This window comes from Lucilia sericata, unplaced genomic scaffold, assembly GCF_015586225.1.
Source record: "Lucilia sericata isolate MDLA Ls3-8-SP2 unplaced genomic scaffold, ASM1558622v1 Contig000941F_arrow, whole genome shotgun sequence".
Taxonomy (NCBI): domain Eukaryota; kingdom Metazoa; phylum Arthropoda; class Insecta; order Diptera; family Calliphoridae; genus Lucilia; species Lucilia sericata.
The window spans coordinates 57,302-129,390 of NW_023994927.1; the positions used below are offsets into that span (position 1 = coordinate 57,302).

General features: G+C 29.9%; 2 protein-coding genes and 2 non-coding genes across 6 annotated transcripts in view; 1 reads left to right on the forward strand and 3 right to left on the reverse strand.

The window, feature by feature from the left end:
- Positions 1 to 4,974: 4,974 nt before the first annotated feature.
- On the reverse strand, positions 4,975 to 16,818 carry LOC119609147 (protein mab-21-like). 3 transcript variants are annotated; one of them, XM_037963863.1, is made up of 4 exons: positions 16,465 to 16,818; positions 15,038 to 16,211; positions 8,053 to 8,606; positions 4,975 to 7,995 (listed from the first exon to the last, which is right to left on the reverse strand). In XM_037963863.1, exons 2-4 carry the CDS (start codon positions 15,238 to 15,240, stop codon positions 7,646 to 7,648), a joined length of 1,107 nt encoding a protein of 368 aa, XP_037819791.1. In that variant the 5' UTR covers positions 15,241 to 16,211; positions 16,465 to 16,818; the 3' UTR covers positions 4,975 to 7,645. The 3 variants fall into 3 exon arrangements, with proteins under 3 accessions (XP_037819791.1, XP_037819790.1, XP_037819789.1); XM_037963862.1 differs by having other exon boundaries at positions 15,038 to 16,240; positions 16,301 to 16,818; XM_037963861.1 differs by having other exon boundaries at positions 15,038 to 16,818.
- Positions 16,819 to 35,892: 19,074 nt separating this feature from the next.
- On the reverse strand, positions 35,893 to 35,964 carry Trnae-uuc. The gene has a single exon. It is a non-coding gene; the product is annotated as a tRNA-Glu (tRNA).
- A 25,596-nt stretch (positions 35,965 to 61,560) lies between these two features.
- Positions 61,561 to 72,089, reverse strand: part of LOC119609148 (protein mab-21) — a 13,779-nt gene continuing 3,250 nt past the window's right edge. The window contains exon 2 of the mRNA XM_037963865.1: positions 61,561 to 64,625. Within this exon, the coding sequence (XP_037819793.1) occupies positions 64,276 to 64,625 (350 nt within the window). The 3' untranslated portion in view covers positions 61,561 to 64,275. The remainder of the gene's footprint in view (positions 64,626 to 72,089) is intronic.
- On the forward strand, positions 64,853 to 64,924 carry Trnaw-cca. The gene has a single exon. It is a non-coding gene; the product is annotated as a tRNA-Trp (tRNA).

Below are 72,089 nucleotides of genomic sequence, written 5' to 3' on the forward strand. Positions count from 1 at the left end.
TTCAATAGTCTAATATTTAGACTACCTTATAGCCTAGCAAATAGACTAGTCAATGGACTACTGCATAGACTAGATTAGTCAATGGATTACTCAACAGACTAGATTAATCAATGGACTACTCCATAGACTAGTCACTAGAATTGCTCAAAGACTAGTCAAGGACTAGTTCATAGACTAGTCCATAGACTAGTCGATAGAAGAGTCAATAGACTAATTCATAGACTAGTCCATAGATTAGTCAAGAGACTAGTCCATAGACTAGTTCAAAGACTACTCAATAGACTAGTTCAAAGACTAGTCAATAGAGTAATACATAAGGAAGTAGATAGACTAGTCAATAGATTAGTCCACAGACTAGTCAATAGGCTTGTAGATAGACTAGTCAATAGACTAGTCCAATGACTAGTCAATAGACTAGTCCCTAGACTATACAATAGACTAGTCAATTAAATTCAATAGACTAGTCAATTGACTATTCAATAGACTAGTCAATAGTCTAATCTTTAGACTACCTTATAGTCTAGCAAATAGACTAGTGAATGGACTACTCCATAGACTAGATTAATCAATACGCTAGTCGATAGGTTAGTCCATAGACTAAACTATAGGCTTGTCCCGGGGGTACTTAATAGACCATTCCATAGACTAGCCAATAGACTATTCCATAGACTAGGCTATAGACTAAACTATAGGTAAAATTGTGTAATTGATATAATTTCCCTTATTACCAACAAGAATAATATGCAAAAAGGTACCTAAAATTGTGTGTAATTATAACCAACACTACAACCAATACCAACAACAATACAAAAAAAGCTATGAATAAATTCTTTTCTGGTACTCGTAGACAAGAAAAATCTTTTTTTTTTCTACCAGCTGATTGTGAAGGCGTATAAAATGATAAAAATAAATGTTGATGATGTTAAGCCTCATCATCATCTTCTTCTGTTAAATGTCCTTTAACAAAAGAACTTCAACTAAAAGAATAAATATTAAGCAAGTGTGGCTTTTCCCAGCCCTCAAAAATGAATAAAAGAAAAAAACCAAAGAGCAACCAGTGTTACAATGAGAAACATCAGGTGAACTAAATGTTTAGATCTTGTGTGTTTCGGTGTTTTTTTTGGGAGGGCATGACTTGTTTGTTACTCCTTCGTATTGTGGCAATATTACAAAAACCTAAAGAAAAAAACAACAGACGTGTGCTGCTAAGATCACATAACATTATTGTTGCACGTGACCACAAGTCGAGCACTACTATTTATAGGCTGGTGGTAGTCTGAGTGACTAACTGAATGAATGACTGGTGTTACTTACAAACTGATATGGCACGTTTTTTCTTATGGCCTTTTTGCTTGTGCTGATGCAGAGTATTTTGTTTGTTTTTTGGAAATTTTATTTAAAGCAATTCAGTTGCTTTAAAACAATTTTATGCTTATTATCCGAATAAGGGCTTAACGATTAACTTGAAAAGCATTTGACAAATTATGTTCCAACCAACAGCAAAAAAAATGTACTTTCTGGCACACAAACACACACACACTCATGTTCACAAAATAATCGATATCGCCTTGCCAGCCATACGATTTCAATTATTCAAAAAAGAAGCCTGAGGTTAAATTAAAAAAAAAGAATAAAGAAATACATGTCACCACATGTTTCGTTATGATTTCTGTTTCTTTAATGGGAGGTATTGTTTTTGAAAATATTTTGTCTTTTATTTTGTTTTATTTAAATTTTTGCTTACGGCTTTGGTAAAAAACTAAATCTAAATGCATATGTTTTGATAACATTTTATTGTTAATGCCTTGAAAGGTTGTGACACTTTATTTTCCGGTTTTAGATTTTGAATTTATTTGTTAAAAATCCTTCTCTTTGTTGTATTTTGAATTTGTTCTTGAACTGTGTGTTAATATTATCCTTTGTTTTCAATTCATTTGTTTTTAATTAGCGCTATATCCTTTCAAATATTTGTCAATGCAAAATTACAAATTCCCTCCCAAAATTATAATTGTGGAACAAGGCAGCTGAGGCATTTTACAAAACTAGCGTCAACCAACAAACAAACAAACAAAGTAACTAACTAACTAACTAACTAACTAACTAACTAACTAACTAACTAACTAACTAACTAACTAACTAACTACTAACTAACTAACTAACTACTAACTAACTAACTAACTAACTAACTAACTAACTAACTACTAACTAACTAACTAACTAACTAACTAACTAACTAACTAACTAACTAACTAACTACTAACTAACTAACTACTAACTAACTAACTAACTAACTAACTAACTAACTAACTAACTACTAACTAACTAACTAACTAACTAACTAACTAACTAACTAACTAACTAACTAACTAACTAACTAACTAACTAACTACTAACTAACTAACTAACTAACTAACTACTAACTAACTAACTAACTAACTAACTAACTAACTAACTAACTAACTAACTAACTAACTAACTAACTAACTAACTAACTAACTAACTAACTAACTAACTAACTAACTAACTAACTAACTAACTAACTAACTAACTAACTAACTAACTAACTAACTAACTAACTAACTAACTAACTAACTAACTAACTAACTAACTAACTAACTAACTAACTAACTAACTAACTAACTAACTAACTAACTAACTAACTAACTAACTAACTAACTAACTAACTAACTAACTACTAACTAACTAACTAACTAACTAACTAACTAACTAACTAACTAACTAACTAACTAACTAACTAACTAACTAACTAACTAACTAACTAACTAACTAACTAACTAACTAACTAACTAACTAACTAACTAACTAACTAACTAACTAACTAACTAACTAACTAACTAACTAACTAACTAACTAACTAACTAACTAACTAACTAACTAACTAACTAACTAACTAACTAACTAACTAACTAACTAACTAACTAACTAACTAACTAACTAACTAACTAACTAACTAACTAACTAACTAACTAACTAACTAACTAACTAACTAACTAACTAACTAACTAACTAACTAACTAACTAACTAACTAACTAACTAACTAACTAACTAACTAACTAACTAACTAACTAACTAACTAACTAACTAACTAACTAACTAACTAACTAACTAACTAACTAACTAACTAACTAACTAACTAACTAACTAACTAACTAACTAACTAACTAACTAACTAACTAACTAACTAACTAACTAACTACTAACTAACTAACTAACTAACTAACTAACTAACTAACTAACTAACTAACTAACTAACTAACTAACTAACTAACTAACTAACTAACTAACTAACTAACTAACTAACTAACTAACTAACTAACTAACTAACTAACTAACTAACTAACTAACTAACTAACTAACTAACTAACTAACTAACTAACTAACTAACTAACTAACTAACTAACTAACTAACTAACTAACTAACTAACTAACTAACTAACTAAATAACTAACTAACTAACTAACTAACTAACTAACTAAATACTAACTAACTAATTAATTAACTAACTAACTAACTAACTAACTAACTAACTAACTAACATAATTTCTCTGGAAGAATTTGATCCATTCAATATATTTCCACTTTATTCTAGGCATAATTTCTTTGGGAAGACTTGATTTGTTCTACTTAGACATATTTTCTCTATAAAAAGTTGATATATTTTAAACATCTTTCCTCTGCAAAAAGCTGATCTGTTCTAGATATCTTTTCTCTGAAAAAACTTGTTCTAATCTAAACATCTTCCCACTGGAATCTATACTCTCTTGATCTATTCTAGACATAATTTTTCTGAGATAACTTGATATGTATTAGGCAACTAAAGAATCTATTCTAATTTTCTCTGTGAACACGTGATCTTTATAGTTTTATAAAATAAAACTTTTTGTCTAATACTACAAATTTCCGCTATGAATGAAATTAAGTTGCCTTTAGCTGCCCTTAATAACATATGTCTGTAAGTTGAAAATTTTACAGAACTCTTAGAAATTCAGAGGTAAAATGTTTGCTTAAAATCTCTAGTGTATATGATTTTAATAATTTTATATTTTCTTAGCGTGGATTCCACAAATCTATGTCTAAATTCATACGAATCCATGATAAACTAAAGAACCCCTTTATAATCAGTATAAACAAACTGAAAATGAGCTTATCTTAAATCTCGTTTAAAATATCTTTTTACATAATTGATATTATTGTGTATAAAGGTTAATTTAGATTTAAGACAAACGAACCAAAAACATTCGTTGAAAAAAACACAACATTTGTTGTACAATGTACTCATCGTATGAGGATTGTCTTGAAGGTCATAAATATACCCGAAAAAGAAAAAAAAACAAATGACTTCAATACCTACAGACACAGATACTGTGGCATACCAAAGAAAAAAATAATTTCTTCAGATTTGGTCATGAGACAGATCATTCTTTCTTTTTTTCTTCTTCTTAGCCATAAAGGTATTCAAAGATATTTATTCCTTGTATTCGAAACTATATTTTATGTTAATTTTGATTTTATTTTTGGGAAAATGAAAAAAAAAATATCAAAATGTCAACAAATATTTAGTTACGTACAATTCATGAATGTATGTATTTCTCTTATTCTTAGAATTGATATGAGGATCATCATGAGATATTGAGAACAGCAAATAACCTAAGAAATCTTTAATTTTGAAGATCTTGTTATATTCCAAACATGTTAACTTGGTCTTTAGCATGTCTTTAAGGTATTCTTAAGTATATGTATGTATGTAGTATGTATGATTGGTAATGTTTGTGTATGTGACAGGATGGTTGACATAATAAATAATGTTTTAAACATGAAAACCAACTCATTAATAATTGTAATGATTTCGAATTGAAATATTTGTCTAGAGATTGACATTTTCGAAAGAATTACAGTGCATGGCAGTTAACAAATTCCTTATTTTTTTTAATAATAACATCAGTTTTTATTTTAATTTAAAATTTTTATTAATATTTTGAGTAGTTTTATATAACATGATTTTTATTTATTTTTTTCACACAATAATTAATGAACTTAATAATAAAAAAATTTAACAAATTTGTTTTTTTTTTTAATTTTTACAAAATTATTTTTTTAAATCTTATTTGTATACTTATGTTGTTTTCAAATTGCACATTTTATGTTAATTTTTTGCTATAAGTTTTATATATTTTTTAGAAAAATATTAAGACTTATTAATTGTTTTAAACAAAATTTATAAATATTATAAATTATTGGGAAAATGTAAAGTGTAACGATTTTAAGTCACATTGACAAAATCAATTTTGCATTCTGGGGTATCATGTTCTTAATACACAGGCCGAAAAGATTTGAAAAAAATTTGAAACTCTTAGACTTTTCTAAAGGATTGAATCGCACTGACCTCAGATTTTCTCCATCACATCTGAGATTTGAGAAATTTAAAAAACACTATTTTTGAATCCATTTTCAATATAAAATATCGCTGATCAACAGATAAGAAAAATTGCATCCTATATATACATATATATAATATTTTAGAAAATTTTCATTCTTCTAGTTCCTTTCCGCTGAACCTTCTTTCTTTATGTAATAATTTAAGAACATTTAATTCTTTAGCATTCTTTTCTCTGGATAATATTTCTACTATTGGAAACAGAAGAATGGAAATATATAGATTGTTCAAGATTCCTTTGAGGACCTAATATATTTTGTCTACTTCCGATACCAAACATTTCTGTCAGTATATAGAGATATCGGAAGAAGATGCTGTATGTGCTATATAGGCCAAAATATACCTAATTTGATAGAGGATTTTTTAAACTACTAGCTTATACTGGATGCCGAAATTCGTGCAATGGGTGGCGGCCATTGACATTATACCTAAAATCAGTTCTCCGGCTGCTTTAGTTTCTTTTTTTACATAACAGATGTTGCGGGGTATCTTTATTGTCGATAACTAGTACCCCCGGGGGCACGTTGCCTTGGTGAAATCTACTTTTTGGTGTTATTGCAATATCCCGGGGAAAAGAGGTGCTACCAATATCACTAGTCTGCCGGAACTATAAAATAGTGATGATCAAATGTATCCTCGGCCTTTCCTTGAAATGATTTGACATGGGGTCGGACAGAGCACCACATAATCTGGCACTACGGTTGGTTGAGGTTCTTTCGGGATCCACGTAGTGGCTGTGGTTTAAAGCCAAATTCGTGGGGAAAGTATTCTGGTTTAAGAACTGATATATCCAAATGCCATATATGTCTGGATTCTCTTTCCGGTGCTGTTGCCATCTCAACAGATGTCACTAGGTGATTCCTGAACCTGTTGAGTATATCTTACTCTTCGCGTAGTAGGGCGCCAGTATAGGTTGGGAAATTTTTTGGTTGACACTTGGTAGTTGCCTGTCATTCCGTCTTTATGGTCTGAGAATGGAACTGATGCAATTTGTGAACGATCGGGAAAGACTCCTCTGCCCGACAGGAGCCTAGTACTGATTTAGTAGACCTTTTACTTCAGGGAAATTCTCGGTGCTGTTGCCATCTCAACAGGATGCATATTGTTTCATGCTACGCGACCTATAGGTGAGGCCTTCTACTCAACTTGTCGGGGCAATTATCGGGTTCGAATTGACTTTCGAAATTCCTACATCTTTTGTCACATTATCTGACATACAGGTGCTGTTGCCAGATCAACAGGGCCATCTCAGTAGTGTGGTTGCGCCGGCTTAAAGAGGTTAACAAATGCACTGGAATTGCATCATTAGTTGCATTTTAAATAATGCAATCTTTAATGACATCGAAAGTGTGGCCACCTTCCGGTTTACCGGAGGATTGATTTCACCCAATGTTGGGGTAGTTCTACATATTAGCTTTAGACCAGTGATTGTTTTTTCCTTGTTGGGGTTTGCATTCAGATTGATCCCATGCTGCCTGTCATTCCGCAACGGGGCTTAAGTCTACCCAGTGGATGGACCGTGAAATAAGGCCGTCCAGGCAGGTGTTCACGTTAAGCACTTAAACATCTTGTCGATAACTAGTATAAATTTCAATGAAAATCGTTACACCAAACATTTTCCTTAATTATACATTACAAATTATCACTTTTGCTTAGTTATGAATTATAAAATCTAATCGTATACAAAGTTATAGTCAAAATAGAAAAACTTTTTTCTCATTGTGAATTATTTGAGACAATGAAATGTTTAAGGGTTAGTAAACCACGATTTACAAAAAAATTAAAAATATCCAAATTTTTAAAACAATAGATAGTAGAGAAAGAGAGGGAGAGTAACAAAAAATATTAAGACGGATTATCCTGTGATAAATACAACATATGAGTGCCGATAAACATCATTCATAAGATCCAAAATAACACACATGCAAAGCATTCATTCCATAATAAATATAAAGATACATATATGAAATATGTTTTTTATCTAAAATCTAAGGATTATAGTGTTGTGAATTTTTTTAGAAAAATTTTGTTAAAAGAGAAATCTTTGATTTTTATCCTTCACATTTTTAATAATTGCTTTTCTAGGGGAATTTGTAATAAAAATTTTTATACACATTTTTATCAAATAATGCTTACAGCAGCAGACTTCCTTTATCTTTTGTTAGTTGGGCCCTTTCTTCTTCTATTTTTTACAATTTTTCAAATGCATTGTTATTTGTTAACATCTCACGTGTTAAACGCCACACCTGTTTGGCTGCCTGTTCTAAGGCGCTGGGAGATTTACCTTTAAATAGATCCAAACTAGGTAGAAAATAATGGGGACAACGTCTGTACTGTAAGCAGGATATTAACTGCAGAAATATGCCATTGATACGATCCGCAATACATGGTTCATCCCATTCAAAATCTCGGGGATGTTTTTCACATTCATACAATAGTAAATTTTTCAAATGATAGGCTGTTATGGGATTACCGGGTAAATCCAAATGACGATCTCTTAAAGTTTTCAAAATGCTAAGCAAACGACGACGGCAGCCACCTAAAAAACAAAACTATTTATAAAATTCTTTATTTCGCATATTTATTTTTAATATACCTTGCAACAATCTATTTTCGGCTTCAAAAAAACTCAACACCCAAGCATCTCCCTCCATGCTGGCGGCATTATTTGTTTTATTCTGAAATATGACACTTTCCTTAGACAACAAATCAAATCCCTCCGTTTTGACTTCAGCCACTATACTCGGATGTGGCCAGGGTATATGAGGCAATGGCCAATGTGCTGCCGATCTCGGCCATATACCCGAACATTTAAATGCCGGTGTTATTTGCACTATATACCGTTCACGTATTCTCAATTTTACCTCCGTAGTATCACCAATCATTTTCACCATATCACGATAAATACTTTTATCACATGCTTGTGCTACTAGAGTCTGAAAACGTGCTCTAATTTTTCTTGACGATAGATAACCGGAGGCTGTTATAAATTCCACCCATAAAGACATGGATCTTTTGCGGCCATCACTTAATTTGAGCACAGCACAACCGGGTAGAGTACCATCATCGACGAAATTGAAAACACCCATTTGATTGAGATATAAAACAATTTCGAATTCTGTGGGGGAGATGACTTCAACGCCTTCATATCTGAAAGGAAAATAAGATTTAAAGAAAAATTGTGATTATTTTCCCATTTTCCTTTTTAGAGAATTTTCGATAAATTTTTTATTAAAACAAATTTTGTTGAATTTTCTATTGAAACAAAACATTTGATAAACTTTCTTTGTATTAAAAGAAAAATTTACAATAAATTTCGTATTTTTGGAAAATTTTTGATAAATTTTCTTTTCTATAGAAAATTTTCTTTAAATTTTGTTTTCTATAGAAAACCTTTTATAAAATTTCTTTTCTATAGAAATTTTTTGATAAATTTTCTTTTCTATAGAAAATTGATAAATTTTCTTTTCTATAGAAATTTTTCGATAACTTTTCTTTTTATAGAAAATTTTCGATAATATTTTTTTATAGAAAATTTTCGATAAATTCTCATTTCTATAGATAAATTTTCATTCTATAGAAAATTTTCGATAAATTTTCATTCTACAGAAAATTTTCGATAAATTTTCATTTCTATACAAAATTTTCGATAAATTTTCTTTTCTATAGAAAATTTTCGATAAATTTTCTTTTCTATAGAAAATTTTCGATAAATTTTCTTTTCCATTGAAAATTTTCGATAAATTTTCTTTTTCATTGAAAATTTTCGATAAATTTTCTTTTCTATAGAAAAAATAATGAAAAATTTCTCTTTTTATAAAAAATTTTCGATAAATTTTATTTTCTATAGAAAATTTTTTTGTAAAAAAATTTCAATAAACTTAATTTTTTGAAAAATTTTCAATAAACTTTCATTTTTATAGAAAATTTTCAATAAATTTCTCTTTTTATAGATAATTTTCGATAAATTTTCATTTCTATAGAAAAAACTATAAAAAATGTTCGATAAATTTTCTTTTCTATAGAAAAAATTATGAAAATTATCGATAAAATACTTTTTTTATAGAAAATGTTCGATAAATTTCTCTTTTTATAGAAAATTTTCGATTAATTTATATTTTTATAAAAAATTTTCGATAAATTTTATTTTCTATAGAAAATTGTTTTGTAGAAAATTTTCAATAAACTTAATTTTTTTTCGTAAATTTTCAATAAGCTTTCATTTTCAATAAATTTTCTTTTTTATAGAAAAATTTCGTTGAATTTTTTTTTTATAATATTAATTAATTTGAAAAGCAAAGTTGTTTTGACCAGTTCTAATATTAAGGATAGTTTTCGATCAGTTTTTAGAAAATTGTCGATTCAAACTTTATTTTTTAAGTATTTGCTTTTTTTACATTTTTGAGGGATTTTGATTAAAAATCCTTTTTAAAAATTTCCGATTAATTTTTGATAAAATCTTTAATTTCAACTTTTTTTTCTGAAATATTGATCAATTCCTAATTAGAGAAATTTCAACAATCTACTCTTTTCCCAACATTACGTTAACTTTCAATCTTCTGTCAACATTCCCACATTAAATGATCTTTTGTCAACCATTTAATCAATATAAGCCCACTTGATTATTGTGGCAGCCATGACGACAATGATCATGATGCCTTTTCAATGAAATGATGGTGATGCAAAGAGAAGACTGAAGAGAGTATTAAAGACCCATTCAACCATAAAACAATTAGCACTTAAATATATACAAACATATTCAGGCGTAAAACAAGTAGTATTTTATGTTTTTTTTCTTTCTCGTTTTACACTTGAAGACAGATTAAAAAGTAATACATACAAAACACAACAAACAAATTGATCTCTTTGGAAAGATGTAACAACAGATTTTGACAGATCTTAAGGCAATTTCAATACATCATCAACAATTTGTATGTGTTTTTATATATATTTTTGTAGCAGATTTACGACACCAACTGTAAAGTACAAACATGTATTCGTAATTATCATGGGTGTTTTTTAAAAGGCTGCCACAAAAGAAAAAAATAATAAAAACCACATCTGAAGTGGTAGCAATTGGTCACCTAGTGGGAACAATTGAGAATATTTAAAATTTAGATTCTAAATAGTAGAATTTGATAATTTGTAATGTAAATACTCTAAAGATCAGAGACATTGCTGTTGAGAAAATCTATTGCTGATTTAAAAATATCAATATTTCAGTAAGAAATTCCTATTGGGTCTTTTAATTGGCAGTAGCTGGGTATGACAGCTCTTAAATTTTACATTTTCTTTTACTAACTAAAAGAATGTTAAAAAAATACAAAGAAATATTTTGTTTTTCTTCTTCAATTTCATTTATTGTTAAGTCATCTTCATCGGCTGTCTCAACGCCATTGTGATCGTGATCTTCATCTTCATCATCATTATCACCATCTTATTGGTAACTAACGTTCATAAAAGATCATTTTGTTTTGGTTTTTCTTTAAATGTGGTTAAATGTGCTATCAACAGCTTTAAAACTAAAGTAAAATTCTTTAACTGGTTTTTATATTTTTCACAATGGTCCTTCTAAACTCTATTGAATGTTTATTTGAAAAAAAAAAATGTTCAATTTTGTTGGTTTTTCTGTTCATTTTGGTATTTTTTCATTTTAGATACATTTTAACCAGATTTCTTTTTGTTGGTGTTGGGATTCCTTTTTTTATTTTTGTCACTTAATTGGTGTTAATTGTTTTTTGACAGTTTTGATTTCATTCTTTGTTTGTATACAGTTTGTGACGTGTGAAAATTTCATATTCACTTCAATTCACTTTTTGGTTTAAATTTTTTTTTTTATATTTATTGCTGGTTTGTTCGGTTTTTAAAAAAAATTTATATAATTTTTAGACATTTTGAAATTTTTATGAGTTTAATTGGTTGTTAATGTCTTTTTATTATTTTCAGACATATTTGTCTTGTTGGAGGTGAAGCAGAGGTAAGTGCACTTTAAACAATGCAACATATTTAATTGTTCAATGAAAATTTTTTAAAAATTTGTTATTAAGGCACGTGCATATTTTATAATTTTTTTTAGAAAACTTTATTTGTTTTATCGGCTAACTAGGAATTTGGAGTTACATATTTATGATGGAAAATATTTTTTCTGTTTTGTTACTACCGTCTGAAAAATATGTTATGTTCGAAATTTCCATGAATTTATATTATTAAGAATATTATTCGGGCTTGAGTTCAACACCCATTAACGAAAAATGTTTAAAAAATATTGTAATGATTCTTAAGCATCAAATTTCTACTTCCAAATTATCGGTAGTAAATAGATAATTAAAATTGTGACTACCAAAGATTTCAGATAGATTATATAAGATTAGATTATATTTGATTAGAGAGACCCTTAAACACTGCGACCCTGTTTTGGATCTTTTGTGCAGGCCATGGGTTCACCATAACAGGTTTAATTCACGTACCAAAGATTTCAGATAGATATTAGATTAGATTTAATTAGAGAGACCCTTAAACACTGCGACCCTGTTTTGGATCTTTTGTGCAGGCCATGGGTTCACCATAACAGGTTTAATTCACGTATTTGATTGGTGAGAGGTTGAATATATTCTTCGGGGCTAGTGTTGCAGCACCTAAGATTCTTTCTCGAAGAGTCTATAGTGTTGGACATTTGCAAAATATGAGTTCTGAGGTTTCCTCTGCATAGCAGGATGAATGGATGACATCTGAGACCACAGTGTCCCGTGAGTAGTCCCGTAATTATTCTGATATCACTTTTGTTAAGCGATAATAACTTTTGGGATTTTCCTCTTGATAGCGTGATTAAGCGCTTTGTCTGTTGAAGCACTGTTGTTGCTTCCCAGTGGCGAGCAAATTCCGATTCGAACCACGATACGCATCTTTGTCTGACGTAACCTTGAGGATTAACAAAGAATGGTTCAGGGCCGATATGTGGGCGACGAGCGCCTCTATTTGCTAAGCAGTCCTCCCGTTCATTGCTAGAATGGCCTTCATGGCCGGATACTTAACATATTGTTAATTTGTTGTGTTTACCCAGTTCGTTCAATAAGGATACACAGTTCATCACAACACCCGACCTAACTTCATACGAAAGTAAGGGTTGACCTTCTCCTCACGCACTTTCTATCACAGATGAAGATGGCGTAGATTTCCGCCTGAAAGATTGAGGGATATTTTCAGGTAACTAGCAGTGCAATTTTGACTTCGCCGACAAGAAATCGAAGTAAAGTTGTACTTTGAAAATATTACTTGAACTTTTTGTGGATCTAATGGAAGTCTAGAAGTTAAACATTAGTGATAAAATCCCATACTGTTTAACATGACTTTCTTTAGAAATAGACGAAATTTTACTATTATATTTATAAATGCATAAGAGAAAAACTGAGTTTTTTTGGTTTTCATTTTTAAACCAGAGACCAATGTATATTTTGTTTATAAGATTGAGCACAGCTGAATCCGAATGTGATCTCAGATTTTTTCCATCACATCTCAGATTTGAGATATTGTGTTCTGAAATTTGAGAAAACGCCATTTTTGGGCAACTTTATTTTTAAAATGTATAGTATTGTGGCAAGAGCAAGACCTTGCCTCGATTCTGTTAGAGGGTTGATAGAAGGCCTACTTAGGAAAGCCTAATAGACGGTCTTACATTGGAAACCTATTAGAAGATATTTAGTTGAAGGCTTGTAAGGCTTGTAACGTAATGCATATAAGAAGGTCTTCCGTTAAAGGCATGTTAGAAGATCTTCAGGTTTCGCGTATTGCAATTCCGTGGTAAAGAGGTGCTACCAATACCTCTAGCCTGCCGGGCTAGATGGTGATGTCAATTCACTCCTCGGTCTTTGCTTTGAATAAAGTAGTTGACTTGGGGTCGTACCAGAGAACCACACAATCTGGTACTACGGGAGGCCAGTTGCCCGCAGGACTTGTCCTGATTGGTCAGTTGGTTGAAGTTATTTCGGGATCACGTCGTGGCTGTGGTTTAAACCCAAATTCGCGGGAAGAGAAAGTGGCGGTTTAAAGGACTGATGTACGGTGAATCTATAATTCGGGATAAGTTGGGTGCTATTGCCGAATGACAACAGACACCCCACAGAGGAGTGACTGTGGGACTAAGCGTTGGAAATGAGTTAGTGTTAAGTGTATATGATATATATATATACCTAAAGTGAGTCTTTCGAATGTTGTTCTATTATGAGTATGAATGAGAAGTATGCAGGGTGGAATGGTAATGAATGAAAGGTATCTTATACAAGTGACACCATTAAATTTACCTTCCTTGTCCTGGTATGTTCAATGAAAACTCTGTTTAAAATTTGATGGATACGATGGATTTGATGGATTCGTATTTGGTCTAACGGTAACGTCTCTAGGTGCTGTTGCCAACTCAACAGAGGCCTACCTATCTGCCTGGTTGTTAGCGGAAGTAATATTTTTGAATCTCGGAAGTTAAGCAACGGGGCAGCATTGGTCTGAGATTAGATAGTTCGAGTACTTGAGCAAAGTGCTTGTACATGGACCGGCACTGCCAAAATGAGGCAATGGTGAGTCGTCAAAGAAGCTCACTGTTTGGGTGAAAAAGTCCACCGTTCACGTAAAGCCCTTCCGCATAGGAAATTATATTGCAAGTTTTGAGAATTTTTTCATAAGAATTTATCAAATCTTTATAAAACCTGATATATGTATAAAACTTTTATAAGTTCCAGTGACTTTTTATATAATTTCCTATGCACACATTCTATAAAGCCTTCGACGGAAGCATGTCGCTATTAGGGAAGATTTGTATGGGCATGATGTGGATTATTTTAATAAAAGATGATTTTCTTGAGATACCCTCAAGTAAGCTATTTTTGTGTCATGAGCAAAAATGGAAGATACCTGTTTCGAGATATCCTTGACTCAAGGACTTTTTAGAATATAATTAACCTTATATTAACACTATAATATTTAAACAATAACAGGCTTTAATTAACGACTAAAGCGATTAAAATCTGAAAAACTTCTTATACAATTTAATTTAATGCTTGTTGAAAAAATCCAAAAAAAAAAGTATGAACTTTGAACCGCCATAAAATCTGAACCATAACGAATTTGGAAATTTTGGAGAACTTTAAATTTCTTATGCAAGGGAAGATTATATTTACCGAATTGCGTTCAAATCGGAGGGTCTCTTGTTCATAATAACAGTATCAGTATCTAGAAAGGAAATTTTATTTTGGAATTTTCTACGAAAATAACTTAAATAATTTTCATACAAATTTTTAAAATAAAATTTCCGTCCGAAATACTCCTTAATGGTAAGTAACTAATAAATTATTTTATAATTTATTAGCGAAAACGACGGGAATTTTTAAAACTTTTTTATAAATCTTATCAAGTTTTTAAAATCCTATAAATATTGTAAATATCATATACATATTAAAAACAAAATGTTAAAAGATGATTAAAATTATGAATAAAACTTAATGTGTTTAAAATTAAACAGCTTACGAATTCCTAATATTAAATTTTAAGCAATAAATTACTGAAATAAAAAACACATCTAAATAATATCTTACCTGCCATTACACTCAACTAAACTAGAGATAAAACGAGGCTCCTGCAATTCGACCTCTTTCAAAATATCCTGGACAATTTTGCAGATTTCTCGAATGGCCGTAGCAGTTTTAAACATGCGAGCTTGAACACGTTCAGCACAATAACGATTCATCTGATAGATCATGCGCGTTTGGGCGGCCATCATATCGGGCGGAACCAACATGGCGGCGGCTTCGGCTGCGGCGACAAAAAGTCTAGAAAATTTTACAAAAAAACCAGCACAAAACACAAGTTATGATTGTAATTTCCAAGCGAAATTCCTTTTTTTTCTGCAACTGCTATTGTCTGAAAAGACAATAAACAATTGTTCTGTTTTTTTATTTTCACGCCACAAAAGTTTTTTATTGTAGTACTTTTTTCTCTGCAGTCTTATAGAAATTGAACGTTTGTAGTTAGTTTTTTTTTCTTTGTACAATTTTTTTTAGAAGAAGCCGCCACAAAATTCACATTTGGTAAATAGTTTTTTACTTTTATTTTTTTGGTATTTTTCTTCTTATTGTCGTTGAATGGTTTAAATTTAAAATTCAAAAAGATTTAAAATCACTGATTGTTGTACGAGAAAAGTTGAGTATAGTACGAGCAGCAGCTAGCAGTGTACATGATGGCAATAAGAAACAACGAGCCGTTAAGTTGTTGGTAAAACATTAACGGATGCTTCTGGTCAACAAACGAAACGTAAAACAAAAACCAACCAAAACTCCTCTAGAGAATACGATGAGAAATCAAATCAATGCAATTGCAGTTTTGGCCTAAATGTTGCCATTTAAAAAACGAGTGAGTAGACAGACGGACAGACAAATATTCAAACATATAAACCATATAATATGAGTTCGAGTAGCAAACAATTTCTTCTTGTTTTTTTTTTTTGGGATGTGATGATGCAGTTGGTTCAGTTGGCGATTTTTGAAGTCGTTACGATGACTCCAATATGAATAAACAATAACCGACGAATTGCAGGATTTAAGGTTGTTTGGGTATTCAATGTAATTTTCCAGTTGTTGCAGTTTGAATTTAGGGTTTTTTTTGTTTATATTTGGATGGTTTCTTTTTCTTCCACTTCAGTTGTATTTTTGCTGTTTTTCTTGGGGAACGAAATGACACGCGTCGTGTAGTAAATCTCGCGGATATTTACAGCTTTATCCTCAGATAAAGAAGTTTAATACCTTTAAAAATACACAAATAAACATTCAAACAAACGATACAATTGTATACAAACTACCAACACCATCACAAACATATGTATACAATTCACACATCATATGAATCGTCTCGTTTCGGTCGTCCAGTGCACCACAGCAACAACAAGAGCATGAGATCCGGTGCTGCAGCAGTTCTTGCACATTAAATATTCTCACAAGGCACATTCACAAACAAACACATACCATACACAATGCATGAAGTAGTAGGCGTGTATGTAATGAGTACGTTATCGCTTTCGATGATGTTGAAGCCATTTCTGCTGCTGCAGCAGCAACAGCTATTGATGCGAGTTTGTCGGTTTTATAGAGATATCTTGTAGTTAAGTGTGAGCGTACAACAACGATTTTTATTGTTTTCCCAAGTATCTAAAAGATGTATCTTTTTTTAAGTTTTACTGTAGTGCAAAAAACGTGATTGCAGTTTTTTTTTTTTTACTTATTTTACACACTTATGTACGTATTTACGTATTCGAAAAATGTATCTATAAATTACCGGCGGTTTTTATCTTCACGATTTTAAGCTTCTCTGTTTATGTGTAGTATCTTTTAAGATTTATCCCTTTTTTCAATATTTATCTTTGATATGTAGTCTTATATACGTTAAATATCTTTTAGATACTTTTTTATTTATAAGTTTGCTTATAAATAGGAATGTTTTAGTGTGTGTGTTCAATTATACATAGATACACCATGAATTAGGCTCCTCCTCTTTATAGAAAAAACACAATTCTCTTTGTATTTGTTTGTTTTTTTCTATATACAAAAAACTCTCTCGTAATTTGTTGGGTAGTTTTTTCTCTCTCTTTATATGTCGCCCTCATAGATACAGATACTTTGGATTTAAGGTTGCCAGATAATGGAAATTTTTCTTTTTAAATAAGATTGTTTTCATTAGTTTCTAGGATTTAAAATATTACCTATTTCTACAACACATCATTATAGTTTTTTCCTTATTCTTGTTTGGAGTTGAGAGCAAATAGAACAGAACAGAACTAGAAGAGAACTAGAACACTACCAGAAAAGAACTAGAACAAAACTAGAACACAACTAGAACAGAACTAGAACAGAACTAGAACAGAACTAGAACAGAACTAGAACAGAACTAGAACAGAACTAGAACAGAACTAGAACTGAACTAGAACTGAACTAGAACTGAACTAGAACTGAACTAGAACTGAACTAGAACTGAACTAGAACTGAACTAGAACAGAACTGAACTAGAACTGAACTAGAACTAGAACTAGAACAGAACTAGAACAGAACTAGAACAGAACTAGAACAGAACTAGAACAGAACTAGAACAGAACTAGAACAGAACTAGAACAGAACTAGAACAGAACTAGAACAGAACTAGAACAGAACTAGAACAGAACTAGAACAGAACTAGAACAGAACTAGAACAGAACTAGAACAGAACTAGAACAGAACTAGAAGAGAACTAGAACTGAACTAGAACTGAACTAGAACAGAACTAGAACAGAACTAGAACAGAACTAGAACAGAACTAGAACAGAACTAGAACAGAACTAGAACAGAACTAGAACTGAACTAGAACAGAACTTGAACTGAACTAGAACTGAACTAGAACTGAACTAGAATTGAACTAGAACTGAACTAGAACTGAACTAGAACTGAACTAGAACTGAACTAGAACTGAACTAGAACTGAACTAGAACTGAACTAGTACTGAACTAGAACTGAACTAGAACCGAACTAGAACTGAACTAGAACTGAACTAGAACTGAACTAGAAGTGAACTACAACTGAACTAGAACTGAACTAGAACTGAACTAGAACTGAACTAGAACTGAACTAGAACTGAACTAGAACTGAACTAGAACTGAACTAGAACTGAATTAGAACTGAACTAGAACTGAACTAGAACTGAACTAGAACTAGAACTGAACTAGAACTGAACTAGAACTGAACTAGAACTGAACTAGAACTGAACTAGAGCTGAACTAGAACTGAACTAGAACTGAACTATAACTGAACTAGAACTGAACTAGAACTGAACTATAACTGAACTAGAACTGAACTAGAACTGAACTAGAACTGAACTAGAACTGAACTAGAACTGAACTAGAACTGAACTAGAACTGAACTAGAACTGAACTAGAACTGAACTAGAACTGAACTAGAACTGAACTAGAACAGAACTAGAACTGAACTAGAACTTAACTAGAGCTGAACTAGAACTGAACTAGAACTGAGCTAGAAACTTCGGAATATGAGCAAAATTATGAAAAGACATGATTTTTCCAGAATTTTGAATATATTTCTGATACTTTGACCGATATGTTTAAGTTTGTATATCAAAAGAGAGATATTCGAAGGGTTTTTCATTTATTATGCATTTTCTCAAGGATATATCCGAAAATATGGCAAGAATTATGGCTGTTTTGACATTTTGCTCATATTTTGGCCATTCGTGCACAGAATTTAGATTTTTTTTTGTAAATTAAAAATTTTTAGAAAGGTTAATATTTGTTTAAAAATATATGCTATAGTTATTTGATAGATGTTTAATATATACATATATTATAACTCTGAGTGATTTGATAAATAAATTATCACTCCACCCATAAAATAGCTAACAAATTTTCATCTGGCATCTCAATTTCAACCATTTCAAATATGTGAATTTTATCCAAATTTTATTTTATTGCTTTACATAAAACATTTGTTGGCATTTAAATAAAATTTATAGTAGAAAATACTTTATTATTTTAACATTTCCAAAACTTTTAACATTCCCGGTTTTTCACCCAAACACCTTATATATGTACATATGTACATACCGCCGTCCGTTCGAGCTATTCATGTAACCCCTCATTTTAAGTTCTTTTTCGTACACGAGTATAAATACAAAATATTTTCAATTTGTAGGCTATAATTTATCTTCATGTTGTTTTATTTCCATTTAAACATTTATTTTATGTATTTTTTTTTTGTATTTGGTTTCCTTTATGTAAAAAAAGAAGTACTTGGCAGTTTGTTGCCAGTATCTTCCAAAACAAACATCATCCCTGTTTTGGGAAATGTTTGAAAAAAGTTTTATATTTCACTTATACCTATTTTGCTTGCCTGCCTGGCTGACTGTCAGTCTCTTTTTTCCATATACAATATACATATGTATTTACCTTACCAGTGTATTTTTTTTTTTGGTAAATTATGTATTTTGAATGCCAGAATTAATGCTGTAGTTGCTATTTTTGACAGTTTTCTATGGTGTAAATATTTAAATGTCTGCAGTTTTTGTAGAGTTTGTATTTTTATTTTATTAAATTAAAATATCACTTTAAATTCAAAAATGATTAAGTATCCTGGTTGGTTGTAAAATATTACATTTTAAATACAGTTTCATTTGCAAAGAGAAATTTATTAGTGATATCGGTTACAAAATTATAAATAATTTTTTTTCTTTTTTGTTCATATCCTGGGTGGTTATGGAAAAAATTCAGTTCGGTATGCTCATACAAGTTTCAATCCAAAGCGTGTTACAAGACCTACCTCCCATTAATATCACAAAAGCTTTACAAATAAAGAAAACAGATTTGTTGTGGTCACTAAATATATGTATTTAAAACCGATTATTTTTTATAGTTGTAGTTACTTAATTGTAGTTGATACCAACGTATTTATTTACCTTATTTCTAGTTAATTTTTGTCGCAACCGAAAACTTAATTTAAAGTTCAGTTCTAGTTCAGTTCTAGTTCAGTTCTAGTTCAGTTCTAGTTCAGTTCTAGTTTAGTTCTAGTTCAGTTCCAGTTCAGTTCTAGTTCAGTTCTAGTTCGGTTCTGGTTCATTTCTAGTTCATTTGTAGTTCATTTCTAGTTCATTTCTAGTTCAGTTCTAGTTCAGTTCTAATTCAGTTCTAAATCAGTTCTTGTTTAGTTCTAGTTCATTTCTAGTTCAGTTCTAGTTCAGTTCTAGTTCAGTTCTAGTTCAGTTCTAGTTCAGTTCTAGTTCAGTTCTAGTTCAGTTCTAGTTCAGTTCTAGTTCAGTTCTAATTCAGTTCTAATTCAGTTCTAGTTCAGTTCTAGTTCAGTTCTAGTTCAGTTCTATCTCATTTCTAGTTCAGTTCTAGCTCAATTCTAGTTCAGTTCAGTTCTAGTTCTAGTTTTGTTCTAGTTCAGTTCTAGTTCAGTTCTAGTGCAGTTCTAGTTCAGTTCAGTTCTAGTTCAGTTCTAGTAGTCTAGTTCAGTTCTAGTTCAGTTCTAGTTCAGTTCTAGTTCAGTTCTAGTTCAGTTCTAGTTCAGTTCTAGTTCAGTTCTAGTTCAGTTCTAGTTCAGTTCTAGTTCAGTTCTAGTTCAGTTCTAGTTCAGTTCTAGTTCAGTTCTAGTTCAGTTCTAGTTCAGTTCTAGTTCAGTTCTAGTCAGTTCTAGTTCAGTTCTAGTTCAGTTCTAGTTCAGTTCTAGTTCAGTTCTAGTTCAGTTCTAGTTCAGTTCTAGTTCAGTTCTAGTTCAGTTCTAGTTCAGTTCTAGTTCAGTTAGTTCAGTTCTAGTTCAGTTCTAGTTCAGTTCTAGTTCAGTTCTAGTTCAGTTCTAGTTCAGTTCTAGTTCAGTTCTAGTTCAGTTCTAGTTCAGTTCTAGTTCAGTTCTAGTTCAGTTCTAGTTCAGTTCTAGTTCAGTTCTAGTTCAGTTCTAGTTCAGTTCTAGTTCAGTTCTAGTTCAGTCTAGTTCAGTTCTAGTTCAGTTCTAGTTCAGTTCTAGTTCAGTTCTAGTTCAGTTCTAGTTCAGTTCTAGTTCAGTTCAGTTCTAGTTCAGTTCTAGTTCAGTTCTAGTTCAGTTCTAGTTCAGTTCTAGTTCAGTTCTAGTTCAGTTCTAGTTCAGTTCTAGTTCAGTTCTAGTTCAGTTCTAGTTCAGTTCTAGTTCAGTTCTAGTTCAGTTCTAGTTCAGTTCTAGTTCAGTTCTAGTTCAGTTCTAGTTCAGTTCTAGTTCAGTTCTAGTTCAGTTCTAGTTCAGTTCTAGTTCAGTTCTAGTTCAGTTCTAGTTCAGTTCTAGTTCAGTTCTAGTTCAGTTCTAGTTCAGTTCTAGTTCAGTTCTAGTTCAGTTCTAGTTCAGTTCTAGTTCAGTTCTAGTTCAGTTCTAGTTCAGTTCTAGTTCAGTTCTAGTTCAGTTCTAGTTCAGTTCTAGTTCAGTTCTAGTTCAGTTCTAGTTCAGTTCTAGTTCAGTTCTAGTTCAGTTCTAGTTCAGTTCTAGTTATAGTTCAGTTCTAGTTCAGTTAGTTCAGTTCTAGTTCAGTTCTAGTCAGTTCTAGTTCAGTTCTAGTTCAGTTCTAGTTCAGTTCTAGTTCAGTTCTAGTTCAGTTCTAGTTCAGTCTAGTTCAGTTCTAGTTCTAGTTCAGTTCTAGTTCAGTTCTGTTCAGTTCTAGTTCTAGTTCTAGTTCAGTTCTAGTTCAGTTCTAGCATTCAGTTCTAGTTCAGTTCTAGTTCAGTTCTAGTTCAGTTCTAGTTCAGTTCTAGTTCAGTTCTAGTTCAGTTCTAGTTCAGTTCTAGTTCAGTTCTAGTTCAGTTCTAGTTTCAGTTCTAGTTCAGTTCTAGTTCAGTTTCTAGTTCAGTTCTAGTTCAGTTCTAGTTCAGTTCTAGTTCAATTCTAGTTCAGTTCTAGTTCAGTTCTAGTTCAGTTCTAGTTCAGTTCTAGTTCAGTTCTAGTTCAGTTCTAGTTTCAGTTCTAGTCAGTTCTAGTTCAGTTCTAGTTCAGTTCTAGTTCAGTTCTAGTTCAGTTCTAGTTCAGTTCTAGTTCAGTTCTAGTTCAGTTCTAGTTCAGTTCTAGTTCAGTTCTAGTTCAGTTCTAGTTCAGTTCTCGTTCAGTTCTCGTTCAGTTCTAGTTCAGTTCTAGTTCTAGTTCAATTCTAGTTCAGTTCTAGTTCAGTTCTACTTCTGTTCTATTTCAGTTCTACTTCTGTTCTAGATCAGTTATTTTAGTTACAGCATTCAATTTATGTGGTTGTGGTTATCAAATTTTAGTTGATACCAATAAATTTGGTTATTTTAATTGTATATCATGTTATGCAATTAAATTTCTGTTTTCCGAACCGAAAACTTAAATCAAAGTTATCGAATCATTTAATTGTATAAAAAATTAATTGCTGCAACAAAAACGTTTTCGTTTTGATTGTTAATCCTCCGAACAGATAAGTTTCTCTTAAATGACCATTTATATTTTTTTTAATATTATTTATGCTCAAAACGTCATAAATTCCTCAATATTAAATATTGTTGTTGTTTTTACAAAATATTTTTGCATTTTTCTATGAAATTTATAATTTTGTTTGATTTTTAATTAAAAAAATTTTAGCTGTGACCAAAATAAAATATTCACAATTCATGCACACGCGTTTCTAATGAATGTTGATCATTAGAAATAAACAATTTTGTGGTTTTCTATTCGCTGTATAGAAAAATAAATATCTACGAAAAAATCTATCCATCTAAATGTTAAATAATTTGTATTTTGTAGCTTAGTATTACCTATTTTTACTATATTAAATGAATACGATTAAAAAAAGATGGGAAAAATATACAGAGACCGACAGAGACAGAAAACGTATTATTTTAAATTTATATACCCACAATTAACAATAAAAATAAACAAAATATATCTATCTACATACATACAAACATATACATAAATGACAAAAAATATGCAAATTATAATAAAAATTAAAAAATATGACAATTTCTTGTTAGGAAAATGGCAAAAATATAAAAATTTAAGACTTTATGAAGTAGATTTACTTTTTTCACACACCACATCACGAGATCATTGGTTTTTTTATTATTTAAACAAACATCAAAAGAAAACAAATGTTTTTGTTAATAAAAATAAATCAGAAGAATTTTGTTTAACAAAAATTTTTGAGATAAAAAATTAAAAATTTGTTAAAAAGTTTAAAAAATATATTTTGTCATGTTGCTTTTAAAATCATTATTCTTTAAAAACATATTTAAATGTCAGTTTTGTTAAAATTTTTTACTTTTTTCTCTAAGTATTTTTGAAACCCATTTCTTGTTCACTTTCAGCATTATATGTATTTGCTGCAGTATTTTAAACATGTTGTTAAATTTGGAATTGGGGGAGAGGAATAATTGGGGTAAAAGTTAAAAATTTATTTATAAATTCGAATACATACATACATACTCACGAATATATTTAGTTCTAGTTCAATTCTAGTTCAGTTCTGGTTCAGTTCTAGTTCAGTTCTAGTTCAGTTCTAGTTCAGCTCTAGTTCAGTTCTAGTTCAGTTCTAGTTCAGTTCTAGTTCAGTTCTAGTTCAGTTCTAGTTCAGTTCTAGTTCAGTTCTAGTTCAGTTCTAGTTCAGTTCTAGTTCAGTTCTAGTTCAGTTCTAGTTCAGTTCTAGTTCAGTTCTAGTTCAGTTCTAGTTCAGTTCTAGTTCAGTTCTAGTTCAGTTCTAGTTCAGTTCTAGTTCAGTTCTAGTTCAGTTCTAGTTCAGTTCTAGTTCAGTTCTAGTTCAGTTCTAGTTCAGTTCTAGTTCAGTTCTAGTTCAGTTCTAGTTCAGTTCTAGTTCAGTTCTAGTTCAGTTCTAGTTCAGTTCTAGTTCAGTTCTAGTTCAGTTCTAGTTCAGTTCTAGTTCAGTTCTAGTTCAATTCTAGTTCAGTTCTAGTTCAGTTCTAGTTCAGTTCTAGTTCAGTTCTAGTTCAGTTCTAGTTCAGTTCTAGTTCAGTTCTAGTTCAGTTCTAGTTCAGTTTCTAGTTCAGTTCTAGTTCAGTTCTAGTTCAGTTCTAGTTCAGTTCTAGTTCAGTTCTAGTTCAGTTCTAGTTCAGTTCTAGTTCAGTTCTAGTTCAGTTCTAGTTCAGTTCTAGTTCAGTTCTAGTTCAGTTCTAGTTCAGTTCTAGTTCAGTTCTAGTTCAGTTCTAGTTCAGTTCTAGTTCAGTTCTAGTTCAGTTCTAGTTCAGTTCTAGTTCAGTTCTAGTCAGTTCAGTTCAGTTCTAGTTCAGTTCTAGTTCAGTTCTAGTTCAGTTCTAGTCAGTTCAGTTCAGTTCTAGTTCAGTTCTAGTTCAGTTCTAGTTCAGTTCTAGTTCAGTTCTAGTTCAGTTCTAGTTCAGTTCTAGTTCAGTTCTAGTTCAGTTCTAGTTCAGTTCTAGTTCAGTTCTAGTTCAGTTTCTAGTTCAGTTCTAGTTCAGTTCTAGTTCAGTTCTAGTTCAGTTCTAGTTCAGTTCTAGTTCAGTTCTAGTTCAGTTCTAGTTTCAGTTCTAGTTCAGTTCTAGTTCAGTTCTAGTTCAGTTCTAGTTCAGTTCTAGTTCAGTTCTAGTTCAGTTCTAGTTCAGTTCTAGTTCAGTTCTAGTTCAGTTCTAGTTCAGTTCTAGTTCAGTTCTAGTTCAGTTCTAGTTCAGTTCTAGTTCAGTTCTAGTTCAGTTCTAGTTCAGTTCTAGTTCAGTTCTAGTTCAGTTCTAGTTCAGTTCTAGTTCAGTTCTAGTTCAGTTCTAGTTCAGGTCTAGTTCAGTTCTAGTTCAGTTCTAGTTCTGGTCTAGTTCAGTTCTAGTTCAGTTCAGTTCTAGTTCAGTTCTAGTTCAGTTCTAGTTCAGTTCTAGTTCAGTTTTAGTTCAGTTCTAGTTCAGTTCTAGTTCAGTTCTAGTTCAGTTCTAGTTCAGTTCTAGTTCAGTTCTAGTTCAGTTCTAGTTCAGTTCTAGTTCAGTTCTAGTTCAGTTCTAGTTCAGTTCTAGTTCAGTTCTAGTTCAGTTCTAGTTCAGTTCTAGTTCAGTTCTAGTTCAGTTCTAGTTCAGTTCTAGTTCAGTTCTAGTTCAGTTCTAGTTCAGTTCTAGTTCAGTTCTAGTTCAGTTCTAGTTCAGTTCTAGTTCAGTTCTAGTTCAGTTCTAGTTCAGTTCTAGTTCAGTTCTAGTTCAGTTCTAGTTCAGTTCTAGTTCAGTTCTAGTTCAGTTCTAGTTCAGTTCTAGTTCAGTTCTAGTTCAGTTCTAGTTCAGTTCTAGTTCAGTTCTAGTTCAGTTCTAGTTCAGTTCTAGTTCAGTTCTAGTTCAGTTCTAGTTCAGTTCTAGTTCAGTTCTAGTTCAGTTAGTTCAGTTCTAGGTCAGTTCTAGTTCAGTTCTAGTTCAGTTCTAGTTCAGTTCTAGTTCAGTTCTAGTTCAGTTCTATTTCAGTTCTAGTTCAGTTCTAGTTCAGTTCTAGTTCAGTTCTAGTTCAGTTCTAGTTCAGTTCTAGTTCAGTTCTAGTTCAGTTCTAGTTCAGTTCTAGTTCAGTTCTAGTTCAGTGCGTAGTTCAGTTCTAGTTCAGTTCTAGTTCAGTTCTAGTTCAGTTCTAGTTTCAGTTTTAATTCGATTCTATTTCAGTTCTGGTTCAGTTATATGTTAGTTTTAGTTGAGTTCTGGTTCAGTTTCTAGTTTAGGTTCTTGTTCTCTATTCTGGTCTATAATTGTCTTAATTCTCTTATAGGTCTACTATGCTATAGCGTATTCCATATTCAACTAATGTTCTTAAATTTGTAAATATGCATATACACACATAAGCATATTTCCTATAATAGTTCTAGTTCAGTTCTAGTTCAGTTCTAGTTCAGTTCTATTTCAGTTCTAGTTCAGTTCTAGTTCAGTTCTAGTTCAGTTCTAGTTCAGTTCTAGTTCAGTTCTAGTTCAGTTTTAGTTCAGTTCTAGTTCAGTTCTAGTTCAGTTCTAGTTCAGTTCTAGTTCAGTTCTAGTTCAGTTCTAGTTCAGTTCTAGTTCAGTTCTAGTTCAGTTCTAGTTCAGTTCTAGTTCTGTTTTAATTCGATTCTATTTCAGTTCTGGTTCAGTTATATGTTAGTTTTAGTTGAGTTCTGGTTCAGTTCTAGTTTAGTTCTTGTTCTCTAATTCTGGTCTATAATTGTCTTAATTCTCTTATAGGTCTACTATGCTATAGCGTATTCCATATTCAACTAATGTTCTTAAATTTTGTAAATATGCATATACACACATAAGCATATTTCTATAATAGTTCTACTTCAGTTCTAGTTCAGTTCTAGTTCAGTTCTATTTCAGTTCTAGTTCAGTTCTAGTTCAGTTCTAGTTCAGTTCTAGTTCAGTTCTAGTTCAGTTCTAGTTCAGTTCTAGTTCAGTTCTAGTTCAGTTCTAGTTCAGTTCTAGTTCAGTTCTAGTTCAGTTCTAGTTCAGTTCAGTTCTAGTTCAGTTCTAGTTCAGTTCTAGTTCTGTTTTAATTCGATTCTATTTCAGTTCTGGTTCAGTTATATGTTAGTTTTAGTTGAGTTCTGGTTCAGTTCTAGTTTAGTTCTTGTTCTCTAATTCTGGTCTATAATTGTCTTAATTCTCTTATAGGTCTACTATGCTATAGCGTATTCCATATTCAACTAATGTTCTTAAATTTTGTAAATATGCATATACACACATAAGCATATTTCTATAATAGTTCTAGTTCAGTTCTAGTTCAGTTCTAGTTCAGTTCTATTTCAGTTCTAGTTCAGTTCTAGTTCAGTTCTAGTTCAGTTCTAGTTCAGTTCTAGTTCAGTTCTAGTTCAGTTCTAGTTCAGTTCTAGTTCAGTTTTAGTTCAGTTCTAGTTCAGTTCTAGTTCAGTTCTAGTTCAGTTCTAGTTCAGTTCTAGTTCAGTTCTAGTTCTGTTTTAATTCGATTCTATTTCAGTTCTGGTTCAGTTATATGTTAGTTTTAGTTGAGTTCTGGTTCAGTTCTAGTTTAGTTCTTGTTCTCTAATTCTGGTCTATAATTGTCTTAATTCTCTTATAGGTCTACTATGCTATAGCGTATTCCATATTCAACTAATGTTCTTAAATTTTGTAAATATGCATATACACACATAAGCATATTTCTATAATAATATATAATTTTTATCTTAAATTCCCCATTTTCATCTTCTTCTTTGTTTAATGTGACGTTTAGTATCCTCGGGCATTTGTTTTGTAGTATTTTAAATATGTTTTGTAGTTATTTCTTTGTTTTAAAGTTTGTTTTTTATTTTTAATTATAATTTTGTTGGTTTATATTTTTTTTGTCTATACTTTTGTTAAAACTGTTAACATGTCCAAGGGGCACACATTCATTATTCACTGTCATTTTCATAGATGTTTGACAATTTTTTGTCTTTTAACTCTTTTTTTTACTTTTATTTTCAAAATTGAAACTTAAAAAAGGTAGTAGTTTGAAAAAAACCATAAGGGTGTTATATTTGGAACCAAAATATGTTGGCAAGAATTAGGAATGTTTAAAGGTTGATAACAGTTCTGTAGAATCTTCTACGAAATGATGGAAAACGAACGATTACATCTCGGTTATTGAGTTTAACATTATTTTGGTTTCAAAACACTTCTAATCTGCTGTCCAATGTAAATTCCTTACTGTGTTTTCACTTCCTTAATAGATCTATCATATTTGTATCTTCACAAGATGGTTTAAATAACACGGTATATTTGAAAAGCTTCTTGTAAAACCATAACAACAATTACTACAATAATAATAATCATAAAAAAACTACAAGAAAATTTTAATATTGAAAGTAAGTATTTATTTATGTACCGGAATATGTACATGACAAGACAATTAATATTCTGCACAGATCATGAAGAAACACATGTCCAAAGATTTTACTTCACCATGAATCAAGCTACTGTGGATCAACAAAAACACAAGGCAACAATAAAATACTCAATTCAATTTTATATTGTTGATTCGAGTGCTTGCATGTATGATCATTACATACAACAAAGACAACAACGTCAACATTATTATTGTTGTTTATATATATTTTTTATTGTTTGTTGAATTTTATTTTCTGTTTCGTTTGTTCACTAACAAGTGAAAAATCATCAACATCATCGTGATCAGCAACATCAAAAGGATAATGAGTAGTAAGTGTTGGTGGGTCCCTACCATTTTAAGCGATGAAGTTCGAATTTATATTGAACTACAGATGAATATAGCCTAGAAATGAAATTTCTGATCTCAAGTTCACAAGTTTGGAGAAAGATTTGACGAACTAGTCATGGAATTTTCAGTTGGCTATAGTCCAACGAGCTTGATCGAGCGGTTTGGAGCCTTTTCAAAGAGTGGTTAAGCTCCACAACTTTATACATGACATCCGTTTAAAAAAACTTCAGTTTTTTGTTCGAACACGTTATAAAAAGGAATCTGGGGCAATGACTCAAAGGCATGTTCTTATGGGCTTGGGTATGGTGCTCTCGCATTTGTTTTCATTTTTTTTCTTTTTCGTGAAATCTGGCTAATGATTCCAAGGCGATAAGCATTCGCAGGGTTCTTGTTGGCTTGACGTATAAATGAAACCGAATTTTACTGGAAGATCTCAAAAATTGGTAATGTGATTCGGAAACGTGATTCCAATGGGAACAGATTGATCTTGATCCAATAAGCTCAAGTTTTACATAGAGAGTTTCAATGTCTGTAAATTCTGTTCATAAAATCGAAGTCATCGTTCAAGCCAAATCCTTTACACTTATTGAAACTCTATGTGTATCTTCCTTAGAGTTCAAGGACGTTTGTTTTCAAGATCGCGATCGTATGCTTTAACTCCGCTGAACTTTCTGAAGTCTGTTGCCACAATCGAAGACATCGTTTAAGCCCAATTCAATACTTTACAGGCATTGAAACTCTCTGTATATCTTCGTTAGAGTTAAAGAATCAAGATCGCGATCGTATGCTTTAACTCTGCTGAACTTTCTGAAGCCTGTTTCAACAATCGAAGCCAGATTTGATTTGGCTTCAACAATGACTCAGCTCAACTGTCTGTGTATCTTCCTTAAAGTTAACGAATATTTGTTTTCAAGATCGTGATCGTAAGATTTAACTCTGTTAGACTTTCTGAAGTCTGTTGCCATAATTGAGGTCAGCGTCCAAGCCAATTTCAATACTTTGCAACATTGAAACTTTCTTCAGAATGTCTAGCAGAGTTAAATCTTATCATCGGTTTAACGATCGTGATCTGTTTAATCTAAGGAACTGATACTGATCGGCTGAAGTTTTATCAAGGTTTCAAGCAATTTAAGTTTTTAAACAAAAGATTGTTTTTGAGGAAAATATGGGTGATCGCGATGAGTTCAATTTAAACGATTTTTGTGGAAGTTAGGCTTACCACCAAAGAATCGAATTCTGGTGAATGATCATTAAATATGGTGCTATTATTGAGATGCGATTTCAAAAACTCCTTGGACTCGTGATTTTAAAACGTGATTCCAATGGGATTATGGATCTGTAATATATGTAGAACGGATTAATTGAAAAATTTTAATTTTTGAGCAAAACTACAAGTGTTCAAAAAGTATTAGGATTTCTTCAAAAAAAAAAAAAAATGTTACAAAATTCTCCAAAAATCCAAAATACTCTCACTTTAGAGAGGCGTCTAAATAACAAGCATATGTTTAAAAAAGTCAAAACTTAAAATGGTAGCAAAACAGTGTTGAAAGCTACATGATATTTTGTGTTGTATTCTCTCCTTTTTTTAATATGGTTGTTGTTGCCATTTTATTGTACAAAATAATAAAAACATTTCAGTTTATTTAACAAAGATCTTATGCATGATTTCGTATAAAAAAAAAAACAGACAAAAAGATCTATAAAGAATGACTAAACAAACCTACAAAAAAAGAAAAGGTTTTCATTTGTTAACGACAGACACTTGACGGATTTGAGCACAATTCGAACGTGATTATTTGTGGCAGCCATCACCATCGTCTTCATCATCATCAACAACAACAGGCTCCACTCATCATTGTCGTTAACGTTCATATATACGATCATTGGGTTGTTCTCTTTTTTTTTTTTTTTTTTTTGCCGCATTAAAGACACACAACTAATTTTACAATCATCACGCATAATTTTTATAAATTTAAAGAAAAAAAAAACTTGTTGTATTCAGAATTATAACCAGTAAACAGAAAATCATGTTAAAAACATAAAAATATCAAATGATCTGATAAAAACCTAAAAAAATGCACAACACAATGATTTCATTTCAAAATTATAGTAAAGAATGCAGCAAACAACAGCAACAACAAAAAAAAATTGTTGCAAAAATTTGTCTTCTGTCATAATTCAATAAAGTTTTTAACCAACATTGACATTTGTTAAAAATCGTTTTTTGTTGTTCAAAACTCTATTCATTGGCATTCTACTGCTGCTGTTGCTGCAACAAGACCAACAAGTGGTTGATGATGATGAAAAAAAAACTGCTTCAATTATGATCATTTAATTTTCCATGGCACCACCAACCAACCAACTATCGGTTATAAATTGTAATAAAATGAAATGATTAAAAATTATTATGCCAAACACATGCCTGCCTGGGTTATTGTACCATAACGCCATTTAGGAGCCCTCCTTGAAATTTCATTTGTTTTTTTTTTTCAGTTTATTGTATCCTTGTTATTACGAGTATTATTATTAATTTTTTGTTGTTTCATTTTTTTGGGTTTTTTTTTTTTTTTTGATGAAATACCTTCTGCCTCATGTTTTGAAATTTAAATGATGTTTGGTTTTTATAATATTTTTTTTTCCAAAAAAGTTTGCGTGTGGTTTCTTGATTTCTGCTGCTGAGTTGCCTGTAATTTGTTTCATATTATTTTACTGGTTTAGTTTCATAATTGTTTGTATTTAAAATTTTGCAACATAAAAAAGGGTTAAAATTTTGAAGGCAATTTACTTTAATTATGCCTGTAATAATCATCATATTAGTATTAAGTGTCAACATTTTTATAATGTTCGAATAATTGGTGTATTTATGACAAGTGTTATGAAGGGGTTAACAACAAGTCTGCCACAATTATATAATTATTTAATTGTATATCGTGTCCACAATTGCTTAATCACCTAGAAGTTGAAAAAATAACACTTCATTATCATTAAAGCCGATTTTATATTTCCGATCAAAAAGTTGTCTTTTGAAGGAAATTAAAACGTGTGTTGAAGAAGTTACAGCCGAATTTAGCTTAAGAATGTTTTATCTAAGTTGTAACCGATTTTAAGTTCTCAAACAAATGTAGATTTTTTAAGGAAAAATTATGGTTAATCACAAAATATCACTCTTATTCAATTTATACGTGTTTTAACGAAGTTAAATCCGATTTCGTCGTTTCACAAAGAAGACAAAAATTTATCCGTATACTGAACCCTGCTTCCTGGACAAGAAGATACCGGTGACAGACAAAGTTAAAGACTTAGGTGTAATTCTTGACCGGAAATGAAAATGGAGACACTACATAGAGGTTAGGACCAACAAGGCTCATCGATGCTAGGCGATATGTAGGAGAACTATAGGCATGAAATGGGGTCTTAGTCCTACTATGACAAATTGGATTTATAAAAGTCTAATTAGACCAATTCTAGATTATGCTTTAATAATCTGGTGGACTGCTTTGGACAAAAAATGTTATATTAAACTACTACAGGGAGTTCAGCGTAAACGCTGCTTGGGTATTGAACCCATTGAAATATATTTAAAATATGAGGCGGCGCTTACAGCCGAACGGCTCTTTACTTTAGGCGAACTGGCCACGTCATCAATGTATACTGGTTATAGGACACGTCATCAATATATATTGGACACATTGAAAGGTTATTCACTGTCATCGGACGTGCCTGATCGCATACCGGACACAGAATATGACAGAAACTTTGAAACCCAGATAGGATGTCTTCTGGACACGGATGGCTCTAAATTAAGGGATAAAGTGGGCCTGGGGTTCTATATTGAAGGCCCAGAAACAGAAATATAGCACCGTTTACCTAATCATAACATAAGCTTCCAAGCAGAAGTCCGAGCAATAACGGAATGCGTAAATTAAGGGCCCACAGCCCTTAATATATTTACCGACAACCAGAAGGCAACTAGGGCGATATCAGGTGATAAAATTAAATCTAAGACCGCATTGGATTGTAAGAAAGCTTTAACTGAATACTCTCCCAGAGGTAAGGTTTACAACATATTGGTACCAGGCCACTCGGGAGTAGTCGTCAATGAAAGGGCGAATGTAATAGCTTTAAAGGGAAGGGAGCTCTAGGTAGTTAACCTGACAAATGCAAAACCATTCGACGCAACAAAAGCTAAATTAAAAATATGGGTGAGAGAATCTTCTGTTCGTTCTGCTGTTCTTTTGTAACCAATTTGGAATACGATTATCATCGTCTACCGAATGACTGTAGTATCGATAGCCACATGACACTTTTCTGAATAAACTCCTACACTACCGTCGGGTCGTTTCGCTGACATTACCTAAGTTTGGTTCCTTGCCTATAGAGATTACTATGACAATGAGCAGGCAGATGAGTTACACAAAACAGAATGTATCCAGTGCGACTTCAATTTTCAGATTCTTTATTGAAAAGGCTTAAACGAATACTATCTTCTCTGCGAATGATCTGGTCTAGTTGCCAAGAGTAATCGATTCCTTGACAACTACTCATTTCCTTGGTTATCTGGGTCTAGATCTACTGAGATATTTCACGGCTACAGGTTGGATCTAATACTACACATCTGACGAGTGATGTGATCTTATCAAAATTAATTAACTTTTCGCGAAGTAAACTACTGCGATAATCAACACCGATTGCTTACCGAAGCTTGCGATGGTTTGTGTGGTTCAGAAGTGGTATTGTTGGCACGGAAGACAAAGAAGAAGATTGATCTCAAAATAATTAGGAGCTACTCAATCGCCAATCTGAATCGACATCAAAGCCAAATATATATGGCGCAATTGGCGCCCTTGTCCAGGCCATGCTTCATCGGACTACTATTTGTTTCCCTCGATGTGGAACGCTCATTCTGGGATACGCTTCACTTAAGTACAGGGTATTCGAAATTGGCTTGATTTGTTCTTGTCCTCAAAAGATGGTTCTTAAGGCGCAAATTTCATATATTGTCTGAAAGATGGGAAAAGGTCATAGCTAACAATGGCCCAATACACACATTTTTTTAATTTTATTGAGTTTTGTGTGCATTTAATTGAGTGTTAATTTCAAAATTTTATTTTCCTATTAAAAACAATTTGTTAGATTTCATATCGTGCTTTAGAGTCTTATCTTAGATCAAAATCTAACTTTCTCATACAGTTTTTTTTTCAGAAATCCAAATCAAAACAAACCGAAATTCCCAGTGAATTAAAAATTCCTGAAAAATATGCATTTTTCTTAGGAATTTCATATTTCAAAAACCATCATATCCCATCATTTGATTTCTAATCAATATTTAAATTTTTTGAACTTACATCACGTCTTTCGGCTACAAATTCTCGTTAAGACCCACAATTTTTGTTTTTAGTTTTTATAAACCGAAAAACTAATCAAAGAAAACTGTCAAACTATATAATTTAACTAAATACCTTTTGGTGTGTTTGGGCTTTACCTATAAAAATATTAATGAAATTAACAAAAAAAAAAAATATAGTAGAACAAAAATTTCTATTCCAAGAATTGTGCACCTTGAATGAAATGCATAAGACGAACCATTTGGGTTTTTTTCGGTTTTTATTTTTTCGAAACGAAAAAAAAGGGTCTGGTTTTAAACGTATAAATCACCATAAATGGACACACGTTTAGGTTTTATGGAAATCTTTGTCTTGTTGAAAATGTAATAAAATTAAATTTTATCATTATAATTTTAATATAACGATCATTTTACACGCATGCTTCAATTTACAAATGATATTTATTGAATGTAATTGAATGAAATGTGAAACTCCGGTGACAGCGACAAGTGTTGGCTATACAACGAATTTGAGATGAGCTACAGTTACAATAGCTTAATCTTCGCACTAACGAAGAATCCGTTGAGATCAACTTGTTTTGAACCAAAGTCTTCAAGGGTTTAATGCTTGAGAAATGATTTGGTTTCGGTAGTGCGAAGGTTACAATCATGGTGCATAACCCATCTTAATCTAGAAATTTTGTAAAGCCGAAACTGATGGACCGGAGATGTTGAAAAAACTTCTTACATTTCGAATACAGTCAATATTTTGACTTTTGACTTTAAAGATCTAAAAAGTTTATTAGCTGATGTTTCTTGGCAATCGATCTCTTTTGCTAGACCGCCGATAGGGTACTTGCCACAAAGTGCATGGAATGCAACGATCTTGCACACGCACTCAATTACTAATTAAACATTTTCAACACGTTTGAACAACGAAACTGAAACGAAAAATAAGACTTATATCGATCATTGAAGATCTATACGAACACAAAACAAAAAAAAAAGAATTGGGAAAAAAGAAACGACAAGAAAAAGACAGGCAGGCAATCAGAAAGACAGACAGATGGATGGTTAGTTGTTTGGACAGACGGACAACTGAGGCAGTGTCTCAATAGCACAACAAGTGTTAGTTACAATGTGACTTTGACTACTGAAATGCTAAGAAAAGTGAAGAAAAAACCCATTGGGGGATTTTGGTTGAATAAAGTTTTACAACGAGTGGACACTTAAAATAAGTGATCAATGATCATGTCTAATTGATTTTGAAAAAAAGCGATTTTTTAAAAAAGGTTTATTTTAAGTTTTTGATAAAAAATATTTGTTGTTGTTTTTTAAGAAAAAGTTTATTATCTTGATTAATTTTTTTGTTGTTGTTGGTATTTTTCTAAAACTTGTTTGAAGTAATTTTTTTTTGGAGAAACATGTCTGTCTGTCTGTTCTATTTGTAGGGTCTGGGGAGCCTGCAGTCGTCGGCTGTTTAGGCTTTTTTCCTTTATCATGCCTTATTCGTTGACATTTTTCTTTATGTCTGCCATATAAATTGAGTTTGTTTTTATTTCTTTTGGTTTGTTTTTAGCATTATTTTTGTTGGAGTAAATATTTATGGTTTTGGCCTCCTTTGGAGTTCTTGGCCGTCCCCGCAATGAGTTCTGCACATATCAAAACAAACTGTATGTATGGCTGGCTTGTTGGCTGACTGTTTAGCTTTCCTGCCAGCTCTTTTGCTTGCAGCTTTGTTGACAGGAGGTTTCTTGTTTTTGTATGTGATTGATTTAATTTTTGGGCTGTTGCTTTCCTTCGCTCGCCAGCTCGTCTTTACCATTACCATTCATCCATCCATTGTTTTTTAAGTAGGTTTCAACTTGTGCCTGAAACTGAATGTTGCATGAATGAGAACCTTTATAAGGTGCCGCTTATAAGGTTGTTTTTTCCCTCTTTTTTTTTGGTTTTTTATTATTGAAGTTTCATGTTAATTGAAATTGATGATTTTAGTTTGAAAAGCTCAAGATACCTTTGTTTCTTTTATACTACAAACATATATTTTTATTTATTTTAACCAAAAAATTGTTTAAAACAAAAAGAACGGAATCATTTTTATAGTCATTATAATTTACAGATGACATTGTTTATAGGTGTGGTGGCCTTTAAAGTGTGTTTTGAATTTAAAAATCTACTTATTCTTATCAGAAATTCATCGAAATGATGAGGTTTCTTTTCGAGAAACTTATAATGACAGCTAACAAGCAACAGGTTAATGAAGGATATCATTTAATGGGGATGTTACTAGTTAAAAATCGAGTGTGGTAGGGCATTTGGAAATTTCTGAAACATCATTGATCAACAATGTTTTTCAAGACTTTTCAGTATTTTTGTCTTTTGATTCCTAAATTTTTCTGACCTAAAAATATTTATACCAATTTAAAAAATAATAAAAAAAATCTTCCCATACCGGGAATCGAACCCGGGCCTTCTGGGTGAAAGCCAGATATCCTAGCCACTAGACCATATGGGATATGTGTTTTAACTATATATAAAGAGATACATATCTAACACAAGATTCTTAAAAGAATTCATTATTAGTTTTGTGTTATTTTTAGTGCCGTAAAAATTTTGTAGTTTTCTTTTGTTGTTGTTTTAATAAATATTAATATTGAACATTAAATTTTGAAAATATACTATAAGTATGTAGTTATAAAATAGCTAAATTATTAGTTCAAAATAAGCTTATTTAAACGTGTTTTAACGAAGTTATAAGCGACTTTAGTTTCTTTAAGGTTTTCAGTCAAAATATCGATTTTTGAAGGGGAATATGAGTGATCACAAAATAAGCTTATTTTTCAATTTTAACGTGTTTTAACGAAGTTATAAGCGATTTTAATTTCTTCAAGGTTTTCAGTCAAAATATCGATTTTTGAAGGGGAATATGAGTGATCACAAAATAAGCTTATTTTTCAATTTAAACGTGTTTTAACAAAGTTATAAGCGATTTTAGTTCCTTAAGGTTTTCGGTCAAAATATCGATCTTTGAAGGGGAATATGAGTGATCACAAAATAAGCTTATTTTTCAATTTCAACGTGTTTTAACGAAGTTATAAGGGTTTTAAGTTTCATTAAGGTTTTCGGTCAAAATATCGATTTTGGAAGGGGATTATGAGTGATCACAAAATAAGCTTATTTTTCAATTTAAACGTGTTTTAACGAAGTTATAAGCGATTTTAGTTTTATTAAGGTTTTCGGTCAAAATATCGATTTTTGAAGGGGATTATGAGTGATCACAAAATAAGCTTATTTTTCAATTTAAACGTGTTTTAACGAAGTTATAAGCGATTTTAGTTTCATTAAGGTTTTCGGTCAAAATATCGATTTTTGAAGGGGATTATGAGTGATCACAAAATAAGCTTATTTTTCAATTTAAACGTGTTGTGAGTGATCACAATATAAGCTTATTTTTCAATTTAAACGTGTTTTAACGAAGTTATAAGCGATTTTAGTTTCATTAAGGTTTTCGATCAAAATATCGATTTTTGAAGGGGAATATGAGTGATCACAAATTAAGCTTATTTTTCAATTTAAACGTGTTTTAACGAAGTTGTTAGCGATTTTAGTTTCATTGAGGTTTTCGGTCAAAATATCGATTTTTGAAGGGGATTACGAGTGATCACAAAATAAGCTTATTTTTCAATTTTAACGTGTTTTAACGAAGTTATAAGCGATTTTAGTTTCTTAAAAGTTTTCAGTCAAAATATCGATTCTTGAGGGGGAATATGAGTGATCACAAAATAAGCTTATTTTTCAATTTAAACGTGTTTTAACGAAGTTATAAGCGATTTTAGTTTCATTAAGGTTTTCGGTCAAAATATCGATTTTTGAAGGGAAATATGAGTGATCACAAAATAAGCTTATTTTTCAATTTAAACGTGTTTTAACGAAGTTATAAGCGATTTTAGTTTCTTCAAGGTTTTCGGTCAAAATATCGATTTTTGAAGGGGATTATGAGTGATCACAAAATAAGCTTATTTTTCAATTTAAACGTGTTTTAACGAAGTTATAAGCGATTTTAGTTTCTTCAAGGTTTTCAGTCAAAATATTGATTTTTGAAGGGAAATATGAGTGATCACAAAATAAGCTTATTTTTCAATTTAAACGTGTTTTAACGAAGTTATAAGCGATTTTAGTTTCTTCAAGGTTTTCGTTCAAAATATCGATTTTTGAAGGGGAATATGAGTGATCACAAAATAAGCTTATTTTTCAATTTAAGCGTGTTTTAACGAAGTTATAAGGGTTTTAATTTCTTCAAGGTTTTCGGTCAAAATATCGATTCGTGAGGGGGAATATGAGTGATCACAAAATAAGATTATTTTTCAATTTAAACGTGTTTTAACGAAGTTATAAGCGATTTTAATTTCTTCAAGGTTTTCGGTCAAAATATCGATTTTTGCAGGGGAATATGAGTGATCACAAATTAAGCTTATTTTTCAATTTAAACGCGTTTTAACGAAGTTATAAGCGATTTTAGTTTCTTCAAGGTTTTCGGTCAAAATATCGATTTTTGAAGGGGAATATGAGTGATCACAAATTAAGCTTATTTTTCAATTTAAACGTGTTTTATCGAAGTTATAAGCGATTTTAGTTTCTTCAAGGTTTTCGGTCAAAATATCGATTCTTGAGGGGGAATATGAGTGATCACAAAATAAGCTTATTTTTCAATTTAAACGTGTTTTAACGAAGTTATAAGCGATTTTAGTTTCATTAAGGTTTTCGGTCAAAATATCGATTTTGAAGGGGAATATGAGTGACCACAAAATAAGCTTATTTTTCAATTTAAACGTGTTTTAACGAAGTTATAAGCGATTTTAGTTTCTTCAAGGTTTTCGGTCAAAATATCGATTTTGAAGGGGAATATGAGTGATCACAAAATAAGCTTATTTTTCGATTTAAACGTGTTTTAACGAAGTTACAAGGGCTTTAAGTTTTATTAAGGTTTTCGGTCAAAATATCGATTATTGAAGGGAAATATGAGTGATCACAAAATAAGCTTATTTTTCAATTTAAACGTGTTTTAACGAAGTTATAAGCGATTTTAGTTTCTTCAAGGTTTTCGGTCAAAATATCGATTTTTGAAGGGGATTATGAGTGATCACAAAATAAGCTTATTTTTCAATTTAAACGTGTTTTAACGAAATTACAAGGGCTTTAAGTTTTATTAAGGTTTTCGGTCAAAATATCGATTTTTGAAGGGGAATATGAGTGATCACAAATTAAGCTTATTTTTCAATTTAAACGCGTTTTAACGAAGTTATAAGCGATTTTAGTTTCTTCAAGGTTTTCGGTCAAAATATTGATTTTGAAGGGAAAAATTAATGATCACAAAATAAGCTTATTTTTCAATTTAAACGTGTTTTAACGAAGTTATAAGGGTTTTAAGTTTCATTAAGGTTTTCGGTCAAAATATCAATTTTTGAAGGGTAATATGAGTGATCACAAAATAAGCTTATTTTTCAATTTAAACGTGTTTTAACGAAGTTATAAGCCATTTTAGTTTCTTCAAGGTTTTCGGTCAAAATATCGATTCTTGAGGGGGAATATGAGTGATCACAAAATAAGCTTATTTTTCAATTTAAACGTGTTTTAACGAAGTCATAAGCGATTTTAGTTTCTTCAAGGTTTCGGTCAAAATATCGATTCTTGAGGGGGAATATGAGTGATCACAAAATAAGCTTATTTTTCAATTTAAACGTGTTTTAACGAAGTTATAAGGGTTTTAAGTTTCATCAAGGTTTTCGGTCAAAATATCGATTTTTGAAGGGGATTATGAGTGATCACAAAATAAGATTATTTTTCAATTTAAACGTGTTTTAACGAAGTTATAAGCGATTTTAGTTTCTTCAAGGTTTTTGGTCAATATATCGATTTTTGAAGGGAAATATGAGTGATCACAAAATAAGCTTATTTTTCAATTTAAACGTGTTTTAACGAAGTTATAAGCGATTTTAGTTTCTTCAAGGTTTTCGGTCAAAACATCGGTTTTTGAAGGGGAATATGAGTGATCACAAAATAAGCTTATTTTTCAATTTAAACATGTTTTAACGAAGTTATAAGGGTTTTAAGTTTTATTAGGGTTTTCGGTCAAAATATCGATTTTAGAAGGGGAATATAAGTGATCACAAAATAAGCTTATTTTTCAATTTAAACGTGTTTTAACGAAGGTATAAGCGATTTTCATTTCATTAAGGTTTTCAGTCAAAATATCGATTTTTGGAGGGGATTATGAGTGATCACAAAATAAGCTTATTTTTCAATTTAAACGTGTTTTAACGAAGTTATAAGCGATTTTAGTTTCTTCAAGGTTTTCGGTCAAAATATCGATTTTTGAAGGGGAATATGAACGGTTTTATCATTAAGGTTTTCGGTCAAAATATATATTTTTGAAGGGGATTATTTTTCAATTTAAACGTGTTTTAACGAAGTTATAAGGGTTGTAAGTTTTATTAAGGTTTTCGGTCAAAATATCGATTTTTGAAGGGGAATATGAGTGATCACAAAATAAGCTTATTTTTCAATTTAAACGTGTTTTAACGAAGTTATAAGGGTTTTAAGTTTTATTAGGCTTTTCGGTCAAAATATCGATTTTTGAAGGGGAATATAAGTGATCACAAAATAAGCTTATTTTTCAATTTAAACGTGTTTTAACGAAGTTATAAGCGATTTTAATTTCATTAAGGTTTTCGGTCAAAATATCGATTTTTGAAGGGGAATATGAGTGATCACAAAATAAGCTTATTTTTCAATTTAAACGTGTTTTAAGAAAGTTACAAGGGTTTTAAGTTTCTTCAAGGTTTTCGGTCAAAATATCGATTTTTGAAGGGGAACATGAGTGATCACAAAATAAGCTTATTTTTCAATTTAAACGTGTTTTAACGAAGTTATAAGCGATTTTAGTTTCTTCAAGGTTTTCGGTCAAAATATCGATTTTGAAGGGTAATATGAGTGATCACAAAATAAGCTTATTTTTCAATTTAAACGTGTTTTAACGAAGTTACAAGGGTTTTAAGTTTTATTAAGGTTTTCGGTCAAAATATCGATTTTTGAAGGGAAATATGAGTGATCACAAAATAAGCTTATTTTTCAATTTAAACGTGTTTTAACGAAGTTATAAGCGATTTTAGTTTCTTCAAGGTTTTCGGTCAAAATATCGATTTTGAAGGGGAATATAAGTGATCACAAAATAAGCTTATTTTTCAATTTAAACGTGTTTTAACGAAGTTACAAGGGTTTTAAGTTTTATTAAGGTTTTCGGTCAAAATATCGATTTTTGAAGGGAAATATGAGTGATCACAAAATAAGCTTATTTTTCAATTTAAACGTGTTTTAACGAAGTTACAAGTGTTTTAAGTTTTATTAAGGTTTTCGGCCAAATTATCGATTTTTGAAGGGGAATATGAGTGATCGCAAAATAAGCTTATTTTTCAATTTAAACGCGTTTTAATGAAGTTATAAGCGATTTTAGTTTCTTCAAGGTTTTCGGTCAAAATATTGATTTTGAAGGGGAAAATGAGTGATCACAAAATAAGCTTATTTTTCAATTTAAACGTGTTTTAACGAAGTTATAAGGGTTTTAAGTTTCATTAAGGTTTTCGGTCAAAATATCGATTTTGAAGGGGAATATGAGTGATCACAAAATAAGCTTATTTTTCAATTTAAACGTGTTTTAACGAAGTTATAAGCGATTTTAGTTTCTTCAAGGTTTTCGGTCAAAATATCGATTTTGAAGGGTAATATGAGTGATCACAAAATAAGCTTATTTTTCAATTTAAACGTGTTTTAACGAAGTTACAAGGGTTTTAAGTTTTATTAAGGTTTTCGGTCAAAATATCGATTTTTTAAGGGAAATATGAGTGATCACAAAATAAGCTTATTTTTCAATTTAAACGTGTTTTAACGAAGTTATAAGCGATTTTAGTTTCTTCAAGGTTTTCGGTCAAAATATCGATTTGGAAGGGTAATATGAGTGATCACAAAATAAGCTTATTTTTAAATTTAAACGTGTTTTAACGAAGTTATAAGGGTTTTAAGTTTCATTAAGGTTTTCGGTCAAAATATCAATTTTTGAAGGGGAATATGAGTGATCACAAAATAAGCTTATTTTTCAATTTAAACGTGTTTTAACGAAATTATAAGCGATTTTAGTTTCTTCAAGGTTTTCGGTCAAAATATCGATTCTTGAGGGGGAATATGATTGATCACAAAATAAGCTTATTTTTCAATTTAAACGTGTTTTAACGAAGTTATAAGCGATTTTGAAGGGGAATATGAGTGATCACAAAATAAGCTTATTTTTCAATTTAAACGTGTTTTAACGAAGTTATAAGCGATTTTAGTTTCTTCAAGGTTTTCGGTCAAAATATGGATTTTGAAGGGGAATATGAGTGATCACAAAATAAGCTTATTTTTCAATTTAAACGCGTTTTAACGAAGTTATAAGCGATTTTAGTTTCTTCAAGGTTTTCGGTCAAAATATTGATTTTGAAGGGGAAAATGAGTGATCACAAAATAAGCTTATTTTTCAATTTAAACGTGTTTTAACGAAGTTATAAGGGTTTTAAGTTTCATTAAGGTTTTCGGTCAAAATATCAATTTTTGAAGGGGAATATGAGTGATCACAAAATAAGCTTATTTTTCAATTTAAACGTGTTTTAACGAAGTTACAAGTGTTTTAAGTTTTATTAAGGTTTTCGGTCAAATTATCGATTTTTGAAGGGGAATATGAGTGATCACAAAATAAGCTTATTTTTCAATTTAAACGCGTTTTAACGAAGTTATAAGCGATTTTAGTTTCTTCAAGGTTTTCGGTCAAAATATTGATTTTGAAGGGGAAAATGAGTGATCACAAAATAAGCTTATTTTTCAATTTAAACGTGTTTTAACGAAGTTATAAGGGTTTTAAGTTTCATTAAGGTTTTCGGTCAAAATATGAATTTTTGAAGGGGAATATGAGTGATCACAAAATAAGCTTATTTTTCAATTTAAACGTGTTTTAGCGAAGTTATAAGCGATTTTAGTTTCTTCAAGGTTTTCGGTCAAAATATCGATTTTGAAGGGGAATATGAGTGATCACAAAATAAGCTTATTTTTCAATTTAAACGTGTTTTAACGAAGTTATAAGCGATTTTAGTTTCTTCAAGGTTTTCGGTCAAAATATCGATTTTGAAGGGTAATATGAGTGATCACAAAATAAGCTTTTTTTTCAATTTAAACGTGTTTTAACGAAGTTACAAGGGTTTTAAGTTTTTTTAAGGTTTTCGGTCAAAATATCGATTTTTTAAGGGAAATATGAGTGATCACAAAATAAGCTTATTTTTCAATTTAAACGTGTTTTAACGAAGTTATAAGCGATTTTAGTTTCTTCAAGGTTTTCGGTCAAAATATCGATTTGGAAGGGTAATATGAGTGATCACAAAATAAGCTTATTTTTAAATTTAAACGTGTTTTAACGAAGTTATAAGGGTTTTAAGTTTCATTAAGGTTTTCGGTCAAAATATCAATTTTTGAAGGGGAATATGAGTGATCACAAAATAAGCTTATTTTTCAATTTAAACGTGTTTTAACGAAATTATAAGCGATTTTAGTTTCTTCAAGGTTTTCGGTCAAAATATCGATTCTTGAGGGGGAATATGATTGATCACAAAATAAGCTTATTTTTCAATTTAAACGTGTTTTAACGAAGTTATAAGCGATTTTGAAGGGGAATATGAGTGATCACAAAATAAGCTTATTTTTCAATTTAAACGTGTTTTAACGAAGTTATAAGCGATTTTAGTTTCTTCAAGGTTTTCGGTCAAAATATGGATTTTGAAGGGGAATATGAGTGATCACAAAATAAGCTTATTTTTCAATTTAAACGCGTTTTAACGAAGTTATAAGCGATTTTAGTTTCTTCAAGGTTTTCGGTCAAAATATTGATTTTGAAGGGGAAAATGAGTGATCACAAAATAAGCTTATTTTTCAATTTAAACGTGTTTTAACGAAGTTATAAGGGTTTTAAGTTTCATTAAGGTTTTCGGTCAAAATATCAATTTTTGAAGGGGAATATGAGTGATCACAAAATAAGCTTATTTTTCAATTTAAACGTGTTTTAACGAAGTTACAAGTGTTTTAAGTTTTATTAAGGTTTTCGGTCAAATTATCGATTTTTGAAGGGGAATATGAGTGATCACAAAATAAGCTTATTTTTCAATTTAAACGCGTTTTAACGAAGTTATAAGCGATTTTAGTTTCTTCAAGGTTTTCGGTCAAAATATCGATTCTTGAGGGGGAAAATGAGTGATCACAAAATAAGCTTATTTTTCAATTTAAACGTGTTTTAACGAAGTTATAAGGGTTTTAAGTTTCATTAAGGTTTTCGGTCAAAATATGAATTTTTGAAGGGGAATATGAGTGATCACAAAATAAGCTTATTTTTCAATTTAAACGTGTTTTAGCGAAGTTATAAGCGATTTTAGTTTCTTCAAGGTTTTCGGTCAAAATATCGATTTTGAAGGGTAATATGAGTGATCACAAAATAAGCTTATTTTTCAATTTAAACGTGTTTTAACGAAGTTACAAGTGTTTTAAGTTTTATTAAGGTTTTCGGCCAAATTATCGATTTTTGAAGGGGAATATGAGTGATCGCAAAATAAGCTTATTTTTCAATTTAAACGCGTTTTAATGAAGTTATAAGCGAATTTAGTTTCTTCAAGGTTTTCGGTCAAAATATTGATTTTGAAGGGGAAAATGAGTGATCACAAAATAAGCTTATTTTTCAATTTAAACGTGTTTTAACGAAGTTATAAGGGTTTTAAGTTTCATTAAGGTTTTCGGTCAAAATATTGATTTTGAAGGGGAATATGAGTGATCACAAAATAAGCTTATTTTTCAATTTAAACGTGTTTTAACGAAGTTATAAGCGATTTTAGTTTCTTCAAGGTTTTCGGTCAAAATATCGATTTTGAAGGGTAATATGAGTGATCACAAAATAAGCTTATTTTTCAATTTAAACGTGTTTTAACGAAGTTACAAGGGTTTTAAGTTTTATTAAGGTTTTCGGTCAAAATATCGATTTTTTAAGGGAAATATGAGTGATCACAAAATAAGCTTATTTTTCAATTTAAACGTGTTTTAACGAAGTTATAAGCGATTTTAGTTTCTTCAAGGTTTTCGGTCAAAATATCGATTTGGAAGGGTAATATGAGTGATCACAAAATAAGCTTATTTTTAAATTTAAACGTGTTTTAACGAAGTTATAAGGGTTTTAAGTTTCATTAAGGTTTTCGGTCAAAATATCAATTTTTGAAGGGGAATATGAGTGATCACAAAATAAGCTTATTTTTCAATTTAAACGTGTTTTAACGAAATTATAAGCGATTTTAGTTTCTTCAAGGTTTTCGGTCAAAATATCGATTCTTGAGGGGGAATATGATTGATCACAAAATAAGCTTATTTTTCAATTTAAACGTGTTTTAACGAAGTTATAAGCGATTTTGAAGGGGAATATGAGTGATCACAAAATAAGCTTATTTTTCAATTTAAACGTGTTTTAACGAAGTTATAAGCGATTTTAGTTTCTTCAAGGTTCTCGGTCAAAATATGGATTTTGAAGGGGAATATGAGTGATCACAAAATAAGCTTATTTTTCAATTTAAACGCGTTTTAACGAAGTTATAAGCGATTTTAGTTTCTTCAAGGTTTTCGGTCAAAATATTGATTTTGAAGGGGAAAATGAGTGATCACAAAATAAGCTTATTTTTCAATTTAAACGTGTTTTAACGAAGTTATAAGCGTTTTAAGTTTCATTAAGGTTTTCGGTCAAAATATCAATTTTTGAAGGGGAATATGAGTGATCACAAAATAAGCTTATTTTTCAATTTAAACGTGTTTTAACGAAGTTACAAGTGTTTTAAGTTTTATTAAGGTTTTCGGTCAAATTATCGATTTTTGAAGGGGAATATGAGTGATCACAAAATAAGCTTATTTTTCAATTTAAACGCGTTTTAACGAAGTTATAAGCGATTTTAGTTTCTTCAAGGTTTTCGGTCAAAATATTGATTTTGAAGGGGAAAATGAGTGATCACAAAATAAGCTTATTTTTCAATTTAAACGTGTTTTAACGAAGTTATAAGGGTTTTATGTTTCATTAAGGTTTTCGGTCAAAATATCAATTTTTGAAGGGGAATATGAGTGATCACAAAATAAGCTTATTTTTCAATTTAAACGTGTTTTAGCGAAGTTATAAGCGATTTTAGTTTCTTCAAGGTTTTCGGTCAAAATATCGATTTTGAAGGGTAATATGAGTGATCACAAAATAAGCTTATTTTTCAATTTAAACGTGTTTTAACGAAGTTACAAGTGTTTTAAGTTTTATTAAGGTTTTCGGCCAAATTATCGATTTTTGAAGGGGAATATGAGTGATCGCAAAATAAGCTTATTTTTCAATTTAAACGCGTTTTAATGAAGTTATAAGCGATTTTAGTTTCTTCAAGGTTTTCGGTCAAAATATTGATTTTGAAGGGGAAAATGAGTGATCACAAAATAAGCTTATTTTTCAATTTAAACGTGTTTTAACGAAGTTATAAGGGTTTTAAGTTTCATTAAGGTTTTCGGTCAAAATATCGATTTTGAAGGGGAATATGAGTGATCACAAAATAAGCTTATTTTTCAATTTAAACGTGTTTTAACGAAGTTATAAGCGATTTTAGTTTCTTCAAGGTTTTCGGTCAAAATATCGATTTTGAAGGGTAATATGAGTGATCACAAAATAAGCTTATTTTTCAATTTAAACGTGTTTTAACGAAGTTACAAGGGTTTTAAGTTTTATTAAGGTTTTCGGTCAAAATATCGATTTTTTAAGGGAAATATGAGTGATCACAAAATAAGCTTATTTTTCAATTTAAACGTGTTTTAACGAAGTTATAAGCGATTTTAGTTTCTTCAAGGTTTTCGGTCAAAATATCGATTTGGAAGGGTAATATGAGTGATCACAAAATAAGCTTATTTTTAAATTTAAACGTGTTTTAACGAAGTTATAAGGGTTTTAAGTTTCATTAAGGTTTTCGGTCAAAATATCAATTTTTGAAGGGGAATATGAGTGATCACAAAATAAGCTTATTTTTCAATTTAAACGTGTTTTAACGAAATTATAAGCGATTTTAGTTTCTTCAAGGTTTTCGGTCAAAATATCGATTCTTGAGGGGGAATATGATTGATCACAAAATAAGCTTATTTTTCAATTTAAACGTGTTTTAACGAAGTTATAAGCGATTTTGAAGGGGAATATGAGTGATCACAAAATAAGCTTATTTTTCAATTTAAACGTGTTTTAACGAAGTTATAAGCGATTTTAGTTTCTTCAAGGTTCTCGGTCAAAATATGGATTTTGAAGGGGAATATGAGTGATCACAAAATAAGCTTATTTTTCAATTTAAACGCGTTTTAACGAAGTTATAAGCGATTTTAGTTTCTTCAAGGTTTTCGGTCAAAATATTGATTTTGAAGGGGAAAATGAGTGATCACAAAATAAGCTTATTTTTCAATTTAAACGTGTTTTAACGAAGTTATAAGGGTTTTAAGTTTCATTAAGGTTTTCGGTCAAAATATCAATTTTTGAAGGGGAATATGAGTGATCACAAAATAAGCTTATTTTTCAATTTAAACGTGTTTTAACGAAGTTACAAGTGTTTTAAGTTTTATTAAGGTTTTCGGTCAAATTATCGATTTTTGAAGGGGAATATGAGTGATCACAAAATAAGCTTATTTTTCAATTTAAACGCGTTTTAACGAAGTTATAAGCGATTTTAGTTTCTTCAAGGTTTTCGGTCAAAATATTGATTTTGAAGGGGAAAATGAGTGATCACAAAATAAGCTTATTTTTCAATTTAAACGTGTTTTAACGAAGTTATAAGGGTTTTAAGTTTCATTAAGGTTTTCGGTCAAAATATCAATTTTTGAAGGGGAATATGAGTGATCACAAAATAAGCTTATTTTTCAATTTAAACGTGTTTTAGCGAAGTTATAAGCGATTTTAGTTTCTTCAAGGTTTTCGGTCAAAATATCGATTTTGAAGGGTAATATGAGTGATCACAAAATAAGCTTATTTTTCAATTTAAACGTGTTTTAACGAAGTTACAAGTGTTTTAAGTTTTATTAAGGTTTTCGGCCAAATTATCGATTTTTGAAGGGGAATATGAGTGATCGCAAAATAAGCTTATTTTTCAATTTAAACGCGTTTTAATGAAGTTATAAGCGATTTTAGTTTCTTCAAGGTTTTCGGTCAAAATATTGATTTTGAAGGGGAAAATGAGTGATCACAAAATAAGCTTATTTTTCAATTTAAACGTGTTTTAACGAAGTTATAAGGGTTTTAAGTTTCATTAAGGTTTTCGGTCAAAATATCGATTTTGAAGGGGAATATGAGTGATCACAAATAAGCTTATTTTTCAATTTAAACGTGTTTTAACGAAGTTATAAGCGATTTTAGTTTCTTCAAGGTTTTCGGTCAAAATATCGATTTTGAAGGGTAATATGAGTGATCACAAAATAAGCTTATTTTTCAATTTAAACGTGTTTTAACGAAGTTACAAGGGTTTTAAGTTTTATTAAGGTTTTCGGTCAAAATATCGATTTTTTAAGGGAAATATGAGTGATCACAAAATAAGCTTATTTTTCAATTTAAACGTGTTTTAACGAAGTTATAAGCGATTTTAGTTTCTTCAAGGTTTTCGGTCAAAATATCGATTTGGAAGGGTAATATGAGTGATCACAAAATAAGCTTATTTTTAAATTTAAATGTGTTTTAACGAAGTTATAAGGGTTTTAAGTTTCATTAAGGTTTTCGGTCAAAATATCAATTTTTGAAGGGGAATATGAGTGATCACAAAATAAGCTTATTTTTCAATTTAAACGTGTTTTAACGAAATTATAAGCGATTTTAGTTTCTTCAAGGTTTTCGGTCAAAATATCGATTCTTGAGGGGGAATATGATTGATCACAAAATAAGCTTATTTTTCAATTTAAACGTGTTTTAACGAAGTTATAAGCGATTTTGAAGGGGAATATGAGTGATCACAAAATAAGCTTATGTGTTGTTTCTAGATAACGTGTGAGTAGTTTGAGTTAAAATTTTACTTGTATTTTGTTTTTGTTACAATAACAAAATACAAGTAAAATTTGTGCTCAAACTACTCGCTCGTTATCTAGAAACAACACATTATTTTTCAATTTAAACGTGTTTTAACGAAGTTATAAGCGATTTTAGTTTCTTCAAGGTTCTCGGTCAAAATATGGATTTTGAAGGGGAATATGAGTGATCACAAAATAAGCTTATTTTTCAATTTAAACGCGTTTTAACGAAGTTATAAGCGATTTTAGTTTCTTCAAGGTTTTCGGTCAAAATATTGATTTTGAAGGGGAAAATGAGTGATCACAAAATAAGCTTATTTTTCAATTTAAACGTGTTTTAACGAAGTTATAAGGGTTTTAAGTTTCATTAAGGTTTTCGGTCAAAATATCAATTTATGAAGGGGAATATGAGTGATCACAAAATAAGCTTATTTTTCAATTTAAACGTGTTTTAACGAAGTTACAAGGTTTTAAGTTTTATTAAGGTTTTCGGTCAAATTATCGATTTTTGAAGGGGAATATGAGTGATCACAAAATAAGCTTATTTTTCAATTTAAACGCGTTTTAACGAAGTTATAAGCGATTTTAGTTTCTTCAAGGTTTTCGGTCAAAATATTGATTTTGAAGGGGAAAATGAGTGATCACAAAATAAGCTTATTTTTCAATTTAAACGTGTTTTAACGAAGTTATAAGGGTTTTAAGTTTCATTAAGGTTTTCGGTCAAAATATCAATTTTTGAGGGGGAATATGAGTGATCACAAAATAAGCTTATTTTTCAATTTAAACGTGTTTTAACGAAGTTACAAGTGTTTTAAGTTTTATTAAGGTTTTCGGTCAAATTATCGATTTTTGAAGGGGAATATGAGTGATCACAAAATAAGCTTATTTTTCAATTTAAACGCGTTTTAATGAAGTTATAAGCGATTTTAGTTTCTTCAAGGTTTTCGGTCAAAATAATGATTTTGAAGGGGAAAATGAGTGATCACAAAATAAGCTTATTTTTCAATTTAAACGTGTTTTAACGAAGTTATAAGGGTTTTAAGTTTCATTAAGGTTTTCGGTCAAAATATCAATTTTTGAAGGGGAATATGAGTGATCACAAAATAAGCTTATTTTTCAATTTAAACGTGTTTTAACGAAGTTACAAGTGTTTTAAGTTTAATTAAGGTTTTCGGTCAAATTATCGATTTTTGAAGGGGAATATGAATGATCACAAAATAAGCTTATTTTTCAATTTAAACGTGTTTTAACGAAGTTATAAGCCATTTTAGTTTCTTCAAGGTTTTCGGTCAAATTATCGATTTTTGAAGGGGAATATGAATGATCACAAAATAAGCTTATTTTTCAATTTAAACGTGTTTTAACGAAGTTATAAGCCATTTTAGTTTCTTCAAGGTTTTCGGTCAAAATATCGACTCTTGAGGGGGAATATGAATGATCACAAAATAAGCTTATTTTTCAATTTAAACGTGTTTTAACGAAGTTATAAGCCATTTTAGTTTCTTCAAGGTTTTCGGTCAAAATATCGATTCTTGAGGGGGAATATGAGTGATCACAAAATAAGCTTATTTTTCAATTTAAACGTGTTTTAACGAAGTTATAAGCGATTTTAGTTTCTTCAAGGTTTCGGTCAAAATATCGATTCTTGAGGGGGAATATGAGTGATCACAAAATAAGCTTATTTTTCAATTTAAACGTGTTGTAACGAAGTTATAAGGGTTTTAAGTTTCTTCAAGGTTTTCAGTCAAAATAACGATTTTTGAAGGGGAATATAAGTGATCACAAAATAAGCTTATTTTTCAATTTAAACGTGTTTTAACTAAGTTATTAGCGATTTTAGTTTCATTAAGGTTTTCGGTCAAAATATCGATTTTTGAAGGGGAATATGAGTGATCACAAAATAAGTTTATTTTTCAATTTAAACGTGTTTTAACGAAGTTATAAGCGATTTTAGTTTCTTCAAGGTTTTCGGTCAAAATATCGATTTTTGAAGGGGAATATGAGTGATCACAAAATAAGCTTATTTTTCAATTTAAACGTGTTTTAACGAAGTTATAAGCGATTTTAGTTTCTTCAAGGTTTTCGGTCAAAATATCGATTTTTGAAGGGGATTATGAGTGATCACAAAATAAGCTTATTTTCCAATTTAAACGTGTTTTAACGAAGTTATTAGCGATTTTAGTTTCATTAAGGTTTTCGGTCAAAATAACGATTTTTGAAGGGGAATATAAGTGATCACAAAATAAGCTTATTTTTCAATTTAAACGTGTTTTAACGAAGTTGTAAGCGATTTTAGTTTCTTCAAGGTTTTCGGTCAAAATATCGATTTTTGAAGAGGAATATGAGTGATCACAAAATAAGCTTATTTTTCAATTTAAACGTGTTTTAACGAAGTTATAAGCGATTTTAGTTTCTTCAAGGTTTTCGGTCAAAATATCGATTTTTGAAGGGGAATAGGAGTGATCACAAAATAAGCTTATTTTTCAATTTAAACGTGTTTTAACGAAGTTATAAGGGTTTTAAGTTTCTTCAAGGTTTTCGGTCAAAATATCGATTTTTGAAGGGGAATATAAGTGATCACAAAATAAGCTTATTTTTCAATTTAAACGTGTTTTAACGAAGTTACAAGGGTTTTAAGTTTCTTCAAGGTTTTCGGTCAAAATATCGATTTTTGAAGGGGAATATGAGTGATCACAAAATAAGTTTATTTTTCAATTTAAACGTGTTTTAACGAAGTTACAAAGGTTTTAAGACTCTTCAAGGTTTTCGGTCAAAATATCGATTTTTGAAGGGGAATATGAGTGATCACAAAATAAGCTTATTTTTCAATTTAAACGTGTTTTAACGAAGTTATAAGCGATTTTAGTTTCTTCAAGGTTTTCGGTCAAAATATCGATTTTTGAAGGGGAATATGAGTGATCACAAAATAAGCTTATTTTCCAATTTAAACGTGTTTTAACGAAGTTATTAGCGATTTTAGTTTCTTCAAGGTTTGCGGTCAAAATATGGATTTTTGAAGGGGATTTTGAGTGATCACAAAATAAGCTTATTTTTCAATTTAAACGTGTTTTAACGAAGTTATAAAGGTTTTAAGTTTTATTAAGGTTTTTGGTCAAAATATCGATTTTTGAAGGGGAATATGAGTGATCACAAAATAAGCTTATTTTTCAATTTAAACGTGTTTTAACGAAGTTATAAGGGTTTTAAGTTTTATTAAGGTTTTCGGTCAAAATATCGATTTTTGAAGGGGATTATGAGTGATCACAAAATAAGCTTATTTTTCAATTTAAACGTGTTTTAACGAAGTTATAAGGGTTTTAAGTTTCATTAAGGTTTTCGGTCAAAATATCGATTTTTGAAGGGGATTATGAGTGATCACAAAATAAGCTTATTTTTCAATTTAAACGTGTTTTAACGAAGTTATAAGCGATTTTAGTTTCTTCAAGGTTTTCGGTCAAAATATCGATTTTTGAAGGGGAATATGAGTGATCACAAAATAAGCTTATTTTTCAATTTAAACGTGTTTTAACGAAGTTATAAGGGTTTTAAGTTTTATTAAGGTTTTCGGTCAAAATATCGATTTTTGAAGGGGAATATGAGTGATCACAAAATAAGCTTATTTTTCAATTTAAACGTGTTTTAACGAAGTTATAAGCGATTTTAGTTTCCTCAAGGTTTTCGGTCAAAATATCGATTTTTGAAGGAGAATATGAGTGATCACAAAATAAGCTTATTTTTCAATTTAAACGTGTTTTAACGAAGTTATAAGCGATTTTAGTTTCTTCAAGGTTTTCGGTCAAAATATCGATTTTTGAAGGGGAATATGAGTGATCACAAAATAAGCTTATTTTTCAATTTAAACGTGTTTTAACGAAGTTATAAGCGATTTTAGTTTCTTCAAGGTTTTTGGTTAAAATATCAATTTTTGAAGGGGAATATGAGTGATCACAAAATAAGCTTATTTTTCAATTTAAACGTGTTTTAACGAAGTTGTAAGCGATTTTAGTTTCTTCAAGGTTTTCGGTCAAAATATCGATTTTTGAAGGGGAATATGAGTGATCACAAAATAAGCTTATTTTTCAATTTAAACGTGTTTTAAAGAAGTTATAAGGGTTTTAAGTTTTATTAAGGTTTTCGGTCAAAATATCGATTTTTGAAGGGGAATATGAGTGATCACAAAATAAGCTTATTTTTAAAATTAAACGTGTTTTAAAGAAATTATAAGGGTTTTAAGTTTTATTAAGGTTTTCGGTCAAAATATCGATTTTTGAAGGGGAATATGAGTGATCACAAAATAAGCTTATTTTTCAATTTAAACGTGTTTTAACGAAGTTATAAGGGTTTTAAGTTTTATTAGGGTTTTCGGTCAAAATATCGATTTTTGAAGGGGAATATGAGTGATCACAAAATAAGCTTATTTTTCAATTTAAACGTGTTTTAACGAAGTTATAAGCGATTTTAGTTTCTTCAAGGTTTTCGGTCAAAATATCGATTTTTGAAGGAGAATATGAGTGATCACAAAATAAGCTTATTTTTCAATTTAAACGTGTTTTTTTAACGAAGTTATAAGCGATTTTAATTTCTTCAAGGTTTTCGGTCAAAATATCGATTCTTGAGGAGTATGAGTGATCACAAAATAAGCTTACTTTTCAATTTAAACGTGTTTTAACGAAGTTATAAGCGATTTTAGTTTCTTCAAGGTTTTTGGTTAAAATATCGATTTTTGAAGGGGAATATGAGTGATCACAAAATAAGCTTATTTTCGAAACGTGTTTTAACGAAGTTATAAGGGTTTTAAGTTTCATTAAGGTTTTCGGTCAAAATATCGATTTTTGATGGGGAATATGAGTGATCGCAAAATAAGCTTATTTTTCAATTTAAACGTGTTTCAACGAAGTTGTAAGCGATTTTAGTTTCTTCAAGGTTTTCGGTCAAAATATCGACTTTTGAAGGGGAATATGAGTGATCACAAAATAAGCTTATTTTTCAATTTAAACGTGTTTTAAGTTTTATTAAGGTTTTCGGTCAAAATATCGATTTTTGAAGGGGATTATGAGTGATCACAAAATAAGCTTATTTTTCAATTTAAACGTGTTTTAACGAAGTTACAAGGGTTTTAAGTTTCATCAAGGTTTTCGGTCAAAATATCGATTTTTGAAGGGGAATATGAGTGATCACAAAATAAGCTTATTTTTCAATTTAAACTTGTTTTAACGAAGTTATAAGCGATTTTAGTTTCTTCAAGGTTTTCGCTCAAAATATCGATATTTTGAAGGGGAATATGACTGATCACAAAATAAGCTTATTTTTCAATTTAAACGTGTTTTAACGAAGTTATAAGCGATTTTAGTTCCTTAAGGTTTTCGGTCAAAATATCGATTTTTGAAGGGGAATCACAAAATAAGCTTAATTTTCAATTTAAACGTGTTTTAACGAAGTTATAAGCGATTTTAGTTTTTTCAAGGTTTTCGGTCAAAATATCGATTTTTGAAGGGGATTATGAGTGATCACAAAATAAGCTTATTTTTCAATTTAAACGTGTTTTAACGAAGTTATAAGCGATTTTATTTCCTTTAGGTTTTCAGTCAAAATATCGTGTTTTAACGAAGTTATAAGCGATTTTAGTTCCTTAAGGTTTTCGGTCAATGTATCGATTTTTGAAGGGGAATATGAGTGATCACAAAATAAGCTTATTTTTCAATTTAAACGTGTTTTAACGAAGTTGTAAGCGATTTTAGTTTCTTCAAGGTTTTCGGTCAAAATATCGATTTTTGAAGGGGAATATGAGTGATCACTAAATAAGCCTTTTTTTCAATTTAAGCTTATTTTTCAGTTTAAACGTGTGTTAATGAAGTTATAAGCGATTTTAGTTCCTTTAGGTTTTCAGTCAAAATATCGTGTTTTAACGAAGTTATAAGCGATTTTAGTTCCTAAAGGTTTTCGGTCAATGTATCGATTTTTGAAGGGGAATATGAGTGATCACAAAATAAGCTTATTTTTCAATTTAAACGTGTTTTAACGAAGTTACAAGGGTTTTAAATTTCATCAAGGTTTTCGGTCAAAATATCGATTTTTGAAGGGGTATAAGAGTGATCACGAAATAAGCTTATTTTTCAATTTAAGCGTATTTTAACGAAGTTATAAGCGACTTTAGTTCCTTAAGGTTTTCAGTCAAAATATCGAATTTTGAAGGGGTATAAAAGTGATCAAAAGAGCCAAATTCTCTCTACAAAATTTTATGAGAATCGGTCTATAAATTACCTTACCCCTCATATATATCGTCAAGTGCAAAAACTGACTTAAACGCCTATTACTGGCTTGAAAATATGAGTATAGCGCTGAAATTAGACATAAGTAAGTTTCTCACGATCAAAAATCTATCAACTGAATTGTATGAGGATCGATCCATAATTTACCCAACCCCCCATATAAGGTCCCCTTCAGAAAATGACTTTAACGCTCATTACTGCCTTAATAATAAGAGTATAGCGATTAAGTTCGGCATAAACAAGTTTCTTATGAGTTAAAATCTCTCTACCAAATACTATGAGGATCGGTCCACAATTGACTCTACTCCCCATATAAGATCGTCCTTCAGAAAATTACTTTAACGCTCACTACTGGCTTAAAAATACCTGTGTAGCGCTGAAATTAGACATACATAAGTAAGTTTCTTACAAGCACAAATCTCTCTACCGTAATTTATGAGAATCGGTCCATAATTGACCCTACCCCCCATATAAGGCACCCTTCAGAAAATGTCTTTAACACTGTTAATGCGAAAGGGATATGTCCATTAACTTAAGCTCTATTTCAAATATCAACCTAATGTTTATAGGGGAATATTCCATTTACGGCATACGGCTTACGGATAAGATTCGGCATGGTCGAATATAACACTTTTACTTGTTTCTTTTAATTTTGTGAAAAAATTGGATCTATGGTGAATTTTATCGCCTTACTTGATTTCTTAAACTAGTTTATAAACTTTTTGGGATTTGGATCCAATATGTACCGATTCTTATGAAATTTGCCACAGAGATTTAAGTTCCTATAAAATATATTTACGTCAAATTTGATTGCTATACTGGTAGTTACAAGCTAGTTATGAGCGTTAAAGCATTTGTGCAGCTGAGGAAACCTTCCCTTAAAACTCTTTATTAAATATTTATTCATATTTTTCCAAGTTAACAAATTATAAAAGCAAAAAAAAAAAACTGTGTGTATATTTAAATTATGAATCTAAAGTTTAATTAGGCCTTCATTAAATTGACGTAGACAAGCATGGCGTAGTTTGGCAAAATTCAAAAAATATTTATGTAAATTTTGCATTTTTAACCAGGAGGTCTGTGGGTTTGGTTTGAGAGGGTTGTCTAAAATCATTTGATTAGACAAACCGACTCCATAATTAAAAATTTGTTTGCTTATCTTTAAAATCTAAAAAAACTAGTATTAAGCACAAACATGATTTTAATATTTTGTTTATAAAAAAAATAATATTCAAAAATTAGGAAAAATTATAAAAACAAATCAAAAAGACATGTTAACTGTTTGACTTTTTTAGAATTTCAATTTTTTTCCTCTCAAGAAAAAATGTCAAAACAAAAATCGTTTAATAGTTAAAAATACAAACGAAAAATTTTGAAAAATTTTTAAGTTTGGGTCATAAAAATACACAAATTAATGACCGAACAATGAAATGCAAATTAAAGAAAATAAATTTTATTAAAACACATTTTTAAATTTAAAATTTTTTGTTTTCTTTTTTATTTTTGAAATTTATTTTATTTTTATTTAATATAGTATTTTTTTTTGGAAGATTTCACATGAGTCTGTTTGAGTGACTGACCTCGGTTAATAAATTGTAATAAATTTTAAAACAAAAAAAGTGGTTTGTCTGTTTAATATATATTTTTGTTAATTATGTATGAAATTAACACATTTTTATGGGTTAAAAAAAATCAATAACAATAATTAACAATTTAAACAGGGACAGAAAAGCAAATGTTTTTTTTTTTGTTAAGTAATTGAAAAGAAAATTCAACTTAAACTCGGTTTTCTGAAATTTTTTATATAATTTTTCAGTCAGTCTTACTGAGAAATATATAATATTATCAGGAATAATATCGTTTCTAAGATATTTGGCTCTAATTTTCTAGTCTATAATCTATAGTCTAGTCTTAAGTCTAGTCTAAAGTCTAGTCTAAAGTCTAGTCGAAAGTCTAGACTATATAGTCTAGTCTATAGTCTAGTCTAAAGTCTAGACTATATAGTCTAGTCTAAAGTCTAGACTATATAGTCTAGTCTAAAGTCTAGACTATATAGTCTAGTCTAAAGTCTAGACTATATAGTCTAGTCTATAGTCTAGACTAAAGTCTAGACTATAGTCTAGTCTAAAGTCTAGACTATATAGTCTAGTCTATAGTCTAGTCTAAAGTCTAGACTATATAGTCTAGTCTATAGTCTAGTCTAAAGTCTAGACTATATAGTCTAGTCTATAGTCTAGTCTAAAGTCTAGACTATATAGTCTAGTCTATAATCTAGTCTAAAGTCTAGACTATATAGTCTAGTCTATAGTCTAGTCTAAAGTCTAGTCTATAGTCTAGTCTAAAGTCTAGACTATATAGTCTAGTCTAAAGTCTAGACTATATAGTCTAGTCTATAGTCTAGTCTAAAGTCTAGACTATATAGTCTAGTCTATAGTCTAGTCTAAAGTCTAGACTATATAGTCTAGTCTATAGTCTAGTCTATAGTCTAGTCTATAGTCTAGTCTATAGTCTAGTCTATAGTCTAGTCTATAGTCTAGTCTATAGTCTAGTCTATAGTCTAGTCTATAGTCTAGTCTATAGTCTAGTCTATAGTCTAGTCTATAGTCTAGTCTATAGTCTAGTCTATAGTCTAGTCTATAGTCTAATCTATAGTCTAGTCTATAGTCTAGTCTATAGTCTAGTCTATAGTCTAGTCTATAGTCTAGTCTATAGTCTAGTCTATAGTCTTGTCTATAGTCTAGTCTGTAGTCTAGTCTATAGTCTAGTCTATAGTCTAGTCTGTAGTCTAGTCTATAGTCTAGTCTATAGTCTTGTCTATAGTCTTGTCTATAGTCTAGTCTATAGTCTTGTCTATAATCTAGCCTATAGTCTAATCTAAAGTCTAGTCTAAAGTCTAGTCTAAAGTCTTGTCTAAAGTCTAAACTATAGTCTAGTCTAAAGTCTAGATTATAGTCTTGTCTATAGTCTGGTCTATAGAATAGTCTATAGTCTAGTATATAGTCTTGTCTATAGTCTAACATGAGGAGTTTTAGAATTAAAATTTTGTGAATAACTTTAAGTTACATTTTCTGTAGAATAATAAAAAAAACTTAAAATAAATTTTTAAAAGTAAATTTTTTTTAACAATTTATCTCTTTTTCCTTCCATAAACCTAAACATAATAAATAATCTTCTAAACAATTTATACCCATTTATAGTTAATTTTCTTGTAGTTAAATATCAATTTGTAAATGGCGCTTAAATCATGGCATAATACGTTTCTGTTTACTTACTCTCAACTTCAAACGAGGCAATACAACAACTGGCTAAAATGCCAAAAAAAAAACAGAGATCTTCTTCTATAATTTTTACAGCAATTTCCTCCAACATGAAACTTTTAGTGGCCCATTAAAAAGCGTGTTTTCAATAAAAAAAAAAAACAAAAAAGAGAGGAAGAAAACAAATAAAAGTGAACCTCATCCTGTGTGGCCGTGGCACATGATGAGTTTAACTGAACAGGGTGTAATTAGGTGCTTTTTATGCTGTCATCACCAGCGTACTTGATTATAGGGTACTTGATTGTTACTATAAATGTTGCCGTTGTTGCTGTTACGTCGATAGTTGCTGTTGTCAAGAATAAAGTAAATATTAATTTAATTTCTTGATGCAATCTTCCAAAAACACACCAAAAAATTGTAAAGAAAGGAGCCAGTCCCACTTAGCAGGTTCTTTTTTTATTTAGTCCGTACTCTTTTTTCGTTTAGAGACCAAAAACCCTAAACATTTTGGTTGTATATTGCGTTTTATGCATCTTAAACTACGTTTGATACTAAATATGCCCCGTAGGCTATTTATTCTGTGTGTTTTTCGTTGCACTCACTCCTTTACTTGGGCTTTTTTGAGCACTCCAGGCAAATGAAGAAGTAGTTTTTGTTGCTTTGCTTCACATTTTCCCCACGAAGTTAATTGTATAGGAAAAACAGAGTTAAATTTTGAAAAGAAATTATTTTTTAAACTTTAGACATAATTACGGGGTTCAAGTAGATATTCAAACAATGTTGTGTTGAAGTTGGTAAACGGGGGTTCATTGTTTAAGATAATTTTAAATTATAAAAAATAAGAACTATTTATACCATGTACTGAGAAATTATAATGTAATTAGTATATAATTGCTAAAACCAGTTAAGTTATACAGTCCTTTGCTAAGCCTAGTTATACGAGTTATGTGTCTCACCTCAATAAGTTACCCGAAATATCAGTGTTGGCCTTACTCTACAAAGGACTGGTGAAAAACTAATCCAAATATATGAAAAAACTTACTCCATTTCATATTGTCATGACCTAGTTGAGGATAACGTAATCCACACATTCATTACATCAGACAAATCCCAAAACTACTCCTTAGATTATGGTAGTACATGATCCACAACATGTTACTATGTAAAGTAGGCTATATTCAAATCAATTCCGATGTGTTATTATTTTAAGAATTTCATTGAAGAATACCTATCAATCGATGCGCATTAATGTACTGAACACGAGAAAAATAAAAAATATTTTTTTTTCGAAGTTCCTACAAGCGATTGAAAATCCTGACCTCAGTATAATTTTTAAAAATAAAATGTTATTGATTTTTTCAAAATGGGTCTCAAAAATTCCGTAATTTTCTGATTACTGGAAAAATATTCTTAAAATTTTTGTAGAGTATTTGTGGTCCACAAAATGATTTTTAGTGGGTTGGCTAGACATATTATTTTCGTTTTTTATCAAAATAGGCATCAAAATTGTCTTAATTTTTAGTCAATAGTCTAGTCCATAGTCTATTTTTTTTTCTTCGATACGGTGGAGGTGTGAAATCTTTCCAGGATACCTACTAGACTATAGACTAGACTATAGACTAGACTATAGACTAGACTATATACTAGACTATAGACTAGACTATATACTAGACTATATACTAGACTATAGACTAGACTATAGACTAGTCTTGTTGTTTGGTCTAGAATTTCAAAATAGTACGAGTACAATAGTGTGTTTTTCGGCTCCAAGTTAAAAATATCACAAGAGGGATATATGAAATATATGAAGATATATTCACCAATTTAGAGTATATTTTCTACACAATGCATGCTCCCTTTTTGTATGGATTTATCTTTCAAGTCGTTTGAGAAAGATTGTGAAAATTTTAGAATTATTTTTTTTTTAAATTTGAATCTCAGGATTCCTAAAAATGATTAGTAGCATGACAAATATGCCTGTTAAAAATTACATTTTAAAATTATCATGAATTTAAATCATTCTAAATTTGTGAAATTTTTAAATGAATCCAAAAAATTTCTTCAACGGCGCCATAACTTCAACAAAAAGTGACCTATTTTATAATACCTGAAGATTTTTCAAAATTATTTTAATACAAAATTTATTGCAACTATAATTTAACTCGAAGACACATAAATTTAATAAAATAATTTTGATGAACAAAAAACGCACACAACAATTGAGTCATTTTTCCCTTTAAAAACAGCAAAAACAACAATTATAAAAACAAAAAATGAATAAATAATAATGCCCTAAAAAATATGTACGTACGTTTAAATAAAAATTAATTTTCAACAAATGTTTCAATTGTTGTTAAAATTGTTTAAACTACTTTATGACCATTGTTAAGTGTCTTTCAAATGGCTTGTTATTGACTCATTTAAATGCCAAACATGACAGACAACTGAATACTGAAAATGAAATTATTATTGTGTTGGATGAGACTCGCCACAAACCAACAACTGTATAAAATTATGCACAAATGGCCATAACAATTTATGAACAAATGTATACACAAGTAGGAGTTACAAGTGTTTAGGAGGCAGTAGCTAAAGGGTTAAGATGATGATTTTAATGCAATTTTCATGTAAGTATAACTTCAAAACTACAGAAGCTATGGGGATAAAAATTAAAACATTAATAGAAAATGACTTAAGCTTTCATTATATTATTTAAAAGAAAATATATTTGGATTATTGGACCAGTTGTAGAGCATCTAATTTTAAACTTTTTGTTTCAAGTAAACATTTGTATTACAAAACCTATGCTTAACGAAAATGTCTGTAGGGCACCCCAATACACCTTTAATACTAAATGTAATTAAAATCAATCACGTAGAAGTTATAAACTTTAAAAAAGTTAAAATAAACACACATTATTTTTAATATTTTTGTCAAAATACCATTAATAATAAATTTTATTGTATAGTTTTGTTTATTTGTTTTTTCTTGTTTAATAATTTTTTTTATTATTTATTTAACTGTAATTAATGTTGTTTGGTATTTAAAATTAAATTCAAAATTAATTTTAATTACTGATAAATTTATTTGTGTTTAACAGTTTTTTTTTTATTACATTTATTGTACATTTAAATAATAAATACAACTAATTAAGTAAATATATTTTAGGAATATTATTTTTAAATTAAATATGTATATATTTTTGTTTTAATTGTGGTATTTTGTTTATAATTAGTTTATGATAAATAATAATTTTGATTAATCTTTTTTAATTTTTTTCCAAAAAAAATAGTCGTATACAGTTTTTTAAGTTTTTTATATTATTTTTTTTTAGCAAAAAAAATAATTTTTCTTGGTTTAAAAAGCACCTTAAAATTAGGAATCTTTATTTTAAATTAAATTCTAAAAATTTTATTTTACAAAGTTGTTTAGTAAGTTTTTTTTATCAAAATTTTCTCTAAATATAATTTTTGGGATTTTTTTTGTTTAAAATTTACATGGTTTTTAGTTTTATGGAAATTTTAACTTAAATTTAAATAAAAAAAGAATAATTATTTTGGCATAAAACTTAAAGAAGAAAATGCTTAATAAATTAATTCTTTTAAGTCACTGGTTGTAATGTCTTTAATAAAATTAGCTTTTATAATGTGTTCGTCTAAGAATATAGGAAAATTGGAATTTTAGAAAATGTAATAAAGTAAAAGTATTGTTATCATTAGAGTTTGTAGAAAAAATATTATTCCCAAGTGGGATTCGAACTCAAGACCGAAATATATTAAATTAATATTATAATTCAATAGTTAAAAAAATCAAATAAACATATGGCTAGTCCATAGAAAAGTCTGAAAACTTGACAATAGGGTAGGTTTATTAGTCCACAGACGACACGTAATAGTTCCGCAGTCTAGACCATAGATTCCATAGGGAGTCTAGTCCCTATATAAGTCCTTAGAGTAGTCAATGGGCAATATATTTATCAATAGACAAGTGTGATAATAAGTTCATAGCTAATCGAGTTGTGAATGGACTAGTCTGTAGACTTGTTAATAAACATGTCCGTAGACTTGTCAGTGGACTATTCCATAAAATATTAAATCGACTAGTAAATAGATCAGAGCCTAGATTAGTCAATAGATAAGTCCATAGAGTAGTCGATAAGCTAGTCTACGGATTAGTCAATAGACTAGCCCATGGAGCAGTCAATAAACTTATCAATAGACTTTTCAGTAGCCTAGTCCTAAACTAGTAAATACAAACATATGTATATTAGACAATAGACCAGCCAATGTATACATATATGTACTTAGTAGTCCGTAGGCGAGTCAATAGACTTGTTCCTAGACTTTACTCCGATAAGTAATTTAATATGGTACACTTTTTGATTGCAGTTATTGATATTTTTCTTGATCAAACGGTATTGTTTCTACCAAAAGTCCAACAAACTTTGTACTTAAAAGGTACTATTTTGATAATTATTCTAAAACAAACTGCCCTAAAAGTCTATAAAAAGTCCATGAAAGGTATTTATAATGGTTAGAGTTTGGGGTTCGGGAATTTTGAGTTATCGGGCATTTGAGTTATCTCAGTAGCTAACGGAATAGTTGATATTTTCTTATATTTAATTAATTCTAAGAAGTTTGAATGAATCTTATTAATTTAATACCAAACTATTCCTGTGCCTATGGAGTACATATATGATCTGTTTAGTAGTCCTATGGTATGCAAACTATCTCACCGAGGTTGCCTATGAAGTGACTGCAAAAAAAAGTTGCTCTTAGCGGCTAGAATAGGACATTCACAGAGAATATGGGAGACCGTTTCTTCCCTTTGTCTGAAACTGTGACAGGTCTTGTTATTATAAGGTGTCTGGTGCGTTTCTCATTGAAAGAAGGCTACAATGGATTAGTCCCTTTACACGTGCCTAGATTATTCCATCTATCTTCAACATTCTGAAGTAAGAATGTGAGGATACTGTTATTTATAAAACCTAACGGAGTTGCTACTGAAAAGGCGATATCAAGAGCTGATCCCGAAAATAGTTTACAAGTTTTTCATCACTACAAATGTTATTTATTTGATGCCATTTTTTTTTCGAAAATAGTCCAGCAAGAACTTGTTATTAACAGCCTATTTCTCTAAATGCGACCGAACATTTTATATTGAAAACAATAACAATTTGTTTATTTGTTGTTTTCAATATAAAACGAGAAACAAATTGTTCGTTCGCATTAAATGAAACACGCCATATGTTTTCTAGTGCTTTACATGCGTATGTTTTTTAATAGCTCATTTAGGTCCCTATGTATAAGCAAGTAATGGTAATGACTTATTTAACTCCCTATTTGTAAGCGAGCATTTTAGTCGAGCATTGTAGTAACAATCTGCATAACAATTAGAACTATTAATTTTAAAAGTTCACAAATAGCACTCTTCCTTTTTAAAAAGCTCAAGAGAATTTACTTTAGGAATAGTTTATTGATTTGAAAATGTATTATTTATTTGTGATTTAGTAATGTTTTCCTTTTAGCAGAGCATAAAGTACCAGAAACAAAAAGTACGTGAAATATTACTTTCTTCTTGATTAACTTATACTTTTTAAAAATTTTACACAATTTCTTTGTAAACAAATGGTAACAATTTAACAATATTCCATCCTATATTAGTTTCTTATAAATTTGATAAACATTTATAAAAGGTTTAAAGAGCAAATTTTGTATGAAAATATTTTTTTTTTAACCTTTGATAAGTTGCTAGAAGTGCAGAAATTTCTCTAAATTTTCCTTTCAAGGCGAACACATTTCTAAAATGTCTTTTTGTATAATGAAACGGTTTGTAATTTATATAACAAAAAAATGAATTTTTTTTTAAACCTTAAAAATTTCCATTAAAATTTAGGCCCTAATAATTTATTTTCTAACAACTAAAAAAAAACCTAAACTAAATACTACAAAATAAAAATCTAATAAATTAAATAAGCGAAAAATATAAAAAATTTTTTGTTTAACTATTATACAATTAAGTTTTGTTTTGTGTTTTTATAACAATATCTTTGTGTTTTTGCCCCCAACTAAATAAGGGGGAATTTTTTTTGTGTGTGTATGTTTTTTAGTTACTAAATGTAATTTTGTGCGCATTTTTTTGTGCTCTTTACAATTCCTCTAGACATCGTGCATTTGTTAACATTATACGTGTTAGACGCCAAACTTGTTTGGCGGCATTTTCTAAAGCACCCGGTGATTTGCCTTTAAATAAATCCATATTTGGCAAAAAATAATGTGGACACCGACGGCACTGTAGACAAGAGATTAATTGCAAGAATATACCATTAATACGATCGGCAATACAATTCTCCTCCCACTCCATTTCCCGGGGATGTTTTTCACATTCGTAGAGTAGTAATGTTTTCAAGTGGTATGAAGTGACGGGATTACCGGGCAGGTCTAAATGACGATCACGCAGGGTTTTTAAAATACTTAAACATCTACGGCGACTGGCACCTGGAAAAGAGAGTGCAAAAAAAAATATGTTAAAAAATACATTAAATATTGATTTAATAAAATTAAACAAAAAACCCCCCCAACAACAAAAATCTAAAATTATTTTGTTTAAAGAGAGATATTTTCAGAATAAGTTATTTAAAGAATAATTCTTTTCTGTCCCCTTTAATACTCTTTCTCTCTGGCTCTCTCTTTGTTATAATTATTTAGTTCTTGTTGTTTAACAAGACTCCGTGGCGCAACGGTAGCGCGTCTGACTCCAGATCAGAAGGTTGCGTGTTCAAATCACGTCGGGGTCAATTAAGTCGTTTTTTTTTTCTTTAAGTATTTTTTTCTGGGTAATTATTTATTTTATTTCTTTTATTTATGTTTTTATTAATTTGTTTTTGGTGTTTCTGTCAGTATTGACTTTATAATTAATAATCAATATATTTCTGCTAACGACTGACCACTTGTTGGATTTTTTTTTAATTTTAATCGTTTTAAATTTTGTTGTTTGTTGTATATGAAATCGTTTAAAAGTCAAGAGTAGGTGTTGTTTTAATATTTATTCGTTTGATTGCAAATAAAAAAATATTATAATTTGTATAAAATAAAAATTAAATACCGGGTGCAATTTTAAAAAAATTTCTTATCTAAAGGTGAACAGTGGGATAAAAGTTGAAACATATTTTCAGTATAAATTCAAAGAGTAGAAAATCTTATCTTTCATTATGCCTAAAAAGAGCAAAATTGTCTGTTAGATCATCATCATTTTAAAGTGATGATATCACTTCATATAAACCTATCACAAAAGAACCTGTGACAGAACTAGTTCTGTTAGTTTCTTCAGAGGAAAAATTAGCTGAAAAACGGCCGTCAAAATCATTGTCTGATCGGAAATTTTGCATAAAGAAAATACACTTTAAAATCTAAAAAAATCCTACAATATAAAGCAGAGATCTCTCTCAGCATTGATGCCTGGTCTAAAGAGAACAAGAGAATTCTGCACTCTTGTTCTCTTTAGACCAGGCATCAATGCTGAGAGAGAGATCTCTGCTTTATATTGTAGAAGGATTTTTTTTAGATTTTTAAGTGTATTTTCTTTTTGCAAAATTTCCGATCGGAGGTAAATATATAAAGTTTCTTTATAAATTTACTTCTAACCCACTGCATCATGGTTTCTTTTTTGGGATAGTCCAATCTTGTTTAAAAGCTTAGTCACTCATTACTCGTTTAATCTCACAAGTTCAACTTTTATTTTTAAACTTTTCACGTTTATTTTTTTACAAAAATAAAATAAACATTGATTTCATAACTTATTTTTAAATTAAAACACAAAACTTAAGTATGCGATTTAATTAATTATCTCAAAATTATATTAAAATCTTTTAACTAAACAAAAGCAGAATCATAATCAACTAATCTTATCAATTTACACTTAATATAAAATAAATTTAAAACGAAAGGGAAATAATTAAATGATTTAAAAATAATGCTAAATCACATACATACAAAAACAGAATTGAATTATAATGATCACAAATTAATGACAAAAATAAATTCAAGTAAATGAAATTAAACGCGATAAAATACATAATAAATTATAAATTTACGAGTTGTGTTATTAGCAGTAGAACTTAAAATATTTAATACTAACTGTTAGTTCCATAAATTGTTTTTTTTTTGTCACAATAATAAAATTTTTGTTATTATTTTTTTGAAATGGCAGGGAATATTTTATTAGACGTCTTCGTCATAGTTTAGCATGTGACAAATGTTGGGATTTTTTTTTTAAATTGTTTAAACAAATTATTTAAAATGCTTTCGATGTAAAGAATTTTACCGAAATATCATTGTATCTTAAGGATCTTACAGCACTTAAGTATTGAAATATTTATTTCCTTAAATTTTTTAAATTTATATTTTTATTTTTAATTATTCAACACATTTCTGGGAACTTAATATTTTCCACACAGGTTTTGTACATAGTTCTGCCGGTCCATGTACAAGCACTTTGCTCAAGTACTCGAGCTATCTAATCTCTGACCATTGCTGCCCCGTTGCTTAACTTTTGAGATGCAAAACATCACTTCCGTTTACAACCACGCAGAAAGGATGGTAACTGTTGCATATGATGAGTAAAAACACTCACAGAGAAAACACTGTGGTAAATTTGTGATATGATATCAATTGTATAAGTACATTCGAAACACTAACTCTGGACGTACGGATGGGTAAGTTCCTTTAACATATAGACTTAACACCAGCTCATTTTCAACACTTAGTCCTACTGTCACTTCGCTGTGGGTTAACTGTTTGGTGCTGTCGGCAACAGCACCGAACTTATCCCGAATTATAGACTTTACCGTTCATGAGTCTTTTTACCGACATTCTCTTTCCGAGAATTTGATTTAAATCACAGCCAGCATGTGCATTCAGAACGGACCTCTCCGGCACAAGACAAATCTGAAACTCTGTCCTACGGGCTACCGATTCCCATGGTATGGTGGATTATCACCAGTTTATATTTTCGGCAGACTATAGGTACTCGTAGCACTTCTTTTCCCCGGGATTGTAATAAAATCAACAGGAGGGTCTTTCAACAATTCATCATACACGGCCTGTGTATGATGAATTGGATTGAATACGCTCCAAAATAGGTATATAAGATAGACGATATGTTGAAATCTGCGTATTGGATTGTACTTGAACTGACTAATATAAAAGCGTTCAACGTAATGAACTATAAACATGGGTAAAGTCTACAGGACCACTAAAATCCTATGATTTTAACGAGAGCACGACAAGAACGGACGCAACTAAACGAAATATGACGAACGAATTCACTGAAATGCTAAACAACTTTATGTGTTACTGCCAGACTTTGGTAGAAATTAGATCGATATATCTTCCACGAGATTTTATTCCAGATATAGCATTTCTCAGGAAGACTGATTGAAAAATTATAGAGATGTACTTCCAGGAAACTAAGTTTCTGTACTTTGAATGAAAATGAAGTAGAGCGAACAACCTATATACATATAACCGGCCTACTTATATCATACTTTCAAACTAACCTAACCTATAACAATTTTGAATTTAATGAACCATAAAATTGACATTTGATTTCGCAAAGAAATCTAAAATTTTCGACAACACCTTTCTCAAAAGTTTAGTTAATATTTCAGGAAATATAAAATTTAATTTTAAATTATATTATTTGCGAACTCGATGGTACTTTCCTATTGCAAATTTTGTTTAAGAAAGTGATAATATTGTTAAGTTTATAATTTGAAAATTTTTAATTGTTGTTACTTTTCTTTTTTTTTCAGAGAAAATCTTCAACTTTAAATTTAATTCATAATATAAACGTAAGTAATCAAAATTATTTAAAAAACTTATTTAATTGCCTTAATTTAAATAATTCATAATTGGAATGAATTTTGTAATAAATGGTATGAATCGGAATTTTTTTTGTTTGTATGGGTTCTGGGGTCATTATGAATATCGGCAATATCATATAGACTTTTTGAAACCTAAGTTTTGCCGATTTTTGTTGAGAACATTTAATATGATTATGGGCTTAACACCATTTTCAGGGAATAAGATTGTAAGGGGCCTATTTTCAATAGACTTCGTCCTTGGTAGAGTATGTACCAAATTTCAAAATTATTTCCAATAATATTGAAAATTGCGACCTGTAGCGTGCGCACAAGATTTACATGGACACACAGACAGACAGACGTACGGACAGACAGCCAGAAAGACGGACATGGAAAGTGATTCTGAGCCGATTGGTATACTTTAAGGTGTGGAACCTATATTTTTGGTGGTTACAAACATGAGCACAAATTCATAATACCCTCCCCACTATAGCGGTGTAGGGTAAACAAATTCTTCAAAGAAAAAAAGAAAATTTAAATAATTTAAGAAACAATAAATATAAATAATTTCATACTATTAAGGAAATTTTCATAAATATTATTAAAAGCTTTTCTATGCAATATAATTCGAAAAAATATAATTTCCATAGAAATAAAAGTTGGTTGCTATAAAGGAAATATTCAATTGTTGCAATCAATGCAATAACCATTTTCTTTACTTAAAATAATTTCCCCCCAAACAAGTTTACTTTTTCTCTCTCTTTTTTACAAAACTTCTTTTTTTAATCAAATATCCCCTTTTAACCCCTTCTGCTCGATTTTCTTAAAACAAACCAATTTAAAACTTTTTTTTATAAAACAAAAGAAATCTCAGCTGTTGTTTGACAGCAACAAAATAAACATTTAATAAAAACAAATAAATTTTAAATTAAAAAATTCAATAACAACAACAAAAACATCAATATAAAAAGCAAATAAAACAAGAAACAAAATTGTCGTCGTTGTCGTTTAGATTAAATTTCAATGTTTCACACAGATTTATGATCAGTTTTCATGTTAAAAAAAAACGAGAACCTGGAATTTCTTTTGTATGTTTTGTATAAATATTTTAGGGTTTTTTTTAGTTCTTTTTAACGTAACGCTTATCGTTTAGATTATAATCTTTTTATTTTATTTAACAAAAACAAAAAGTGTGTGTTTTTATTTCATTTATGAAATTAAAACGAAATGTTAAGAAGAATTGTGAAAGGGATCTCAGAAAATGGGTGTTATTTGGGGGGTTTTGATCCAGAATTTATTCTTTCCGCTTAACAAAGCTTTTGAATCTAGATTAGTTATAGGCAAAGCACTCTCTCATCATCTCTTGCTTTTCTTGCACAAAGAGAGCTCTCTATTTGGTACCCAAACTAGATTATTAAACTTTTTCAACGTTTATAGTTCATACACGATTCAAAAAACATCTCCTAATAAAACACCCTTTCTTATGAATGCATAACATTAGATTAACTTTTAAAATACAATTTAATAGTCAACTTTTAATTAATAGTTTCAAGTCTAATAAAGAATTGAGACTTTGTTCCAGTCAAGAAGAAGAAAAATTGAAAAATATTATTTAACCAACCAATTGACAATTTAATAATAATAATTGTAAAGAAAAATTGAGTAAATTAATGTTACACCCTGAGTTGGTCAGATCATGTTTGTCATTCGTAATAACTATTAGTATAATTTTTTTACAAAACTAATAAATAAATATTCTTAATAAAATATCAGTAACAGTAGTAGAATTACTAAGTCTTAGTAATAATAATAATAATGTTTTAAAGTAAAAATCGCTTATCGTTTATTTTATTTGAATTTAATTTACAAGTCATTATATCAATCGGCATTTAAAGCCTCTCAAATAAATCAATTATAGTTTAGGTTTAAGTGTGTCACTGATTACTGGTCATAAATTGTAAAAAAATGACGTTTTTCGTTTTTTGTTTCCAGTTCCATGAGGCTCTAAGTGTTTATTGTTTTTCTTAATTTAATATTTTATTTTATTTTCGAATCTTTGGTTCTAGTCCCCCTGCTGTTATACGATTTTCATGTTTCAGTATAAAGTATTTTTACTTTTATTAAGTTGGTTAATTTTATTGTTTTTGTATCTTTCTACTGTTGTTTTTTTTTTTTTAAGTTTATGATTTCATATTTTAGACGCCACTCATTTAGCTGGTGTCACCTTTTGTTTTTGTATTTTCCAACATTGATTCCAGTAACTTTTTTTTTTTAATTTATAATCGAATAAGTTTACAGCCGCACGTTTTGTGTTGGGGGTATTTATAGTTAAAGTCTATTTTGACATCTTAATTTGTGATCGTATTGTTGTTATTAAATTAAATTGTAAATATTGGTTTTTAGTTTCTATTTATAGTGGGTTTAAAATTAAAAAATGATGTGAAAGTGTTAAGGTTGAAAAATTATAGCTTAAATAAGGTAAATTTTCTTTAATTTGAAGTCGAATATATCTTTTACGTGAGTTCTGATTTAACTTCTTAAGTTTTTAAAAGGTTCTATAACAAAAAAACTCTTGAGTTTGCATATCTATAGCTTTGATCATAGGTTAGACCCAGTGTTAGCAATATTTTCCCGCAATTTTCGCTAGAAACTGTCGGATTTAGGTTCTTGCAAAAGCCGCTAGAAATTGTTAAATTTATTAAAATTCTGGAAATTTACCAAATAAATGCAAAATTTCAGTAAATTTTATAAAATATTAAAAATATTGAAACTAAGCTACCAAGAGTAGTCCAGACTATAGATTAGACTTAAGATTATACTATTTCCTAGACCTAAACTAGACTATTAACTAGACTATAGACTAAACTATAGAATAGACTATATAATTGTTTATAGAATACACTACAGACTAGACTATAGACTAGACATTAGCTAATACTATAGACTAGCCCATAGAACATACTATAAACTAGACTATTTACTAGACTATAGAATACGCTATAGAAGAGGCTATAGACTAGACTATAGATTATACTATAAACTAGACCAAAGACTAGACTACTGACTAGACTATATACTAAACTATAGAATAGACTATAGAATTTTCTGTAGAATAGACTACAGACTAGATTATAGACTAGAGTAGACCATAGAATATACTATAAACTAGATTATTGACTAGACTATAGAATAGACTATAGAATGGAGTATATATTCGACTAAAGAATAGACTACAGACTAGACTATAGGCTAGACTATAGACTAGACTATAGACTAGACTATAGACTAGGCTATAGACTAGACTATAGACTAGACTATAGACTAGACTATAGACTATACTATTGACTAGACTATTGACTACACTATAGACTAGACTATAGACTAGACTACAGATTAGACTATAGACTAGACTATAGACTAAACTATAGACTAGACTATAGACTAGACTATAGACTAGACTATAGACTAGACTATAGACTAGACTATAGACTAGACTATAGACTAGACTATAGACTAGACTATAGACTAGACTATAGACTAGACTATAGACTAGACTATAGACTAGACTATAGACTAGACTATAGACTAGACTATAGACTAGACTATAGACTAGACTATAGACTAGACTATAGACTAGACTATAGACTAGACTATAGACTAGACTATAGACTAGACTATAGACTAGACTATAGACTAGACTATAGACTAGACTATAGACTAGACTATAGACTAGACTATAGACTAGACTATAGACTAGACTATAGACTAGACTAGACTATAGACTAGACTATAGACTAGACTATAGACTAGACTATAGACTAGACTATAGACTAGACTATAGACTAGACTATAGACTAGACTATAGACTAGACTAGACTATAGACTAGACTATAGACTAGACTATAGACTAGACTATAGACTAGACTATAGACTAGACTATAGACTAGACTATAGACTAGACTATAGACTAGACTATAGACTAGACTATAGACTAGACTATAGACTAGACTATAGACTAGACTATAGACTAGACTATAGACTAGACTATAGACTAGACTATAGACTAGACTATAGACTAGACTATAGACTAGACTATAGA

Coding starts and splice junctions, on each gene's coding strand:
- LOC119609147 (XM_037963863.1), bottom strand. CDS start 15,240: ATGTTGGTTCCGCCCGATATGATGGCCGCCCAAACGCGCATGATCTAT. Junction 8,607..15,037: donor TTAGTTGAGTGTAATGGCAG/GTAAGATATTAT, acceptor TTTTCCTTTCAG/ATATGAAGGCGTTGAAGTCA. Junction 7,996..8,052: donor CGAAAATAGATTGTTGCAAG/GTATATTAAAAA, acceptor TTTGTTTTTTAG/GTGGCTGCCGTCGTCGTTTG.